The sequence below is a fragment of the Nerophis ophidion genome, linkage group LG15, assembly GCF_033978795.1.
Source record: "Nerophis ophidion isolate RoL-2023_Sa linkage group LG15, RoL_Noph_v1.0, whole genome shotgun sequence".
In the NCBI taxonomy this organism is placed as follows: Eukaryota; Metazoa; Chordata; class Actinopteri; order Syngnathiformes; family Syngnathidae; genus Nerophis; species Nerophis ophidion.
In genome coordinates, this window is record NC_084625.1 from 10736869 (window position 1) to 10808957 (window position 72089).

Sequence of the window (72089 nt, forward strand, 5' to 3'; positions counted from 1 at the left end):
CGCACACTTTTTTGGGGGGGGGGGCTCTGGAAATCACTAATAAGCCGGACTTCTTTGAACGTAGATTTCTTGCCGGGACATATGGTACAATACAATCGGCAAGATAGGCTGGAGCTAGACTGTGTAGTATTTTATACGTAAGTAGAAAAACATGTTAAGTGCACAGGGAGCCAGTATAGGTATATATATATATGTATATATGTATATGTGTATATATATATATATTTGTGTGTATATAAAGGTATATACAGTATAGGCGTAATATGATCAAACTTTCTTGTTCTTGTCAAAAGTCTAGGAGCCGCATTTTGTACCAACTTTGAGGAGATGCACATAAAAAGTAAAGAGGATGCATTTTAAAGCTGCACAATGCCGATAAAAATCTCCATCACGTAATTGCTGCACTTTGTATGTGAACACGCCTCCTTCTAATAAAGCATTCTCAAACGCATCAGGCAAATATTAGACGGCGTGCTCTTCAATTCAAAGTGTGCGCAACCCTGGCCAAGAAGACGCTCGTAGTGAAATCACCATGGTAACAGACGGCTTCCCAAATGGCTGGAGGACACCGGCTGTCAATCAAAATCCATACGTTGTTGTCTTTCTTGGGTGGGGGAAAAAAAAAATACAATTTGTTGCAACATCCTCGCGTCTTTTTGTGGGTGAGCGGCAGGAGTGGAAACCTGGTCTGCTCCGTCTTGGCTCCAGTCACAGAGAGGCCTGAGAAAAAAATAAATAAAAGAAAGAGCGGCCGTAACCTCGCCTCAGGCCTCGTCTTGATGAGGCTTTGGTTGGTGGGAAACTTCAAAGGGTTTCCAAGGGGAGGAAGGAGAAGTTCACGGCAGAACTTTCTCACAGCTTCTGTCTGCAACTCACTCATAACTCATCCTTCACTTGTGGACTATTAAGAGTTTGCCAGGGGAAAGTAGTGATCCACAGCACGGGGGCCATCTTTGTGGCATGAATTGTATTTAAGGTGTTTTCTATGTATTTATTGGAAAGTATACTGTCACGGCGGCATAGCTCGGTTGTGAGAGTGGCCGTGCCAGCAACTTGAGGGTTGCAGGTTCGATTCCCGCTTTTGCCATCCTAGTTACTACCGTTGTGTCCTTGGGCAAGACACTTTACCCACCTGCTCCCAGTGCCACCCACACTGGTTTAAATGTAACTTAGATATTGGGTGTCACTATGTAAAGCGCTTTGAGTCATTTGAGAAAAGCGCTATATAAATATAATTCACTTCACTTCACTACAGTCGTGGTCCAAAGTTTTCATGCACTTGTAAAGAACACAATGTCATGGCTGTCTTGAGTTTCCGATCATTTCTACAAGTCTTATTTTTTTGTGATAGAGTGATTGGAGCACATACTAAAAAACTTTCATGAAGTTTGGTTCTTTTAGGAATTCATTATGGTTCTACTGAAAATCCTGGGTCAAAAGTATACTTACAGCAATGTTAATATTTGCTTACATGTCCCTTGGCAAGTTTCACTGCAATAAGGCGCTTTAGGTAGCCATCCACAAGCTTCTGCTGGTATTTTTGACCACTTCCTCTTGACAAAATTGGTGCAGTACAGCTAAATGTGTTGGTTTTCTGACATGGACTTGTTTCTTCAGCATTGTCCACACGTTTAAGTCAGGACTTTGGGAAAATCTTACTTCTAGCCTGATTGAACCATTCCTTTACCACTTTTGACGTGTGTTTGGGGTCATTGTCCGATTACTGTTGTGACACGTGCTGAATGTGGCTTGGCATTGTCTTGCTGAAATAAGCAGGGGCGTCCATGAAAAAGACGGCAGCATATGCTGTTCCAAAACCTGTATGTACCTTTCAGCGTCAATGGTGCCTTCACAGATGTGTAAGTTACCCATGTCTTGGGCATTAATGCACCCCCATACCATCACAGATGCTGGCTTCTGATCTTTGCGTCCATAACAGTCTGGATGGTTCGCTTCCCCTTTGGTCCAGATAACACGTTGTCGAATATAAGTGTTCCTGAGCCCATGTGGTGATATCCTTTAGAGATCAATGTCGGTTTTTGATAGGTCACGGTCATTCAATGTTGGTTTCCGGCCATGCCGCTTGCATGGAGTGATTTCTCCAGATTCTCTGAACCTTTTGATGATATTATGGACCGTAGATGTTGAAATCCCTAAATTTCTTGCAATTGCACTTTGAGAATCGTTTTTCTTAAACTGTTTGACTATTTCCTCACGCAGTTGTGGACAAAGGGGTGTACCTCGCCCCATCCTTTCTTGTGAAAGACCGAGCATTTTTTTGGGAAGCTGTTTTTATACCCAATCATGGCACCCACCTGTTCCCAACTAGCCTGCACAACTGTGGGATGTTCCAAATAAGTGTTTGATGAGCATTCCTCAACTTTCTCAGTACTTATTGGCACCTTTCCCAACTTCTTTGTCATGTGTTGCTGGCATCAAATTCTAAAGTTAATGAATATTTTTACCAAAAAAAAGTGTTTATCAGTTTGAACATCAAATATGTTGTCTTTGTAGCATATTCAACTGAATATGGGTTGAAAAGGATTTGCAAATCATTGTTTTCCGTTTATATTTACATCTAACACAATTTCCCAACTCATATGGAAAAGGGGTTTGTGTGTATATATATATATATATATATATATATATATATATATATATATATATATATATATATATATATATATATATATACCTTATCGAGTCATACCTCAAATTAAAGCTTGTGATAATTCCTTTGAAAAAAATTCATTATTTTGTCAATATACTCTGTGATAATGTAATGACCCCCCAAAAATTTTTTATTAATAGCACACGGTGAATAAACAGTAAATACAACATAAACCCGATAAATAGCTAATAAACCAAAACTCATTAGATAATGTAAACACACTGAGAGGAAACCAACATCAATGTTTTAATTACAGCTTTTTCTCCCGCTGGACCAACATAAAGGCCGATTTTATTCTGTCTCGCTCGCTGCACAGCTTGGCCAGCAGGAATTAATTGGTTTTTATAAAATAAAAATAAAACGTGGAAGCAGCACAACAAGTGCTTCCTGTCTTTGTTTAATTGGCTCTGGAGGAGTTGGAGGGCTTGGAAAGGAAGATTGGGAGCACTGCTGTTTATTGGAGAGGCTTTGTTTGACATCTGAGGACTTTTAGAAGGCAACCTAATGACGGATGGATGGCGGCCTCTGGTGGACAAGCAAGGAAATGCCTCCTATATGTTGATTACAACTAAAAATATTTTATTTATAAACTAAGAAAATCTGAGTGAAAATGTGTGGAACTAAAATAACTAAAACAATTATGTATTAACATATAAATATAATGAAAGGTAGGGCTTCACGGTGTAAGAGGGGTTAGTGCGTCTGCCTCACAATACGAAGGTCCTGAGTAGTCCTGGGTTCGATCCCGGGCTCGGGATCTTTCTGTGTGGAGTTTGCATGTTCTCCCCATGACTGCGTGGGTTCCCTCGGGGTACCTCCCACCTCCAAAGACATGCACCTGGGGATAGGTTGATTGGCAACACTAAATGGGCCCTAGTGTGTGAATGTGAGTGTGAATGTTGTCTGTCTATCTGTGTTGGCCCTGTGATGAGGTGGCGACTTGTCCAGGGTGTACCCGCCTTCCACCCGAGTGTAGCTGGAATAGGCACCAGCGACCCCAAAAGGAAATAAGCTTATTTATATATGTATATGTATGTACATATATGTATATATATGTACATATATTTATATACATATATAAGTACATATTTTATATATATGTACATATATTTATATACATATATATGTACATATTTTATATATATAGTTTATATATATGTATGTACATTTATGTATATAGGTACATATATGTATGTATATATGTACATATATTTATACACTCATTATATATATATGTATATATATGTATGTACATTTATGTACATATATAAACATATATGTACATATATTTATATACATATATATGTACATATATCTATATATGTATGTACATTTATGTATATATGTACATATATGTATGTATATATGTACATATATTTATACACATATTATATATATATGTACATTTATGTATATATGTACATATATGTATGTATGTATGTACATATATTTATACACATTATATATATATGTACATTTATGTATATATGTACATGTATGTATATATATGTACATATATACATATGTGTATATATGTATATATGTACTTATATATATATATATATATATATATATATATATATATACTTATATATATATATATATATATATATATATAAAACAATACAATTCTTGCAACTGGGCTGCCATTTTTTACTGTAAAATCTACAATTATTTTGTATTTACATTGTACAAAAAAAATCAAATGCATAAAGAGAGGCTCTTTGCGGTCATATAGTAAAAAATATTAACATAAATGTTAGCGTGAATGTGAGCCTACATGTCTGCATGAAGGTTAGCACAAACGTTAGCATGAATGTTAACATGAATGTTAGTATAAATGTTTGCATCAATGTTAACATAGATGTCAGCATGAAGGTTAGTATAAATGTTAGTATAAATGTTTGTATGAATGTTAGCATACATCTCAGCATGAAGGATAGCATGAAGGTTAAAGGCCTACTGAAATGAGATTTTCTTATTTAAACGGGGATAGCAGGTCCATTCTATGTGTCATACTTGATCATTTCGCGATATTGCCATACTTTTGCTGAAAGGATTTAGTAGAGAACATCGACGATAAAGTTCGCAACTTTTGGCCGCTAATAAAAAAGCCTTGCCTGTACCGGAAGTAGCAGACGATGTGCGCGTGACGTCACGGGTTGTGGAGCTCCTCACATTGTTTACAATCATGGCCACCAGCAGCGAGAGCGATTCGGACCGAGAAAGCGACGATTTTCCCATTAATTTGAGCGAGGATGAAAGATTTGTGGATGAGATAAGTTGGAGTGAAGCACTAAGAAAAAAAAAAAAAGGCGACGGCAGTGGGAGCAATTCAGATGTTACTAGACACATTTACTAGGATAATTCTGGAAAATCCCTTATCTGCTTATTGTGTTTCTAGTGTTTTAGTGAGATTATAAAGTCATACCTGAAAGTCGGAGGGCTGCGGTGACCGCCAGTGTCTCTGATGGAAGCCATGGAGGAGCCAAAAAAGTCACAGCTGCTGCAGGAGGACGCAAACTCCGCTCAAGTCTCCGGTAAGAGCCGACTTAATGTCACAATTTTTCTCATCCAAAAACTTGCTGGTTGACATGCGGTAGAGAAACATGTTCACTTGACCGCTCTGTTCCATATAAAAGCTTCACAACGAACAAAGAAACACCGGCTGTGTTTTGGTTGCTAAAGGCAGCCAACAGCATTCTTCTTTGACGTCTCCATTATTAATTGAACAAATTGCAAAAGATTCAGCAACACAGATGTCCAAAATACTGTGTAATTATGCGATTAAAGCAGACGACTTTTAGCCGTAAGCGGTGCTAGGCTAAAATGTCCGCTCCAACCAATAACGTCACAAACACGCGTTATCATTCCGCGACGTTTTCAACAGGATACTTCGCGGGAAATTTAAAATTGCAATTTAGTAAACTAAAAAGGCCGTATTGGCATGTGTTGCAATGTTAATATTTCATCATTGATATATAAACTATCAGACTGTGTGGTCGGTAGTAGTGGCTTTCAGTAGGCCTTTAATGTTAACATAAATGTTAGCATTAATGTTAGCATGAAAGTTAACATCCAAGTTAGCATAAATGTTTGCATCAATCAATGTTGACTTCTATAGCCCTAAATCACGAGTGTCTCAAAGTTTGCATGAAAGTTGTCACAAAGCTACAAGACGAAGAGACTTCAAGCATCTGCTTTTTGTGTGGAATTTGAAGAATGTCCCCCCCACCCCCCAGCTGTGGTGGAGTCAGGCGATGTTTTGTTTGAGACTCGCGACTGATGACTAACGATGACGGGCGAGCGGGTCAGCTGATTTTACAGGAAGTAAAAAAAGTAGTTCTTGAAAAAAAAAAAAAAAAAGATGAATTCTTTCTTTATGCTGCTTTTTTTTCCTGTGTGCAGATGACCTTTCACCTAGTTATGATGAGAAAGATAACACTTATACTACTAATAATCATCATGATAATACTAATTCCATGTCTAGTAATAATATTAATCATAATAAATAATACAAATACTACTACTAATAATATACATAATAATAAAAAAAGACTACTACTAATAATACTAATATTAATACTAAGAAAATACTTCTATTAATAATAAACTCAAGGCCTTAGAAAGCCCCCAAAATTTTTCAAAACAAATATTTGATAATTTCTTCCTAAATGTATTCCTTCTTTCTACTTTTACAGAAAAAAAATATAAGCAATTGCATAATTTGGGGGAATTTAAATATGCAATAGAACAACAAACATTATCATACAAATGAAAGGTTTTCCTGTTAAAATAGAAAAAGTAAGTTATGCAGCACATTTTACTCGGTAAAAATATATTTTACGGTAAAGTTGGGACATTTAATGTGGTTTTTAATGCATTTTACCGTAAATGGAATAAAAATAACGGACCTATAAAATTCTGACATTTAAGCTGATGAGTTTTTACTGTGAAAATACTGCGGTACCATTTTGCCATTTACAGTAATACACCGTAAATGTTTTACAGTAAAAAAAAACTGACAGCTGAGTTGGGAGCATTGTTCAGTAAAATAAAAAATATATTTTCTAATTTATATTTTTTTTTAGCAAATGAGCTGCCGGTTTTTACTGCAATAGAAAAAAATGGTACTGTTTTGCCATTTACAGTAATACACCATAACATTTTACAGTAAAAAAAAAAAAAAAAACCTAACAGCTGAGTTTGGGAGTATTTTCAGTAAAAATACAAATTTTCTAATTTACAATAACCCAAAAAAAACTTTTTTTTAATTTTTTTTTTTTTAAGCAAATTAACTGCCAGTTTTTACTGCAATAAAAATAAACTGGTACTGTTTTGCCATTTACAGTAATACACCGTAAAAAATGTTTACAGTAAAAAAAAACTGACAGCTGAGTAGGGAGCATTCTTCAGTAAAAAAAAAAATACATTTTCTAATTTACAATAATCAAAAAAAAATATATATTTTTTTTCTAGCAAATGAGCTGCCAGTTTTAAACTGCAATAAAAATAAACTGGTACTGTTTTGCCATTTACAGTAATACACTGTAAATTTTTTACAGTAAAAAAAATAACAGCTGAGTTTAAAGCATTCTTCTGTAAAAAAAAAAATATATATATATCTATTTACAGTAACTCCCCAAAAAACTTTTTTGCTTTTTGCAAATGAGCTGCCAGTTTTTACTGCAATAAAAATAAACTGGTACCGTTTTGACATTTACAGTAATACACCGTAAAATCTATGTTGTTACCGTAAAAAAGCATTTCTTTTATTTACAGTAAGACAAAAAAGGAATAAAGAATTCTGCCAACTGAGCTGACAGTTTTTTCACAGTAAAAAAAAAAACCTGGGACCGTTTTGCCATTTACAGTAATACACTGTAAAATCTAAGGGTATTTTTACTGTAAAAAAAACTGGCAGCTCAGTGGGAAGCATTTTTTGTATTTACAGTAACAAAGAAAACAAAAAAATAGCAATTGAGCTGCCAGTTTTGGTATTTATAGTAATACACCATAAGATCTACAGTTTTACAGTAAAAAAAAAAAAATTCAGTCATCTCAGTTGGTGGAATTTTACCATTAAAAAAAAAGCTCTTTTCAATTTAGAGTAATAAGAAAACATTCAAAATTCTGCCAACTTAGCTGACAGATTTTACTGTAAAAAAAAAACACTGTAGTACTGTTTTTCCATTTACAGTAAAACTTTTTTTGCAGTAAAAAAACATTTAATGTTTTTTTTAAGACATTTTACTGTAAATGGAAAAAACAGTACTGATCAAATTCTGTGAGTTTTTTTTTACTGTAAAAAAACTGGCACCGTAAAATCTAGTATTTACAGTAAAAAAAAAAAAACTGTCAGCCCAGTTGGCAGAATTTTTCCGTTAAAAAAAAGCAGTTTTCTATTTGCAGTAACAAAAAGAAACAATTCAAAATTTTGGTGAATGAGCTGACAGGTATTTTTACTGTAAAAAAAAACAACTATGCTACTGCTTTGCCTTTTACAGTAATACACCGTAAGTTCTACACAGTTTTCACGGTAAAAAAAACGGCAGTTCAGTTGGCAGAATTTCGCTCTAAAAAAACATTTTCTATTTACAGTAACTAAAAAATTTTTGTTTCTAAAATAGGCAACTGAGCTGAAAGGTTTTACTGTGAAAAACAGTGGTACTGTTTTTCAATTTACAGTTATATGCGTTAAAAACATAGTGAATTTTGTGGTAAAATTTTCGCAACTGAGCTACCAAAAAGACAGATTTCTGCTTTTCACATTGTACGTCAAAATAAATCTACTAAAAAAAAACTAAGATCGGCCCTCTGGAGTCATACTGTAAAGAAAACAACTTTGGTACCGTATTGCCATTTACAGTATCCATCCATCCATTTTCTACCGCTTATTTCCTTTGGGGTCGGGGGGGGCGCTGGTGCCTATCTCAGCTACAATCGAGCGGAAGTGGGTGTACACCCTGGACAAGTCGCCATTTTATCGCAGAACATCTCATTTACAGTACTACGCCGTAAAATTGACAGTTTTTACGATAAACTGTCAGCTCAGTTGGCAGAATTTTACCGTAAAAAAAGTTTTTTACTTACCGTAACAAAAAAAACACACTATACATTTTACAGTAAAATTCTGGCAAATGTGGTACCGTTTTGCCATTTACAGTAATACGCTGAAAAATATACAGTTGTTTTTACGGTAAAAATCTGTCAGCGGAGTTGGCGGAATTTTACTGTAAAAAAAAAAAATTAATTTACAGTAACAGAAAACCCAATATAATTTTTAAAGTCAAATTCTGGCAACTGTGGTACCGTTTTGCCATTTACAGTAATACGCTGAAAAATATACAGTTGTTTTTACGGTAAAAATCTGTCAGCGGAGTTGGCAGAATTTTACTGTAAAAAAAAATTGTATTTACAGTAACAGAAAACCCAATATACTTTTTACAGTAAAATTCTGGCAACTGTGGTACCGTTTTACCATTTACAGTAATACACTGTAAAATCTACAGTTGTTTTTACGGTAAAAAAAAAAAACTGTCAGCTCAGTTGGCAGAATTTTACTGTAAAAAAATGTGTATTTACAGTAACAGAAAACCTAATATACACTTTACAGTAAAATTCTGGCAACTGTGGTACCGTTCTGCCATTTACAGTACTACGCCGTAAAATCTACAGATTTTACGATAAAAAACTGTCAGCTCAGTTGGCAGAATTTTACCGTAAAAAAGTTGTTTATTTTCAGTAACAAAAAAAACCCACTATACATTTTACAGTTAAATTCTGGCAACTGTGGTACTGTTTTGCCATTTACAGTAACACGCTGTAAAATCTACAGTTGCTCTTACGGGAAAAAAGTAACATCTGCGCTGTTAAAATTTTACCATTAAGCAGCTTTTTATTTACATTAAAAGAAAAAAGTACATTTGCGAGTAAAATTCTGCCAAATAACCTGGCAGTTTTTTTTACCGGGATTTTTTTTTTTCCATTCACAGTAATATGCTGTAAGATTGACAGTTTTTATGGTTAAAAAAACTGTCAGCTCAGTTGACAGATATTTACCGGGAAAAAAGTTTTATATTTACAGTAACAATAAAAATAAAGACTTGGGCAACTGTGCTGACCAGCGTTACTGTTTTTCCATTTACAGTAATACGCTGTAAAAACCACTGTAAACTTTACGGTAAAATTAGTGCGATTGAACTGCCAGTTTTTTTTTTACCATAAAATCTACAGATTAGTTTTTCTTTTTGCATTGTACTGTAAAAAAAAAAGTTTATTTACAGTACTGTTTTGTCATTTACAGTAAAACGCAGTGAAAACTACAGTTTTACAGTAAAAACTGTCAGCTCTGTTGGCAGGATTTTACCATGAAAAAAAGCAGTTTTCTATTTACAGTAACAAAGAAAAGTCAATCTCAGAGTAAATTGTTGCCAACTGAGCTGGCAATTTTTACTGTAAAAAACTGTGGTACCGTTTTTTCATTTACAGTAATGCACTGTAAAATGTAGTTTTTCCTTAAGGTAACATTAACTGTCAGCTCAGTTGGGAGATTTTTACGGTAAAAAACTGTTTTCTATTTACAGTGACAAACAAAAATAAAAAAAATTGGCCAACTGAGCTGACAGTTTTTACTGTAAAAACAGCGGTACTGTTTTCCCATTTACAGTAACACACTGTAAAATTTAGTTTTTTGTTACAGTAAAAACAGTTTTTTCTTTACTGTGACAAATAAAAAAATTGGGTATCTAGGCTGACAGTTTTACTGTAAAAAAAAACACCGGTACGGTTTCCCATTTACAGTAATACACTGTAAAAATCTTTTTTTTTTCTTAAGGTAAAAAAGTGTTCTATTTTCAATGATAAACAAAAATTTAAAAAATTGGCAACTGAGCTGACAGTTTTTACTGTAAAAACAACTGCAGTACTGTTTTTCCATTTACAGTAATATGCTAAAAAACATATTTTAAAGTAAAATGTTACTGTAAAATCAACAGTTGTTTTTACAGTAAAAATCTGTCAGTTCATTTGGCAGATTTTTACGGTAAAAAAAGATTGTTTTTATTTACAGTAACAAACATCAAAAATTGGGCAACTGAGTTGACAGTTTTTACTGTAAAAAAAAACAGCGGTACTGTTTTCCCATATACAGTAACACACTGTAAAATCTAGTTTTTTTTCTTACGGTAAAAAAAACCTTTTCTAATAAAAATTAAAAAATTGAGCAACTGAGGCTGAGTTTTTACTGTAAAACAAACAGCAGTTCTGTTTTCCCATTTACAGTGATATGCTAAAAAAAACAAGAATTTACAGTGACATTTTACCTTAAAATCTACAGTTGTTTTTACAGTAAAAACTGTCAACACACCGTAAATTTTTTTTTTATTATTACGGTAAAAAAACTTTTCTAATAAACAAAAATAAAAAAAAATTGGGCAACTAGGGTGAGTTTTTCCTGTAAAAAAAAACGCAGTACTGTTTTTCCATTTACAGTAATATGCTAAAAAAAACATGAATTTACAGTAAAATTTTACCGTAAAATCTACATTTGTTTTTACCGTAAAAAACTGTCAGTTCAGTTGGCAGATATTTACAGTAACAAACATAAAAAATTGGGCAACTGAGCTGACAGTTTTTACTGTAAAAAACAAAAACAGCCGTACTGTTTTCCCATATACAGTAACACACTGTAAAATCAAGTTTTTTTTCTTACGGAAAAAAACATGTTTTCTAATAAACAAAAATAAAAAAAAACTGCAGTACTGTTTTTCCATTTACAGTAATATGCTAAAAAAATATTTTAGAGTAAAATGTTACTGTAAAATCTACAGTTGTTTTTACAGTAAAAAACTGTCAGTTCAGTTGGCAGATTTTTACAGTAAAAAAAATGTTTTTATTTACAGTAACAAACATCAAAAATTGGGCAACTGAGCTGACAGTTTGTACTGTAAAAACAGCAGTACTGTTTTCCCATTTACAGTAATACACTAAACTAGTTGTTTTTTCTTATGGTAACAAAAAACATTAATTCCAGAGTTAATTGCTGCCAACTGAGCTGACAGTTTTTACTGTAAAAAACTGGGGTACCGTTTTTGTATTTACAGTAATGCACTGCAAAATGTATTTTTTTCTTAAGGTAACTGTCAGCTCAGTTGGGAGATTTTTATGGTGATTTTTTCTATTTACAGTGACGGAAAAAAAAATTGGGCAACTGAGCTGACAGTTTTTACTGTAAAAAAACAGCTGTACTGTTTTCCCATTTACAGTAACACACCGTAAAATCGATTTTTTTTTTACTACGGTAAAAAAACATTTTTAATAAACAAAAATAAAAAAAAATGGGCAACTAGGCTGACAGTACTGTTTTTCCATTTACAGTAATATGCTAAAAAAACATGAATTTTACAGTAATATCTACAGTTGTTTTTACAGTAAAAAAATGTCAGTTCAGTTGGCAGATTTTTATGGTAAAATTGTTTTTATTTACAGTAACAGACATCAAAAATTGGGCAACTGAGCTGACAGTTTGTACTGTAAAAACAGCAGTACTGTTTTCCCATTTACAGTAATACAGTAAACTAGTTTTTTTTCTTATAGTAACAAAAAACATCAATTCCAGAGTTAATTGCTGCCAACTGAGCTGACAGTTTTTACTGTAAAAAAACTGGGGTACCGTTTTTCTATTTACAGTAATGCACTGTAAAATGTAGTTTTTTCTTAAGGTAAAAATAACTGTCAGCTCAGTTGGGAGATTTTTATGGTGATTTTTTCTATTTACAGTGACGGGAAAAAAAAATGGGCAACTGAGCTGACAGTTTTTACTGTAAAAAACAGGTGTACTGGTTTCCCATTTACAGTAACACACCGTAAAATCGATTATTTTTTTTACCACGGTAAAAAAACTTATTTAATAAACAAAAATAAAAAAAATTGGGCAACTAGGCTGACAGTTTTTACTGTAAAAAAAACCTGCAGTACTGTTTTTCCATTTACAGTAATATGCTTAAAAAACATGAATTTTACAGTAAAATCTACAGTTTTTACAGTAAAAAACTGTCAGTTCAGTTGGCAGATTTTTACAGTAAAAAAAATGTTTTTATTTACAGTAACAAACATCAAAAATTGGGCAACTGAGCTGACAGTTTGTACTGTAAAAACAGCAGTACTGTTTTCCCATTTACAGTAATACACTAAACTAGTTGTTTTTTCTTATGGTAACAAAAAACATTAATTCCAGAGTTAATTGCTGCCAACTGAGCTGACAGTTTTTACTGTAAAAAAACTGGGGTACCGTTTTTGTATTTACAGTAATGCACTGCAAAATGTATTTTTTTCTTAAGGTAACTGTCAGCTCAGTTGGGAGATTTTTATGGTGATTTTTTCTATTTACAGTGACGGAAAAAAAATTGGGCAACTGAGCTGACAGTTTTTACTGTAAAAAAAACAGCTGTACTGTTTTCCCATTTACAGTAACACACCGTAAAATTGATTTTTTTTTTACTACGGTAAAAAAAAACTTTTTTAATAAACAAAAAATAAAAAAATTGGGCAACTAGGCTGACAGTACTGTTTTTCCATTTACAGTAATATGCTAAAAAAACATGAATTTTACAGTAATATCTACAGTTGTTTTTACAGTAAAAAAATGTCAGTTCAGTTGGCAGATTTTTATGGTAAAATTGTTTTTATTTACAGTAACAGACATCAAAAATTGGGCAACTGAGCTGACAGTTTGTACTGTAAAAACAGCAGTACTGTTTTCCCATTTACAGTAATACAGTAAACTAGTTTTTTTTCTTATAGTAACAAAAAACATCAATTCCAGAGTTAATTGCTGCCAACTGAGCTGACAGTTTTTACTGTAAAAAAACTGGGGTACCGTTTTTCTATTTACAGTAATGCACTGTAAAATGTAGTTTTTTCTTAAGGTAAAAATAACTGTCAGCTCAGTTGGGAGATTTTTTATGGTGATTTTTTCTATTTACAGTGACGGGAAAAAAAATTGGGCAACTGAGCTGACAGTTTTTACTGTAAAAAACAGGTGTACTGGTTTCCCATTTACAGTAACACACCGTAAAATCGATTATTTTTTTTACCACGGTAAAAAAACTTATTTAATAAACAAAAATAAAAAAAATTGGGCAACTAGGCTGACAGTTTTTACTGTAAAAAAAACCTGCAGTACTGTTTTTCCATTTACAGTAATATGCTTAAAAAACATGAATTTTACAGTAAAATCTACAGTTTTTACAGTAAAAAACTGTCAGTTCAGTTGGCAGATTTTTACAGTAAAAAAAATGTTTTTATTTACAGTAACAAACATCAAAAATTGGGCAACTGAGCTGACAGTTTGTACTGTAAAAACAGCAGTACTGTTTTCCCATTTACAGTAATACACTAAACTAGTTGTTTTTTCTTATGGTAACAAAAAACATTAATTCCAGAGTTAATTGCTGCCAACTGAGCTGACAGTTTTTACTGTAAAAAAACTGGGGTACCGTTTTTGTATTTACAGTAATGCACTGCAAAATGTATTTTTTTCTTAAGGTAACTGTCAGCTCAGTTGGGAGATTTTTATGGTGATTTTTTCTATTTACAGTGACGGAAAAAAAATTGGGCAACTGAGCTGACAGTTTTTACTGTAAAAAAAACAGCTGTACTGTTTTCCCATTTACAGTAACACACCGTAAAATTGATTTTTTTTTTACTACGGTAAAAAAAACTTTTTTAATAAACAAAAAATAAAAAAATTGGGCAACTAGGCTGACAGTACTGTTTTTCCATTTACAGTAATATGCTAAAAAAACATGAATTTTACAGTAATATCTACAGTTGTTTTTACAGTAAAAAAATGTCAGTTCAGTTGGCAGATTTTTATGGTAAAATTGTTTTTATTTACAGTAACAGACATCAAAAATTGGGCAACTGAGCTGACAGTTTGTACTGTAAAAACAGCAGTACTGTTTTCCCATTTACAGTAATACAGTAAACTAGTTTTTTTTCTTATAGTAACAAAAAACATCAATTCCAGAGTTAATTGCTGCCAACTGAGCTGACAGTTTTTACTGTAAAAAAACTGGGGTACCGTTTTTCTATTTACAGTAATGCACTGTAAAATGTAGTTTTTTCTTAAGGTAAAAATAACTGTCAGCTCAGTTGGGAGATTTTTATGGTGATTTTTTCTATTTACAGTGACGGGAAAAAAAATTGGGCAACTGAGCTGACAGTTTTTACTGTAAAAAACAGGTGTACTGGTTTCCCATTTACAGTAACACACCGTAAAATCGATTATTTTTTTTACCACGGTAAAAAAACTTATTTAATAAACAAAAATAAAAAAAATTGGGCAACTAGGCTGACAGTTTTTACTGTAAAAAAAACCTGCAGTACTGTTTTTCCATTTACAGTAATATGCTTAAAAAACATGAATTTTACAGTAAAATCTACAGTTTTTACAGTAAAAAACTGTCAGTTCAGTTGGCAGATTTTTACAGTAAAAAAAATGTTTTTATTTACAGTAACAAACATCAAAAATTGGGCAACTGAGCTGACAGTTTGTACTGTAAAAACAGCAGTACTGTTTTCCCATTTACAGTAATACACTAAACTAGTTTTTTTTCTTATGGTAACAAAAAACATTAATTCCAGAGTTAATTGCTGCCAACTGAGCTGACAGTTTTTACTGTAAAAAAACTGGGGTACCGTTTTTGTATTTACAGTAATGCACTGCAAAATGTATTTTTTTCTTAAGGTAACTGTCAGCTCAGTTGGGAGATTTTTATGGTGATTTTTTCTATTTACAGTGACGGAAAAAAAATTGGGCAACTGAGCTGACAGTTTTTACTGTAAAAAAAACAGCTGTACTGTTTTCCCATTTACAGTAACACACCGTAAAATTGATTTTTTTTTTACTACGGTAAAAAAAACTTTTTTAATAAACAAAAAATAAAAAAATTGGGCAACTAGGCTGACAGTACTGTTTTTCCATTTACAGTAATATGCTAAAAAAACATGAATTTTACAGTAATATCTACAGTTGTTTTTACAGTAAAAAAATGTCAGTTCAGTTGGCAGATTTTTATGGTAAAATTGTTTTTATTTACAGTAACAGACATCAAAAATTGGGCAACTGAGCTGACAGTTTGTACTGTAAAAACAGCAGTACTGTTTTCCCATTTACAGTAATACAGTAAACTAGTTTTTTTTCTTATAGTAACAAAAAACATCAATTCCAGAGTTAATTGCTGCCAACTGAGCTGACAGTTTTTACTGTAAAAAACTGGGGTACCGTTTTTCTATTTACAGTAATGCACTGTAAAATGTAGTTTTTTCTTAAGGTAACTGTCAGCTCAGTTGGGAGATTTTTATGGTGATTTTTTTTCTATTTACAGTGACGGGAAAAAAATTGGGCAACTGAGCTGACAGTTTTTACTATAAAAAAACAGCTGTACTGTTTTCCCATTTACAGTAACACACCGTAAAATCGATTTTTTTTACTACGGTAAAAAAACATTTTTAATAAACAAAAATAAAAAAAAATGGGCAACTAGGCTGACAGTACTGTTTTTCCATTTACAGTAATATGCTAAAAAAAAACATGAATTTTACAGTAATATCTACAGTTGTTTTTACAGTAAAAAAATGTCAGTTCAGTTGGCAGATTTTTATGGTAAAATTGTTTTTATTTACAGTAACAGACATCAAAAATTGGGCAACTGAGCTGACAGTTTGTACTGTAAAAACAGCAGTACTGTTTTCCCATTTACAGTAATACAGTAAACTAGTTTTTTTTCTTATAGTAACAAAAAACATCAATTCCAGAGTTAATTGCTGCCAACTGAGCTGACAGTTTTTACTGTAAAAAACTGGGGTACCGTTTTTCTATTTACAGTAATGCACTGTAAAATGTAGTTTTTTCTTAAGGTAACTGTCAGCTCAGTTGGGAGATTTTTATGGTGATTTTTTTTCTATTTACAGTGACGGGAAAAAAATTGGGCAACTGAGCTGACAGTTTTTACTATAAAAAAACAGCTGTACTGTTTTCCCATTTACAGTAACACACCGTAAAATCGATTTTTTTTACTACGGTAAAAAAACATTTTTAATAAACAAAAATAAAAAAAAATGGGCAACTAGGCTGACAGTACTGTTTTTCCATTTACAGTAATATGCTAAAAAAAAACATGAATTTTACAGTAATATCTACAGTTGTTTTTACAGTAAAAAAATGTCAGTTCAGTTGGCAGATTTTTATGGTAAAATTGTTTTTATTTACAGTAACAGACATCAAAAATTGGGCAACTGAGCTGACAGTTTGTACTGTAAAAACAGCAGTACTGTTTTCCCATTTACAATAATACACTAAACCAGTTTTTTTTTCTTATGGTAACAAAAAACATTAATTCCAGAGTTAATTGCTGCCAACTGAGTCGACAGTTTTTACTGTAAAAAAAAACTGGGGTACCGTTTTTCTATTTACAGTAATGCACTGTAAAATGTAGTTTTTTCTTAAGGTAAAAATAACTGTCAGCTCAGTTGGGAGATTTTTATGGTGATTTTTTCTATTTACAGTGACGGAAAAAAAAATTGGGCAACTGAGCTGACAGTTTTTACTGTAAAAAAACAGCTGTACTGTTTTCCCATTTACAGTAACACACCGTAAAATCGATTTTTTTTTACTACGGTAAAAAAATATTTTTAATAAACAAAAATAAAAAAAATGAGCAACTAGGCTGACAGTTTTTACTGTAAGAAAAACTGCAGTACTGTTTTTCCATTTACAGTGATATGCTAAAAAAACATGAATTTTACAGTAAAATCTACAGGGGTTTTTTTTACAGTAAAAAAACTGTCAGTTCAGTTGGCAAATTTTTACAGTAAAAAAATTGTTATTTACAGTAACAAACATCAAAAATTGGGCAACTGACCTGACAGTTTTTACTGTAAAAAACAGCAGTACTGTTTTCCCATTTACAATAATACACTAGACCAGTTTTTTTTTCTTATTTTCAGTTGGCAGATTTTTATGGTAAAATTGTTTTTATTTACAGTAACAGACATCAAAAATTGGGCAACTGAGCTGACAGTTTTTACTGTAAAAAACAGCAGTACTACTTTTCCCATTTACAGGAACACACCGTAAAATCGATTTTTTTTATTACGGTAAAAAAAAAATTCTAATAAACAAAAAAATTAATTGGGCCACTAGGTAGAGTTTTTCCTGTAAAAAAAACCAAACAGTACTGTTTTTCCATTTACAGTAATATGGTAAAAAACCCATGAATTTACAGTAAAATTTTACCGTACAATCAAGATATGTTTTTACATTGTACGTAAAAAAATGTACATGAGGGGTCCAACCCAAGTGCGATGTGGCCCTCAATGTAAAGGAGTGTGATAGGCTGATAAACAGTAAAGTGATTAAATAAAAACAGTCCATGGTAACTTGACTGTTACACATTTTTATTCACGTTGCTTCCCGGTTACAAAAACGGCGCCACGGCGAGCGTTGAAGAGCGTGGCCAAGAAATTGCGCTATTTGTCGGAAGGGAGCGGGCCCACGAGCGGAGGACCTAGGGCAGCCCTAGCGGCTTGTGCGTCCACCTCACCTTCCTCAGGGCCTCCTCCTCCTCCTGGCGCCGCTCGTAATGTGCAAAGTCGTCAAAGATGGAGGTGCTGTGCTTGTAGGCGGCGATGATCTTCAGCACCTGCTTGGCCTTCTCCAGCGGCACTTCCTGCGTGTCGCGCGAGTTGGTGACGGGCTTGTTGTCGTTGTTCTCCAGCCGCACGTGCCGCAGCTGGTTGTTGGGCACGTCCTTGACGAAGGCCCACCTCACCTCGAACTTGCCCTTCCACTTGTCCTGCGACCAGACGCCGGCGTGGGCCTCGTAGTCCACCGGCGAGCGCATCTCGGCCACGCCGCAGAAGTGCCCGCTGCCGTTGACGCTGAAGAGCAGGTAGAGCGGGCCCTTGCCGCCCAGCGAGCGGTAGGCGGCGTCCAGACGCTTGTTGCCGTGCTCCGTGCTGCACCAGATGGAGTACTTGATGGAGCGGTGGATGTCGTCCTCAGAGTAGCTCTTGATGATGAAGACGCGGCCGTTTTTCAAGCTCCAGTCGAACTCCCTGGGGTTGTAGTTGTTGAGGGCGCGCAGCTTCTCCAGCGCCGGGTGCGCCTCGCCGGAGCACGGCGCCGCGCTCGGGCCGAAGCAGTCGCCGCGGTTCCTTGGCGCCACCCAGCGGCTGGGAGGCGGTGGACCGGGGAGGTGCAGGGACTGGAGGTGGAAGGGCTGGGTCAAGGGGGTCTGCAGTAAGGCCGGGGGCGGAGCCAGGAGCGGCGGCGTGTGCATCAGCGTCTGAGCCAAGGGAGGCTTGTTCAGAGAGCCCTTGTCGTCCCAGGTGCCAATGTTCAGGTTGTGCTTTATAGGGGGCGGCGGAATGGCGCCGCATGCCATCCCCATGTTGGCTTTGGGCTTGGTTTTAATTGACGGCTTGGCCGGCTTCTTGGCGACGGCGGCCCAGGAGGAGGGCTTGATGGCTGAAGGCGGAAGATTATTGCTCATTCCCAGAGGCGAGCCCACCGTCTTGGTGACGGCCACGTCGGCGCCCAGTTTCAGGCCCGCCATCCCCTGCTCCATGCCGCTCGGCACAGGCCCCTTGCCGTGCTGGCCGTCGCCGCCGCCGCCGAAGCCCGCCTGCCCGTCGGCGATGGCCCGCCCCAGCGAGCTGGGCGCGTAGCCGTAGCTGTTGCTGTAGACCGAGCTCTGCGTGGACTGGCCCTGGGACACGCTGGTGCCCCAGGTGGAGAAGTCCGCGTTGCCGGGGAAGAAGTTGAAGCCGTGCTGGCCCAGGAAGGGCGGGGTGCTCCCCAGCGCGCCGGCCTGGTTGAAGACGCCGTCGGGGATGAAGTGCGGCTCGCCGTTGCTCATCTGTCCGTAGGTGGCGAGGTAGGGCATGGTGGCCGCGTCCCCGGCCGTGGACCAGGCAGCCTCCCCCAGGGAGTAAGGGAAGCCGATAGACGGGGTGTAGTAGCTGGGCATGTAGGGGTCGGACATGGGTGGGTAGTTGGTACTCTGTGGGGTCAAGACAAACATCACTTAGCACGTTTGTCATGTCTTTACTAATATCATGCACTGCCTTTTTCTTCTTTACGAGGCGCCATCCTAGAAGTAGGCTAACGTTGACAAGCTAACACTTTTGCTCATTTTATTCGTATCCATCCATCCATTTTCTACCACTTGTCCCTATCTCAGCTGCATTTAAAAGTAAAAAAAAAGTTAAAGTACCATTGATTGTCACACACACACACTAGATGTGGCAAAATGATTCTCTGCATTTGACCCATCACCCTTGATCACCCCCTGGGAGGTGAGGGGAGCAGTGGGCAGCAACAGTGGCCGCGCCCGGGAATCATTTATGGTGATTTAACCCCCAATTCCAACCCTTAATGCTGAGTGCCAAACAGGGAGGTAACGGGTCCCATTTTTGTATAGTCTTTGGTGTGACTCGGCCGGGGTTTGAACTCACGACCTACCGATCTCAGGGCGGACACTCTAACCACTAAGCCACTGTGTAGGTTTGCGCGGTAGGCGGGGTACACCTTGGTAAGTCTATTAAAAGCCTACTGAAAGCCACTACTACCGACCACACAGTCTGATAGTTTATATATCAATGGGGCGGTTTAGCTCGGTTGGTAGAGTGGCCGTGCCAGCAACTTGAGGGTTGCAGGTTCGATTCCCGCTTCCGCCATCCTAGTCAATGCCGTTGTGTCCTTGAGCAAGACACTTGACCCACCTGCTCCCAGTGCCACCCACACTGGTTTAAATGTAACTTGGATATTGGGTTTCACTATGTAAAGTGCTTTGAGTCACTAGAGAAAAGCGCTATATAAATATAATTCACTTCACTTCAATGATGAAATATTAACGTTGGTAGTATAGTATGGCGGTGGTATAGCTCGGTTGATAGAGCGGCCATGCCAGCAACTTGAGGGTTGCAGGTTCGAATCCCGCTTCCGCCATCCTAGTCACTGCCATTGTGTCCTTGGGCAAGACACTCTACCCACCTGCTCCCAGTGCCACCCACACTGGTTGAAATGTAAAAAAAAAATAGATATTGGGTTTCACTATGTAAAGCGCTTTGAGTCACTAGAGAAAAAGCGCTATGTAAATATAATTCACTACACATGCCAATACAGCCTTTTTAGTTTACTAAATTGCAATTTTAAATTTCCGCCCGGATGTTCTTGTTGAAAACGTCGCGGTATGATGACGCAAGTTTGTGACGTCACCGGTTGTAGCGGACATATTAGCCCAGCACCACTTACAGCTAAAAGTCGTCTCTTTTCATCGCATAATTACACGGTATTTTGGACTTCTGTGTTGCTGAATCTTTTGCAATTCGCTCAATTAATAATGGAGATTATAAAGAAGAATGCTGTTGGTGGAAAGCGGTGGATTGCAGCTGCCTTTTGCGCCGAAACACAGCCGGTGTTTCTTTGTTTGTTGTGAAGCTTTAACACAGAGCGGTCAAGCGAACATGTTTCTCTACGTCCACCACCAAGTTTTTGGATGGGAAAATTGTGATATTAAGTCAGCTCTTACCGGAGACTTCAGTGGATTATGGGACCTCCTCCTGCAGCTCAAAAAGACAGCTGTGATCTTCGTTCCTCGGCTTCTCTCAAAGACACTGGCGTCCACCGCAGCCCTCCGACTTTCAGGTATGACTTTAAAATCTCACTAAAACACTATTAAAACAATAAGCAGATAAGGGATCTTCCAGAATTATCCGAGTAAACGTGTCTAATTACATCTGAAACGCTCACACTGCCGGAGCCATCGCCTTTTTTTTTTTTTTGTGCCTCACTCTAACTTTCCTCATCCACGAATCCTTCTTCCTCGCTCAAATTAATGGGGTAATTGTCGCTTTCTCAGTACGAATAGCTCTTTCTGCTGGAGGCTATGATTGTAAACAATGTGAGGAGCCCTACAACCCGTGACATCACGCGCACATCGTCTGCTACTTCCGGTACAGGCAAGGCTTTTTTATTAGCGACCAAAAGTTGCCAACTTTATCGTCGATGTTCTCTACTAAATCCTTTCAGCAAAAATATGGCAATATGGCGAAATGATCAAGTATGACACATAGAATGGACCTGCTATCCCCGTTTAAATAAGAAAATCTCATTTCAGTAGGCCTTTAACTACCTGTTGTCCCCTACTGATATGGAGTATTACAAGCTTACCCTGCCGAGCTCTACGCAGCGGCACGTTATTTGCAGATTATAATTATTGATTTGCGAAAAATATATTTTTTGGAGCAGTTAAGTGAACTTGCATAATTTCCCACGGCACACCAGGCAATATCTCACGTTGCCTGGTGTGCACAGTGGTTGAAAATCACTGTTTTAAGCGATATCGCCCATCCCTGCCAGGACAGACCGTAGAAAACATGCGTCGTCATGAAGCGTATTACCTGATTTGTCTGGCTGCTTATGTAAGGCTCAAAGTCATCATCATTCACTCCATCCTTCTGATGCATTGATCCGTTTTGCACTGGGTGGAAAGAACACAGAATGTTAAATCATGGCAGGTGGAGTAATACAAACATAAATATTTCATATGTGCCCAATAAGCATGCAGGAGTGGAGGCTGGGGGGGGAAAGGTGCTGTGTGGCAGGGGAGAACCTGAGCTACATGTTAATTATTTCAAGCAAAGCTTACCTTTATTTCCCTGTCCTTTAGGTCTCTGCAAAATAGGAGAATGGATACTGACATTAGCACATATTGCATGGTCTTGTGGGTAAACATTGGCAAGAAGCTGCAGCTTGCATGCGCTTATTGACCGGATGTCAGCCGGTAAAGGTGCCGTATCGTCCAAAAAGCTGTGAAAACTATGACGCTGTGTTGACGAGTTGAGTTTATACACAAAAGTTATATTTTGGCTTTCATCTGACCACATGACATTCTCCCAATCCTCTGCTGTATCATCCATGTATCCTTTTTGGTATAAACTCAACTTGTCGTGTTTGGAGGAAGAAGAATACTGAGTTGCATCCCAAGAACACCACACCTACTGTGAAGCATGGGGGTGGAAACAGCATGCTTCGGGGCTGTTTTTCTGCTAAGGGGACAGGACGATTGATCCGTGTTAAGGAAAGAATGAACGGGGCCATGTATCGTGAGATTTTGAGCCAAAACCTCCTTCCATCAGTGAGAGCTTTGAATGGTTTACCAAATACTTATTTTCCACCATAATTTACAAATAAATTCTTTAAAATTCCTACAATGGGCATTCCTGGATTTTTTTTTCACCTTCTGTCTCTCACAGTTGAAGTGTACCTATGATGAAAATCACAGACCTCTGTCATCATTTTAAGTGGGAGAACTTGCACAATCGATGGCTGAATAAATACTTTTTTTCCCCACTGCCGGGTCAAACTCGCTTCGAAAAATAATTAGCGCATGCTTAGTATTACCGCCTGGTCAAACTCGTGACGTCACAAAACACTTCCCCTGTCATCCTTTTCAAAATGGAGGAGGCTGATTTCAATACCTGTAATTTGAAATCGCATAAAGGGAAGAAGTTTAAGAGCTATTTAGTAGGATTTACGGTCCAAACTTACATCACACTCAAATTTTTACTGCATGCCTTTGGTAAGTGCCAGAGTGAAAAAAGGTTTTATAGGGACGGCGTGGCGCAGTGGCCGTGCGCAACCCGAGGGTCCCTGGTTCAATTCCCACCTAGTACCAACCTCGTCACGTCCGTTGTGTCCTGAGCAAGACACTTCACCCTTGCTCATGATGGGTGCTGGTTGGCGCCTTGCATGGCAGCTCCCTCAATCAGTGTGTGAATGTGTGTGTGAATGGGTAAATGTGGAAGTAGTGTCAAAGCGCTTTGAGTACCTTGAAGGTAGAAAAGCGCTATACAAGTACAACCCATTTATTTAAAATAATAAGCGCATGCTTAATTTTACCGCATGCCGTTGGTAAGCGCCGGAGTGAGAAGAGGTTTTAAAATAATAAGCGCATCCTTACTTGTACCGCATGCCTTTGGTAAGCGCAGGAGTGAGAAGAGGTTTTAAATTAATTAGCGCCCCGCTGGCAGTTCAAGGAAATACGGTATATTTTGCATTCTATTTGTTACTTTGAGTTTACAACCCCCTGGTACTGTTTTGTACTGTTTCTGTACTTGTTTTGATAATTTTTATTTCTTGATTGTATGTGAATATTGCACATTACAAATGTTTATTTGTAATGTGCAACATTCACATACAATAATATATATTGTATACACACACACACACACACACATATATATATATACATATACATATAAAAGAAAATGAAAAAAAATAATAATAATAATTAAAAAAAAAAAAAAAGGTGCCGCATCGCCGACCGCGTCCGCCCGGCGTATAGTGCGTTGGGCTCGGCCTGCGTCCAGAATGCTAGCCGCTGTGGCTTATCAAAGCTGGTTTGATGTGACATCCCCACCAGGATCAAACTGCTGTCGACCAAACTTTCCCAACCAGCGAGCGGCCCGCCATTTACCCCCCGTCATGCTAAGCTAACGTGGCACTAACTAACCTGCTCCACGGTGGTGGCAGACATCCTCCAGGAAGCCGGAGGAGGAGGGGGGCTGCTCAGCACGCTGTCCGAGCGCGGCGTCCTCTCCCTCGGTCTCGCGCGCTGCTCTCAGCCGCTGCGCTCCGGCTAGATCCCTCCGCGCACGACGGTTCGCGGAAAACACACGACGACGCCTTTTTTTTTTTTTTTTCCTAGGCAAAAAAAAATAAAAAATGGCCTCTTTTCTACGAATGTCGCCTGCGGAGGGGATGTGGGCGAGCCAGTCAGAGGGAAAGTGACGCGGGTTTTACGGGAATATGCCGTGCCATGTTCCACAATGGCGGACAGGCTTCGAATCCCGCTTCCGCTCGGTTCCTCCGCCCGGTGACCTTCCGCCAGTGACGCTGGGAGTCCTGTTCCACTCTGACACCTCACATGACGGCCACACACACACCAGGCCCCCGCTGGAGGACCGCAGCCATTTTACATAATATTATTTATTTTATCTTCGGCCTCTTTTTTTTTGACACACTTCTAATGTGGTTAAATAACAAACAAGTGGACATTTAAAACTATTTGTATTTGTTTGTTAGCATTTTTGCAAATTTTGCAATTAGTTTCCTCAGTTCCCAAACGTTTATTGAGTTTTGTTAAAAGAAAAGGTGATGTAACACAGTGGTGAACATGCCCTTTCCCAATTACGTTGGCACATGTTGCAGCCATGAAATTCTAAGTAAATTATTATTTGCAAAAAAAAATACAATTTATGAGTTTGAACACCAAATATATTGTCTTTGTAGTGCATTCAATTGAATATGGATTGAAAAGGATTTGCAAATCATTGTATTTTGTTTTTATTTACCTTTAACACAATTTCCCAACTCATATTGAAACAGGGTTTGTACTATTATAGCTTTCCATACTTTGCTACTAATATTTGACCCATACATTTGACGGGTCAAATGCAGGGAATAATTTCGCCACACCTCGTGTGTGTGTGACAATCATTGCTACTTTATTTTATTTTTTTTAACAAGCTATAATCCCAATAATCATTGAACAATATCGCAGTCTAAAACAGTATCAAATAATTATAGCTGCCTTTTAATTACTAAATCCCGGGGGCAGAAGCGCAGTAGAAAGTGGCCAGTAACAAATGTGTCCGCATCATTTTACTTACTGCGTTTACTGCTTCATGAATCGTTGTGGCCACTAGGTGTCGCCAAAAAACAAACACTCCACTTCAAAAGCATAAATCTATCATTAGGTTAGTGTTTTTAATACTTCCTACTATTGTTCTCTTGAGCAATTTCACTTGATCAATCAACACCATGACTTGTGCTGATGATGTCCGTCCATCCATCCATCCATTTTCTACCGCTTATTCCCTTTTGGGATGGCGGGGGGTGCTAGCGCCTATCTCAGCTACAATCGGGCGGAAGGCGGGGTACACCCTGGACAAGTCACCACCTCATCGCAGGGCCAACACAGATAGACAGACAACATTCACACACTAGGGCCAATTTAGTGTTGCCAATCAACCTATCCCCAGGTGCATGTCTTTGGAGGTGGGAGGAAGCTGGAGTACCGTATCGGATTCAAATCTTCATTGAACAATACCCAAGGCTCCAATATCGGTATCATATCAGGAAAATATGTCAGAAACTGAGAGAAACCCCATAAAGGAGACACAGTTCAGATATCAGGACTTAGTGTCAAACTCCTTTTCATTGAGGGCCACATCGCAGTTATGGTTGCCCTCAGAGGGTCGCGTTTAGCAGTGAATAATAAGTATACAGAATGAATATGAATGTGTGTATATATATATAAAACGTGTCTGTCTTTTTTTTTTTGAAAGGGGATTTTACTGTAAAAAAATGTACTGTAAAGTTTAAAAAAATCATTCAAGTAAAAATTCATGGAATTTTTTTTTAAATGAAAAATCCACAGTTGTGTTTTATACTGTATTACTATGTATTGAAAGTGGATTTGACTGTAAAAAAAATGTACTGTAAAATTTTTAAAATCCATCCATCCATCCATCATCTTCCGCTTATCCGAGGTCGGGTCGCGGGGGCAACAGCCTAAGCAGGGAAACCCAGACTTCCCTCTCCCCAGCCACTTCGTCTAGCTCTTCCCGGGGGATCCCGAGGCGTTCCCAGGCCAGCCGGGAGACATAGTCTTCCCAACGTGTCCTGGGTCTTCCCCGTGGCCTCCTACCGGTTGGACGTGCCCTAAACACCTCCCTAGGGAGGCGTTCGGGTGGCATCCTGACCAGATGCCCGAACCACCTCATCTGGCTCCTCTCGATGTGAAGGAGCAGCGGCTTTACTTTGAGTCCCTCCTGGATGGCAGAGCTTCTCACCCTATCTCTAAGGGAGAGCCCCGCCACACGGCGGAGGAAACTCATTTCGGCCGCTTGTACCCGTGATCTTATCCTTTCGGTCATGACCCAAAGCTCATGACCATAGGTGAGGATGGGGACGTAGATCGACCGGTAAATTGAGAGCTTTGCCTTCCGGCTCAGCTCCTTCTTCACCACAACGGATCGGTACAACGTCCGCATTACTGAAGACGCCGCACCGATCCGCCTGTCGATCTCACGATCCACTCTTCCCTCACTCGTGAACAAGACTCCTAGGTATTTGAACTCCTCCACTTGGGGCAGGGTCTCCTCCCCAACCCGGAGATGGCACTCCACACTTTTCCGGGCGAGAACCATGGACTCGGACTTGGAGGTGCTGATTCTCATTCCGGTCGCTTCACACTCGGCTGCGAACCGATCCAGCGAGAGTTGAAGATCCCGGTCAGATGAAGCCATCAGGACCACATCATCTGCAAAAAGCAGAGACCTAATCCTGCGGTTACCAAACCGGAACCCCTCAACGCCTTGACTGCGCCTAGAAATTCTGTCCATAAAAGTTATGAACAGAATCGGTGACAAAGGACAGCCTTGGCGGAGTCCAACCCTCACTGGAAATGTGTTCGACTTCCTGCCGGCAATGTGGACCAAGCTCTGGCACTGATCGTACAGGGAACGGACCGCCACAATAAGACAGTCCGATACCCCATACTCTCTGAGCACTCCCCACAGGACTTCCCGAGGGACACGGTCGAATGCCTTCTCCAAGTCCACAAAGCACATGTAGACTGGTTGGGCAAACTCCCATGCACCCTCAAGAACCCTGCCGAGAGTATAGAGCTGGTCCACAGTTCCACGACCAGGACGAAAACCACACTGTTCCTCCTGAATCCGAGGTTCGACTATCAGACGTAGCCTCCTCTCCAGTACACCTGAATAAACCTTACCGGGAAGGCTGAGGAGTGTGATCCCACGATAGTTGGAACACACCCTCCGGTCCCCCTTCTTAAAGAGAGGAACCACCACCCCGGTCTGCCAATCCAGAGGTACTGCCCCCGATGTCCATGCGATGCTGCAAAGTCTTGTCAACCAAGACAGCCCCACAGCATCCAGAGCCTTAAGGAACTCCGGGCGGGTCTCGTCCACCCCTGGGGCCTTGCCACCGAGGAGCTTTTTAACTACCTCAGCGACCTCAGCCCCAGAAATAGGAGAGTCCACCACAGATTCCCCAGGCACTGCTTCCTCATAGGAAGACGTGTTGGTGGAATGGAGGAGGTCTTCGAAGTATTCCTTCCACCTATCCACAACATCCGCAGTTGAGGTCAGCAGAACACCATCCGCACCATACACGTGTTGATAGTGCACTGCTTCCCCTTCCTGAGGCGGCGGACGGTGGTCCAGAATCGCTTCGAAGCCGTCCGGAAGTCGTTTTCCATGGCTTCCCCGAACTCCTCCCATGTCCGAGTTTTTGCCTCCGCGACCGCTGGAACTGCACACCGCTTGGCCTGTCGGTACCTGTCCACTGCCTCCGGAGTCCTATGAGCCAAAAGGACCCGATAGGACTCCTTCTTCAGCTTGACGGCATCCCTCACCGCTGGTGTCCACCAAGGGGTTTTAGGATTGCCGCCCCAACAGGCACCAACTACCTTGCGGCCACAGCTCCGATCTGCCGCCTCGACAATAGAGGTGCGGAACATGGTCCAATCGGACTCAATGTCCAGCACCTCCCTCGTGACATGTTCAAAGTTCTTCCGGAGGTGGGAATTGAAACTTTGTCTGACAGGAGACTCTGCCAGACGTTCCCAGCAGACCCTCACAATGCGTTTGGGCCTCCCAGGTCTGTCCGGCATCCTCCCCCACCATCGCAGCCAACTCACCACCAGGTGGTGATCGGTAGAAAGCTCCGCCCCTCTCTTCACCCGAGTGTCCAAAACATGAGGCCGCAAATCCGATGACACAACTACAAAGTCGATCATGGAACTGCGGCCTAGGGTGTCCTGGTGCCAAGTGCACATATGGACACCCTTATGTTTGAACATGGTGTTTGTCGTGGACAAACTGTGACGAGCACAAAAGTCCAATAACAAAACACCACTCGGGTTCAGATCCGGGCGGCCATTCTTCCCAATCACGCCTCTCCAGGTTTCACTGTCGTTGCCAACGTGAGCGTTGAAGTCTCCCAGTAGGACAAGGGAATCACCCGGGGGAGCACTTTCCAGTACTCCCTCGAGTGTTCCCAAAAAGGGTGGGTACTCTGAACTGCTGTTTGGTGCATAAGCACAAACAACAGTCAGGACCCGCCCCCCCACCCGAAAGCGGAGGGAGGCTACCCTTTCGTCCACCGGGTTGAACTCCAACGTACAGGCTTTGAGCCGGGGGGAAACAAGAATTGCCACCCCAGCCCGTCGCCTCTCACTGCCGGCAACGCCAGAGTGGAAGAGGGTCCAATCCCTCTCGAGAGAAGTGGTTCCAGAGCCCTTGCTGTGCGTCGAAGTGAGTCCGACTATATCCAGCCGGAATTTCTCGACTTCGCGCACTAGCTCAGGCTCTTTCCCCCCCAGTGACGTGACGTTCCACGTCCCAAGAGCTAGCTTCTGTAGCCGAGGATCGGACCGCCAAGTGCCCTGCCTTCGGCTGCCGCCCAGCTCACAATGCACCCGACCTCTATGGCCCCTGCTATGGGTGGTGAGCCCATTGGAGGGGTGACCCACGTTGCCTCTTCGGGCTGTGCCCGGCCGGGCCCCATGGGAACAGGCCCGGCCACCAGGCGCTCGCCATCGTGCCCCACCTCCGGGCCTGGCTCCAGAGGGGAGCCCCGGTGACCCGCGTCCGGGCGAGGATAATCTGGGTCCATGATTTTTCTTCTTCATAAAGGTCTTTGAGCTGCTCTTTGTCTGATCCCTCACCTAGAACCTGTTTGCCTTGGGAGACCCTACCAGGGGGCTTTATGCCCCCGGACAACATAGCTCCTAGGATCATTGGGACACTCAAACTCCTCTACCACGATAAGGTTGCAGCTCAGAGAGGAGTTTTTTTAAAATTCATTAAAGTAAAAATTAATGCAAGTTTTTATAAAGAAACATTTTGAAAGTGGATTTTACTGTAAAAAAAATGTTATTGTAAAACTTTTAAAATCCATTAAAGTAAAAATTCATGCAAGTTTTTTATAATGAAAAATTTACGGTTTTTGTGTTCTATTGTGTATTATTACTCTATATTGAAAAGTGGATTTTACTGTAAAAGAAAAATTACTGTAACATTTTTTAAATTCATTGAAGTAAAAATTCATGCAAGTTTTTTATTATGAAAAATCTTGAAAGTGGATTTTACTGTAAAAAAAATGTTACTGTAAAATTTTGAAAATCCATTAAGGTAAAAATGTATGCAAGTTTTTATAATGAAAAATCTACGGTTGTTTGTTCTATTGTGTATTATTACTCTATATTTAAAAGTGGATTTTACTGTAACAAAAAAATCACTGTTACATTTTTAAAATTCATTTAAGTAAAAATTCAAGCAAGTTTTTTATACTGTAAAATCTACGGTGGTTGTGTTTTTTGTGTATTATTACTCTATATTGAAAGTGGATGTTACTGTAAAAAAATGTACAATTTTTTTAAAATTCATATAAGTAAAAATTCATGCAAGTTTCTTATAATGTAAAATCTTGAAAGTGGATTTTACTGTGAAAAAAAATGTTACCGTAAAATTTTAAAAATCCATTAAAGAAAAAATTCATGCAAGTTTTTTATAATGAAAAATCTGCGGTTGTTGTGTTCTATTGTGTATTATTACTCTATATTGAAAAATAGATTTTACTGTAAAAAAAAAAAATACTCTAACATTTTCAAAATTAATTAAATTAAAAATTCATGCATGTATTTTATACTGTAAAATCTACGGTTGTTGTGTTTTTTTGTGTATTATTACTCTATATTGAAAGTGGATTTTACTGTAAAAAATGTACTATAATTTTTTTTAATTCATTAAAGTAAAAATTCATGCAAATTTTTTATAATGAAAAATCTTGAAAGTGGATTTTACTGTAAGATAATGTTACTGTAAAATGTTAAAGATTCAGTAAAGTAAAAAGTCATGCAAGTTTTTTTATAATTAAAAATCTACGGCTGTTGTGTTTTATAATGTATTATTACTATATATTGAAAGTGGATTTTACTGTGAAAAAAATGTACTGTAAAGTTTAAAAAATTTATTAAAGTAAAAATTCATGCAATATTTTATAATGAAACATCTACGGTTGTTGTGTTCTATAGTGTATTATCACTCTATATTGAAAGTGGATTTTACTATGTAAAAATTGTTACTGTAAAATTTTCAAATTCATTAAAGTAAAAATTCATGCAAGTTTTTTATAATGAAAAATCTTGAAAGTGGATTTTACTGTAAAAAATGTTACTGTAAAATTTTAAAAAATCCATTAAGATAAAAATTCATATTTTTATAATGAAAAATCTATGGTTGTTGTTTTATTACTCTATGTTGAAAGTGGATTTTACTGTGAAAAAAATGTATATTTTTTAAAATTTTACATAACAGTTTTTTAGGTTACTTATTCATTACTTGCGTGCTAGACTTGCTAACTAGCATGGGAATACATCGGCGGCTACATCCAGCGGCCTGTGAAGCAGCGGAGTCTAGTAGCAGCGGGGGCCGTCTACAGAGCAGACGCCAGCGGTGTAATCGGAAACGCGGATGCCGAGCGGGGCTAAAAACAAAACAGAAGGCTAATCCCCACAGAACACCACTTTCCTCCATCCCGAAGACGGATTTAGATGGAAAATGCGAGACTACTGGTCTGGGTAAGGAGTCAGTTAAATTAGAACAAGTTTTTTCTGCTTTGAGTGTTTCAGAGTTGGACATGTGTTTTACTGAGGTGGCTAACTATGATGCGTGCAGTTTATCAAAGCAACAAACAAACAATCGGAAAATCCCCGTTACTGAGGAGGCTAACTATGATGCGTGCAGTTTATCAAAGCAACAAACAAACAATCGGAAAATCCCCGTTACTGAGGTGGCTAACTATGATGCGTGCAGTTTATCAAAGCAACAAACAAACAATCGGAAAATCCCCGTTACTGAGGAGGCTAACCATGATGCGTGCAGTTTATCAAAGCAACAATCAAACAATCGGAAAATTCCTGTCGTATCAATTCCTAGATATGGTCGTAACTATACTAAATGCACCGGGCATAATAAACACAACATTATTAATATTGCTACTACGGATAATTTGATCAAAAACTCCCTAAAACAGCCCACTACCTATAATATAGGTTTTTTAAACACAAGATCATTGTCTCCTAAAACGTTGTTAGTTAATGATATTATCAGAGACAACAATCTTAACGTCATCGGTCTCAGCGAAACCTGGCTTAAACCAAACGACTTTTTTGCGCTAAATGAGGCATGTCCTCCTAACTTTACACATGCGCATATTGCCCGTCCGCTCAAAAGGGGTGGGGGGGTTGCACTAATATACAACGAAAACTTTAACCTTAGTCCTAACATAAATAATAAATATAAATCGTTTGAGGTGCTTACTATGAGGTCTGTCACACCGCTGCCTCTACACCTGGCTGTTATCTACCGCCCCCCAGGGCCCTATTCGGACTTTATTAATGAATTCTCAGAGTTCGTTGCTGATCTAGTGACACACGCCGATAATATAATCATAATGGGGGACTTTAATATCCATATGAATACCCCATCGGACCCACCGTGCGTAGCGCTCCAGACTGTAATTGATAGCTGTGGTCTCACACAAATAATAAATGAACCCACGCATCGCAACGGTAATACGATAGACCTAGTGCTTGTCAGAGGTATCACCGTTTCCAAAGTTATGATACTCCAGTATGCTAAAGTAATGTCCGATCATTACCTTATAAAATTCGAAGTTCAGACGCATGTTCGTCAAACTGATAATAATAATAACTGCTATAGCAGCCGCAACATTAATACAGCTACAACGACAACTCTTGCTGACCTACTGCCCTCGGTAATGGCACCATTCCCAAAGTATGTGGGCTCTATTGATAACCTCACTAACAACTTTAACGACGCCCTGCGCGAAACCATTGATAACATAGCACCGCTAAAGTTAAAAAAGGCTCCAAAAAAGCGCACCCCGTGGTTTACAGAAGAAACTAGAGCTCAGAAATTATTATGTAGAAAGCTGGAACGCAAATGGCGCACGACTAAACTTGAGGTGCACCATCAAGCATGGAGTGATGGTTTAATAACTTATAAACACATGCTTACCTTAGCTAAAGCTAAATATTACTCAAATCTGATCCACCGTAATAAAAACGATCCTAAATTTTTGTTTAGTACGGTAGCATCGCTAACCCAACAAGGGACTCCTTCCAGTAGCTCAACCCACTCAGCTGATGACTTTATGCAATTCTTTAGTAAGAAAATTGAAGTCATTAGAAAGGAGATTAAAGACAATGCGTCCCAGCTACAACGGGGTTCTATTAACACTGACACGATTGTGTATACGGCGGATACTGCCCTCCAAAATAGTTTCTCTCGTTTTGAGGAAATAACATTAGAGGAATTGTTACAACGTGTAAATGGAATAAAACAGACAACATGTTTACTTGACCCTCTTCCTGGGAAACTGATCAAGGAGCTCTTTGTATTATTAGGTCCATCAGTGCTAAATATTATAAACTTATCACTCTCCTCGGGCACTGTTCCCCTAGCATTCAAAAAAGCGGTTATTCATCCTCTTCTTAAAAGACCTAACCTCGATCCTGACCTCATGGTAAATTACCGACCGGTGTCTCACCTTCCCTTTATTTCAAAAATCCTTGAAAAAATTGTTGCGGAGCAGTTAAATGAACACTTAGCGTCTAACAAGCTATGTGAAACCTTTCAATCCGGTTTCAGGGCAAATCACTCGACGGAGACAGCCCTCGCAAAAATGACTAATGATCTATTGCTAACGATGGATTCTGATGCGTCATCTATGTTGCTGCTCCTCGATCTTAGCGCTGCTTTCGATACCGTCGATCATAATATTTTATTAGAACGTATCAAAACACGAATTGGTATGTCAGACTTAGCCCTGTCTTGGTTTAACTCTTATCTTACTGATAGGATGCAGTGTGTCTCCCATAACAATGTGACCTCGGACTACGTTAAGGTAACGTGTGGAGTTCCCCAGGGTTCGGTCCTTGGCCCTGCACTCTTCAGCATCTACATGCTGCCGCTAGGTGACATCATACGCAAATACGGTATTAGCTTTCACTGTTATGCTGATGACACCCAACTCTACATGCCCCTAAAGCTGACCAACACGCCGGATTGTAGTCAGCTGGAGGCGTGTCTTAATGAAATTAAACAATGGATGTCCGCTAACTTTTTGCAACTCAACGCCAAAAAAACGGAAATGCTGATTATCGGTCCTGCTAGACACCGAACTCTATTTAATAATACAACTCTAACATTTGACAACCAAACAATTAAACAAGGCGACACGGTAAAGAATCTGGGTATTATCTTCGACCCAACTCTCTCCTTTGAGGCACACATTAAAAGCGTTACTAAAACGGCCTTCTTTCATCTCCGTAATATCGCTAAAATTCGCTCCATTCTGTCCACTAAAGACGCTGAGATCATTATCCATGCGTTTGTTACGTCTCGCCTCGACTACTGTAACGTATTATTTTCGGGTCTCCCCATGTCTAGCATTAAAAGATTACAGATGGTACAAAATGCGGCTGCTAGACTTTTGACAAGAACAAGAAAGTTTGATCACATTACGCCTGTACTGGCTCACCTGCACTGGCTTCCTGTGCACTTAAGATGTGACTTTAAGGTTTTACTACTTACGTATAAAATACTACACGGTCTAGCTCCATCTTATCTTGCCGATTGTATTGTACCATATGTCCCGGCAAGAAATCTGCGTTCAAAGGACTCCGGCTTATTAGTGATTCCCAAAGCCCAAAAAAAGTCTGCGGGCTATAGAGCATTTTCCGTTCGGGCTCCAGTACTCTGGAATGCCCTCCCGGTAACAGTTCGCGATGCCACCTCAGTAGAAGCATTTAAGTCTCACCTTAAAACTCATTTGTATACTCTAGCCTTTAAATAGACTCCCTTTTTAGACCAGTTGATCTGCCGTTTCTTTTCTTTTTCTTCTATGTCCCACTCTCCCGTGTGGAGGGGGTCCGGTCCGATCCGGTGGCCATGTACTGCTCGCCTGTGTATCGGCTGGGGACATCTCTGCGCTGCTAGTCCGCCTACGCTTGGGATGGTTTCCTGCTGGCTCCGCTGTGAACGGGACTCTCGCTGCTGTGTCTTGGATCCTCTTTGGACTGGACTCTCGCGACTGTGTTGGATCCATTGTGGATTGAACTTTCACAGTATCATGTTGGATCCGCTCGACATCCATTGCTTTCCTCCTCTCTAAGGTTCTCATGGTCATCATTGTCGCCGGCGTCCCACTGGGTGTGAGTTTTCCTTGCCCTTATGTGGGCCTACCGAGGATGTCGTGGTGGTTTGTGCAGCCCTTTGAGACACTAGTGATTTAGGGCTATATAAGCAAACATTGATTGATTGATTGATTCGTTGTTGTGTTAAAGAATAAGCTCGGCTTCTTCCTACTCCTTTTTGGTCATGCTGTAATAACAAACTGTAAATATGTGATGTGTCATATTATAATTGGGATTAAATTTACACCATAAAGGTAATTATTCCAAATACTGTGTTCAGTGAAGCAGGGCCAGGTGTCTTCCACGAGACTTTCACTTCTCGCGATATTTCCTCGGTGGCTCCCGCTCCATTATGGCGGCCTTGGCTGTGAGGTCTTGTCGGAGAGGACTCGCACAGATTTGGAGTCATGGACACCTTGCTTCTTTGTCCTCCCCACATCCCAAAGGTTTGCTCGCCTCTTAATAACACATTGAGCTTTTTAAAACACCATTTGTGTCCACCGGGGTAAGACATTTTAGACGTCCACGAGGGGGTGTGGCTTTGATGGACTGCGTCGATGTAAGAATATTGGACAAGAAATGACGGATTTTTTGTTTTTGTCACCGCTTTTACGTTGTCTAGTTACTAATTCCGAACAATAACAACCATATTGGTGTAATTAACACTAATTCATTGCGGGGTTTAGGCCTGTAGTGTTCGTAAAGTAATAGGTTACTGTCCCTTTAAAAAAAAGTTAGGCCGTCAAGTGTGTCAATTGTCGTGAAATTGTGCTGCACATACATAACGCCGTATTTTCATTAATTTTTTTTATTATTATTTTGATTTTAATCTTATGAACCATAAATTATAAATTGAAACATTTACAAACAATTGAAAAATAATAATAATCCAAATAAGTAGAAAAACAGTAAGGACCTCGTCAATTTTTAAAATTTTTTATTTGTTTATAAATTTAAACATTTACAAACAGACGAGAAACAATAATCAAAATAAGAACAAAAACAGTACAACATAAAACAGCGCCAGGGGGTTGTAAATTCAAATTAACTAAAATAAAATACAAATACACACACATATATATATATATATATATATATATATATATATATATATATATATCCATCTTCTTCCGCTTATCCGAGGTCGGGTCGCGGGGGCAGCAGCCTAAGCAGGGAAGCCCAGACTTCCCTCTCCCCAGCCAATTTGTCTAGCTCTTCCCGGGGGATCCCGAGGCGTTCCCAGGCCAGCCGGGAGACATAGTCTTCCCAACGTGTCCTGGGTCTTCCCCGTGGCCTCCTACCGGTTCGGGAGGCGTTCGGGTGGCATCCTGACCAGATGCCCGAACCACCTCATCTGGCTCCTCTCGATGTGGAGGAGCAGCGGCTTTACTTTGAGTTCCTCCCGGATGACAGAGCTTCTCACCCTATCTCTAAGGGAGAGACCCGCCACCCGGCGGAGGAAACTCATTTCGGCCGCTTGTACCCGTGATCTTATCCTTTCGGTCATGACCCAAAGCTCATGACCATAGGTGAGGATGGGAACGTAGATCGACCGGTAAATTGAGAGCTTTGCCTTCCGGCTCAGCTCCTTCTTCACCACAACAGATCGGTACAACGTCCGCATTACTGAAGACGCCGCACCGATCCGCCTGTCGATCTCACGATCCACTCTTCCCCCACTCGTGAACAAGACTCCTAGGTACTTGAACTCCTCCACTTGGGGCAGGGTTTCCTCCCCAATATATATATATATATATATATATATATATATATATATATATATATATATAAACAAAGTGCAAAGCCATAGGCTCACTCAATTTCAGTAAATAACTTAAATTTGGAACAAGGCCATATTAACCAGGCTAGTACAAGCTTAGACATCTTATAAGCAGACGCAGCATTGGCTGCTGTGACGCGAGAAATTCGTCCGCCATCTTGAAGTGGTGATGAGGAGCCGGCGAGCAGCCTGAACTGACAGTTGACAGGTAGAAAACAAAAGATGCCGGGTTGCTGTTCAGTAGCGATGGGTTGATGAGGCTTCATGTATTGTTTCGACACATTGCAAAACTGTATTGATACTGTGTCACTAAATACTGACATCTGCTGGACATTAAAAATCCCTACAGGCAACCTATGGACCGACTCAACTGACCCTGATTTTATTAGATAGTACTTTATTTATTCCGTCAGGAGAGTTCCTTCAGGAAAATTAAAATGACATATGACATAGTATATACAATAATATAAACCAAGTAATTTTATTTCATTTAAGATTATTTCATATCTTCATTTAAATAAAAATATATTTTTATCTTTTATAGATATAGTCAATAAATAATGTGAACTTGATTGAAACTTTTATTAGTAGATTGCACAGTACAGTACATATTCCGTACAATTGACCACTAAACGGTAACACCCGAATAAGTTTTTCAACGTGTTCAAATTGGGGTCCACGTTAATCAATTCACGGTAAAAAGGTAATGAGTTCGAGCTGGATTTGAACAAGTGCCCTAAGGAACGCAGCATGAACAACTACAGTCCTCCACTCTACCAACTGAGCTATCGAACAGGTTGTCTCTTACCGCTTTTTAATGTGACCAATAGGATGTTTGTTTGGGTGGGAAAATGCTAGAAACTTTGAAAGAACAGGATGAAACGACAAGGAAATGAACACAAATACCTTTTTTTCTTATATACGATCAAAATATTCCGACACGGTGGAAATGATCTCCGAAGACGATAAATGACCAACGACAGAAGTGCGGCGATATAATAAATAATTGGCAGCAGCATCTCGTTGATAGATGCGCTTCCTTATAAACACAGGTTGGCGCGCAGTCGTCAGTGCGACATAGTTCGCGTATCGGTCACGTGACCAAAACAGCTCATGATCGGCGTATTTTGGATACGGCAACAACAGAAGTCACACTGATTTTCAGGTGTGTAATTTGTTGTGAGTTTATACACTGTGTTGGTTTTGTTGTTTGAACAAGGTGATGTTCATGCACGGTTAATTTTGTGCACCAGTAAAAAAAAACATGGTTACACTTTAGCTTGGGGAACATATTCACCATTAATTAGTTGCTTATTAACATGCAAATTAGTAACATATTGGCTCTTAACTAGTCATTATCAAGTATTTATTAATGCCTTATTCGGCATGGCCTTACTAAAACCCCAACCCTGACTCTAACCCTAACCAAATAACTTTAAATTAAGTCTTTATTACTTAGAATATGTTCTCCTAGTGTCCAAATAACTCTAAATTAAGTCTTTGTTACTTAGAATATGTTCCCCATACTAAAGTGTTACCAAAAACATATAACTTTGTCTTGAATTTGAAAAAAAAATATATATATATATTTTTCACTAAAGAAGGGTTCGGTGAATGCGCTTATGAAACTAGTGGGGTTCGGTACCTCCAACAAGGTTAAGAACCTCTGGTCTAGCTTTTCCAACCCAATTTTGTCCAGCCCACCTTCATGAAATTTGTGGGACTTTTATCCAAAGCGACATACATAAAAAAATACATATAAAACAATCACTGTAAACATGATCATTTAAGGGAAGAATGTAATACAAAATATCAAAAGAGAAGAAACTTTCTGCTGCTGCAGCAACAGAGATACAGTCCATAGGTCTCTAAGATGTATAGATATCAAATGTATTCATACATTGTTTAATCATATTGTTTCTTGAATTTAAAAATAGCTGACCGTTTTTTTTCCTACTTAAGTGAAGTGAAGTGAATTATATTTATATAGCGCTTTATTCCCAGTTTTGATCTTGGACGTCTGGTCACTCATAGCATATAAGAATATTCTATTGCTGTTAAGCAAACTATGAATAATTAAACACGCCAAAACATGTATCCTTTATCATAGCTCCATGTATGACAAAAAAATGTGTGAAAATCAGTGGTATTCAGTGAGGTAAGATGAATTAAATGCGCTGACCGTTCATTGCTCCTGCCAAATGAATTGCACTGAGTGGAGTGGATCACCACTCCAAGATGGCGGCCCCGTGTCTCGTCAGCGCCAGTAGGCAGTAGCGGTTGATGTTGCGTACCCTTATAAGATGTCTACGAGTACAAGCTATCCAGTCCAGTACGACCTAAAATGGTACCTCGCATGCAGTCTCGTTGTTCCAGACGTTTTGATGAGAAGCTAACCCTGTGTGTCCACTAGGAGACCGGAGACACAAGTCCACAGTCCAGTATGCTTCCAGGCCAGACCTTCCCAAGCTGGCCTACAGAAGGGTGAAGGGCAAGAGTCCAGGTGTGATCTTCCTGCCAGGTTATGGGTCCAACATGAATGGGCAGAAGGCCGAGTCCCTGGAGGAGTTCTGTATGTCTCTTGGACACTCATGCCTCAGGTAAGACAAATAATAAACTCACACTTGGGAGACGTACTGTTTGTTTTGGACAAATGTCATAATATGTACACAATTTAACTAGTCCAAGAAGGAGTACGAAGAAGCACTTTTCTCAATATATCTCCACTCGAATTTTCCCATACCTGACACTTTGGTTTGTTTACATTCGGTCCTACTGAAATGAGATTTTCTTATTCAAACAGGGATAGCAGGTCCATTCTATGTGTCATACTTGATCATTTCGCGATGTTGCCATATTTTTGCTGAAAGGATTTAGTAGAGAACATCGACGATGAAGTTCGCAACTTTAGGTTGCTAATAAAAAAGCCTTGCCTTTACCGGAAGTAGCGGACGATGTGCGCGTGACGTTACGGGTTGTAGAGCTCCTCACATCCTCACATTGTTTACAATCATAGCCAGCAGCAGCTAGAGCTATTTGGATCGAGAAAGCGACAATTTCCCATTAATTTGAGCGAGGATGAAAGATTCGTGGATGAGGAAATTTAGAGTGAAGGCCTACAAAAAAAAAGTAAAAAAAGGCAATGGCAGTGAGAGCGATTTAGATGTTTTTAGACACATTTACTAGGATAATTCTGGGAAATCCCTTATCTGCCTATTGTGTTGCTAGTGTTTTAGTGAGTTAAATAGTACCTTAAAGTCGGAGGGGTGTGGCCACGGGTGTTTTGGCGCCAGAGTCTCTGAGAGAAGTCACGGCAGCTGAGGAGGACGCTGGCTCCGCTGATCTCCGGTAAGAGGCGACTTATTTCCACAATTTTCTCACCGAAAACTGCCGGTTGACATATAGTCGGGATCCATGTTCGCTTGACCGCTCTGATCCATAGTAAAGCTTCACCTCCGGGAATTTTAAACAAGGAAACACCGTGTGTTTGTGTGGCTAAAGGCTAAAAGCTTCCCACCTCCATCTTTCCACTTTGACTTCTCCATTATTAATTGAAAAAATTGCAAAAGATTCAGCAATACAGATGTCCAAAATACTGTGTAATTATGCGATGAAAAGAGACGACTTTAAGCCGCAAGTGGTCCTGGCTAATATGTCCCCTCCAACCAATAACGTCACAAACACGCATCATCATTCCGCGACGTTTTCAACAGGAAACTCCGCGGGAAATTGAACATTTTGATTTAGTAAATTAAAAATGCCGTATTGGCATGTGTTGCAATGTTAATATTTCATCATTGATATATAAACTATCAGACTGCGTGGTGGGTAGTAGTGGCTTTCAGTAGGCCTTTAAAGAGGCTGTTTGCAACCTTTAACCTATAGATCGACAAATAGGTTATTTTTAGGTTTGTTTCCGATTATTAGTAGTCAAGGAGGCCGATAATTGATATTTGGAGCCGATAATAATTTGCTATAGAGAAAACCCTGTTTTGTATTATTAAAAACACATTAAATATTTAAAGTGGAATATTTAATTTGAATTAATTGGAACCAAGGGCTTCACGGTGGAAGAGGGGTTAGTGCGTCTGCCTCACAATACGAAGGTCCTGCAGACCTGGGTTCAAATCCAGGCTCGGGATCTTTCTGTGTGGAGTTTGCATGTTCTCCCCGTGAATGCGTGGGTTCCCTCCGGGTACTCCGGCTTCCTCCCACTTCCAAAGACATGCACCTGGGGATAAGTTGATTGGCAAAACTAAAAATTGGCCCTAGTGTGTGAATGTGAGTGTGAATATTGTCTGTCTATCTGTGTTGGCCCTGCGATGAGGTGGCGACTTGTCCAGGGTGTACCCCGCCTTCCGCCCGACTCTAGCTGAGATAGGCGCCAGCGCCCCCCGCGACCCCAAAAGGGAATAAGCTGTAGAAAATGGATGGATGGATAATTTGCTAATCAATAAAATAAGTAAGGCATATGATTTCCGTGTACATTCACGTAACCGTGGACAGAGTCATATAATTGGCCTATAAAACAGAATCCACTGTTAAACGCAGAATAATATCAGGGAAATCGACATAAATGTGAGTGAAATGTTGTCATTGTGAGGAGAAGAAACCTCCCCAAAACTCAACTGCCATGTTCAGAACTAAAACAATGAGGAGACGGTAGGCTTGGCGATATGGGCGAAAAAGTAAAACTCCGTGTATTTTTACTTAAACGCGATATTCGATGTGTATCTCGATACATTTTCCAGTGAAGATATACACATAAATATATTCATTTTTGAGCGTAATTCACTGAAATTGAAGTGAATGACAACTCTACTGTAAACAGTCAGTGGCACTTTTATTTAACCCAGTTAGTCAAGATGGGTATAAACTACATAAGTGTGTAATGGTACGTGTATTTGTATTGAACCGTTTCGGTACGGGGGGTTCAGTTCGGAACGGAGATGCACCGAACGAGTTTCCATACATTCATATTAAGTAGCGCACCGCACGGACGGACGTAAGTAGCGTACCGCACGTTGTGTAAACAATGCACACCGAGGCTCAACACACAGCATGCCAGCAACGACCGGGCTACGACAACATGCAAAAGCCAGAGCTGGGAGACCCTCCTGCCTCGTTAAGTTCTCCCGTTTGGGAACACTTCGGCTTCGCAGTGCGATACAACAATGGAGGACGAGAGGCAGACAAAGTGAAAGCGGTTTGTCGACATTGTTCAGCAGCAGTAGGGTATGCTTCTGGCAACACATCAAATATGCTAACCCATTTGAAGCGGCACCGCCCCCAAGTGAACATCGCTTCAACGAAGAGAAAAACAAGTGTGGTGCAAACACAGCTCCCCACCGCATTCAAGCAGCCTCTCCTTGGCCAGTCAGACAGGGCTAAAGCAATAACAAATGCCGTTGGTGTTTTTATATTATGTACCATATTGCATTAAAAACTAGAGTTTGATCCACTTCTATGGTGGAAGAACAATGAACCCAATTCTGCCCATGTATTGGGCAGAATTATTATAGTGTTCCCAATGTTAAAAAAATGTTAAAATTGTTTGCAAATTTGGTCAATAAATAACCAGAAAATTTATATTTTGTTGTTTTCTTATTGTACCGAAATGTACCGAACCGTGACCTCTACACCGAGGTACCGTTACACCCTTAGTATGAACGGCACATAAAATAAACTGTTTAAGTAGCACATAATTACGTAAAATAGAAAAATAAATAATTTATTCATAAAATACATTTTCTTTCTACATAAAATAAATAACATAGCTGTGCAAATAATACAAAATATGTCAACTTCAGATACAAAATACATTTGCAGGCAGGCAAAGACTATGGCTGATTGAAAACACTGCAAGATAGTTCCCCTGATCAGTGTGATTCAGCACAAAGATGCCCCACAAAAGTTCCTGCAAATCCAAAGTTCCCTTCGTTCGTCTTTCTCTCCGTTGTCAAGTTTGTTGTCATAGAACAGGGGTCACCAACGCGGTGCCCGTAAGGACCAGATGAGTCGCCTGCTGGCCTGCTCTAAAAATAGCTCAGTTAGCAGCACTCCTCTATTTTTTAAATTGTATTTATTAACTAGCAAACTGGTCTCGCTTTGCTCGACATGTTTAATTCTAAGAGGGACAAAACTCAAATAGAATTTGAAAATCTAAGAAAATATTTTAAAGACTTGGTCTTTACTTGTTTAAATAAATTCATTTATTTTTCTACTTTGCTTCTTATAACTTTCAGAAAGACAATTTTAGAGAAAAAATACAACCTTAAAAATGATTCTAGGATTTTTAAACACATATACCTTTTTACCTTTTGAATTCCTTCCTCTTTTTTCCTGACAATTTAAATCAATGTTCAAGTAAATTTATTTTTTTTATTGTAAAGAATAATAAATACATTTGAATTTAATTCTTAATTTTACCTTTTTTTTGTCCGACAAAGAATATTTGTGAAATATTTCTTCAAACTTAAAAAAAAATATTCGTCTTTGTTAGAAATATAGCTAGGTCCAATTTGTTATATATTCTAACAAAGTGCAGATCGGACTTTAACCTATTTAAAACATGTCATTAAGAAAAATCTCAAATTAATCTTAATCAGGAAAAATTACTAATGATGTTCCATAAGTTATTTTTTTTATTTTTTCAAAAAGATTCAAATTAGCTAGTTTTTCTCTTCTTTTTTTCGGTTGAATTTTGAATTTCAAAGAGTCGTAATATATTTATAAAAATATTTATCTGTTTCTATATATATTTATTGTGAGAAATCATTAAGATGATCAGTGTTTCCACAAAGATAAACATCATTAATTATTAATAATAACATAGAGTTAAAGGTAAATTGAGCAAATTGGCTTTTTCTGGCAATTTATTTAGGTGTGTATCAAACTGGTAGCCCTTTGCATTAATCAGTACCCAAGAAGTAGCTCTTGGTTTCAAAAAGGTTGGGGACCCCTGTCATAGAAATACACAATAAATAAACAAGTTGCTGAGCATATTCTGATGGTGATCGTGTGTTTTGAAAACACCTTTTAGGAACACCCCCAACTGTGTTCAACCAATCAGCGTTCCACCGCTGAAAAGTTCCCGAAGAACTAAAAAAAAGTTAAAATTAAAGTACCAATGATTGTCACACACACACTAGGTGTGGTGAAATTTGTCCTCTGCATTTGACCCATCCCCTTAAACACCCCCTGGGAGGTGAGGGAAGCAACCCTTGATTCTGAGTGCCAAGCAGGGAGGTAATAGGTCTCATTTTTATAGTCTTTGGTATGACTTTTTACCGGAGTAAGTGGGAAAGTTCCTGAAAAAGTTCCTGCAGTGGTAGAGGGCCGAATGAGCAGATTTTGTAGTGCGCAGCTTTACGAAGCATGATAAACATATTCCACGTAGTCACTCGTGCCCCCCCCCTGACATTGCACGTGCTCCACCAAAATATTCAACAGTGACATTTGCTCCTGAACACTTCCACAGGTTCGACTACACAGGACACGGCGCCTCGGAGGGAGTCCTAAAAGAAGGAACTATCGGTACCTGGAAAAAAGACGTCCTTTATGTGTTGGATGAATTAGCAGAAGGCCCACAGGTAAAAAAATGAATGCTTCCTAAACACGTCAAAGGTCATCAAAGTGGGATGATATCACATACGATGAAGATACTGGGATATGTTTAGAGCGCTGTCACCGTCATGATTAAAAATATGATAATATATAACCATCAGCGCCATGTTTGAAATCAATCTGTTTGGCAGATCTACTTTTATGGTATTTGTGAACGCACCAGTCCTCAGGGGTCCAAAGTGCAGGCTGTCGCAACTTTTTAATGGCCCGCGGCACATTCTAAAAATACTATTATATAGAAAATTATTATGAATATTGACCTATTCCTGGCTCCAATTACTTCAAATCAAATATTCCACTTTGAAATATTTTTTTGAGGAAAATATTGAATATGTTGTGTTTTTGCTATATAAAAGTGCAAAAAAGCGTAAAAAAAAACATTGAAAAATATGAATAACTTATAATGGACAGATAGATTTATAGTTATATATATATATATATACACAATTTATTTATATGGAATTTAAATAAATTGTGTATATATAATATATATAAGTGTACAAATGTATATGTTTGATTTAAATGTTAAACTGTGTATATGAGACGTGTGCTACATATATGTTGCTTATATATTGTTTAAAAAAAAAGTAATATAAGTGAAGCATGTTTTAGATTTTATATATTTTGAACCTTGTTCTTGTTGTGATGGGGTAGGTTTATATAAGCGTTGCTTCAACCTACACCCTTTCGGCTCAATCATTGCTCAAATGAGTGTTTTTTTTTTCTTTTCTTGTTGTTGTTCTTTGTTTTATGTGAAGATTGCCGAAATAAAATACATTGATTGATTGATTGGTCTAAAGATTTGAGCATTAAAAATAAAAATAAAAAATGTCCTTTTTTGACTTTTTTTGGGATCCCAGAGACATTAAGGCCGATTATTTTAACTTGTCATTGCTCTAAAAATAATAATGAATCAAAATCAATGTCTTTATGAATCATTGACTTATTCAAGGCTCAAATTACTTCACATCAAATATTGCACTTTAAAATATTTTTTGAGGGAAAATATTGCATATATTGTTTGTTTGCCGGATAAAAAAAAAAGCATACAACAACCAAAATTAGACATTAAACATATAAACTTAATGGATGGATAGATCTGAAGTTGGTCTAGAGATCTATTTGTTGAAAAAACATATATATATGTGTGTGTATTTCTTTCGAGGCATATATATATACATATATGTGTGTGTGTGTGTGTGTGTGTGTGTGTATATATATGTATATATATATATATATATGTGTATATATATATATATGTATATATATATGTATATATATATGTATGTGTGTGTGTATATATATATATATATATATGTGTGTGTGTGTGTGTGTATATATATATATATATTTATAGTGTGTGTATATATATATATATTTATAGTGTGTGTATGTATATGTGTACATATATATGTATACATATATGTATATATACATATATATGTGTGTGTGTATATATATATGTGTATATATATATATATATATATACATGTATAAATGAGATAATAATATATATATATATATATATGTATGTATATATATATATATATATATATATATATATATATATATAACTGTTTCATGAGGGGTTCCCTCAATCATCAGGAGATTGAGGGAACCCCTCATGAAACAGTTCTATAGAGATGAAGTAGTCTTGAGATTTTTCCCACACCTACATATTGCGCTCTACCACGGTATCGAGCACTATTCTCTGGATAATCCAATCAAGACATACATATATATATATATATATATATATATATTTATAATATAGATAGATACATATACCGTATTTCCTTGAACTGCCGCAGGGCATATAGTATGCGCCTTTTAAGGGAGTTAAAAAAAATCTCATATCAAAATGGCCCCCGCATTCTTTGATTTTCCAGCGCGTGGCCCTCAGTGGAAAAGGTTTGGACACCCCTGCAATTATTATTGCCAACAATGATTTTGTCTTGATGCTTGCTGTAGAATTATCTTAATTTTGCAGCTATCTCTTCAGTTATTTCATATTTGTTAATTTCACAAGTTGGCCACAAGATGTCACTATGACACCACAATGCCCAGAGCCATGAATAGAGAGATTTATGGACAAAGCTGTTTCAGAGTTGGCCCCAAACATCGCGTCCTGTAGTTACGTGAGGGGCTTTTGACCCATCATTAAACAGATTTTCTGACCAAACTCTCTCTGATTGGTCAAAATGCCTCTCAGGGCGTCATGTTTGGGACCAGCTGTGAGGTGGAGGTGTCCGTACTCTCTATTAACAGCTTTACCCCCGCTAGCTGTGATGTCACTGACACATGTCTACTAAACCTTTTTGTTTGCTTCTAGATACTTGTGGGCTCCAGCATCGGAGGCTGGCTCATGCTGCTGGCGGCCATTGCAAGGCCGGAGAAGACTGCCGCCCTGGTGGGCATTTCCACCGCCGCTGACCACATTGTTACGTCATTCAAATCTCTCCCCCTCGAGGTAAGAGCCCTTTTCCGTACCGCTTGTACTGAAATAGCAGCCTTTGCTGTAGGAGATGCCCCGCCTTGATCAGTGAAAATATCTGAAAATTCATTTTTTTCCCGCTTGAATGTCGTAAGGGGGGCCCCTTACCCAAACAATTATCAATCAATCAATGTTTATTTATACATCCCTAAATCGCATGTGTCTCAAAGGGCTGCACAAGCCACAACGACATCCTCGGTTCGGAGCCCAAATAAGGGCAGGGAAAAACTCACAACCCAGTGGGATGTCAATATGAATGACTATGAGAAACCTTGGAGAGGACCGCAGATGTGGGTGACCTTTAAAACCCTTTAAAAACAACCACGGTTGAAGAACAAGGGGCTGTACACCGCAAGGAAATTAAGGCAAAGGACCGACTAAAAAAATAACATGTAAAACATAAGTAAAAAACACATTGAAATAGCAATCACAAATTACCCTAAGAACAATTTATTGGATAAAAAGCAGTTAAAAAGTTAAAAAAACAGTTAGCAGGACAAAATCAACAAAAACTGAAAGCAGACTGAGAGCAGTAGACGGCCAGCCACACACGGCGGCGCCATCTTGGAAAATTAGTTGAATATAGGTTGAAAAGCCATGTGGTCTACATACAACACACAAAGACAAAGATATGTTTCAAAGGGCCAAGTTATTTCAGGCCAGAACAAATTGACAAAACTATTTTAAATAGCTGCCACATAACAAACAGCATAATAACAACATATCACAACATAGCTGTAAACCTGGCTTCACCCAAGGAAGGCACACATGACATACACAAAGCCTAACCAGGAATTGTGAAATAAGATCATGTCTTCAGGAGATCAACACTGTACTGAAGTCCACAACACTCTACGCATTTCCCCAGTTTTAGTTTAAAGATAAGGAAAGATTGGCCTGGCCCACTAGGATCCCGCTTTATGTTTGTTAACTTTATAGTCTATACATTTAGAGTGATGTGATAATCAAAAACTTTTGAATTCTAGAATGAAAGAGTATGTTAGAGAATTGACAGAGTGTACCTTCTCTTCTCCCGCTTGTGACACAGGCAGATTCAGAAGGACGACACTGCAGCTCTCCAATAAAACTGTTTCTGTTCTGTTTCTAGCCGATACTACATAAAAAATAACGTAAAATAACGCAGTAAGGCATCTTGTAGTAACAGTGACTGAGTATGAAAAAATAACGCGTTAGACTACTGGTTACCACTTTGTAACGCATTAATCCCAACACTGCTGTTAAGTAATAATAATTTTATTTTATTTTTTTAAATAATACCGTATTTTTCGGAGTATAAGTCGCTCCGTAGTATAAGTCGCACCTGCCGAAAATGCATAATAAAGAAGTTAAAAAACATATATAAGTCGCACTGACACCAACACCAAGAATAGACATTTGAAAGGCAATTTAAAATAAATAAAGAATCGTGAACAACAGGCTGAATAAGTGTACGTTATATGAGGCATAAATAACCAACTGAGAAGGTGCCTGGTATGTTAACGTACCGTATTTTCCGCGCTATAAGCCGCCCCGTGTTATAAGCCGCACCTTCAATGAATGGCATATTTAAAAACTTTGTAAACCTATAAGCCGCACCGGGTCATAAGCCGCGCCCCCGCTGCGCTATAGGGAATGTCAAAAAAACAGTCAGATAGGTCAGTCAAACTTTAATAATACAAACCAGTGTGCGAATGTGCAATCACAACAATAGTAACACTCAAAATATTGCAGAGCAATAGCAACATCAATAACTCAACTTTGCTCGAACGTTAATGTCACAGCACACAAAATAAACATTTAAAGCTCACCTTCAGAAGTTATTCCTCATCCATAAATCCCTCGAATTCTTCTTCTTCGGTGTCTGAATTAAAAAATTGGGCGAATACGGCATCCAAAATGGCGGGCTCCGTCTCGTCGAAGTCATCAGAGTCAGTGTCGCTGTTGTTGTCCGGCAGTTCCATCAATCCTGCCTTCCTGGCCGGATCTTTCTTCAGCTACCTTGTTTTTACAATATGCGTGGAAAGTAGCCAGCTTTTCTTGAAAGTCTTTTGGCAGTTGCTGTGAAATAGTAGTCCGTGTGCGGATGGAGAGATCGCGTCTTTTCATGAACCGGAAACACCAAGAAGCACCACCTTTTTAAATCATCTAAGTGAAGTTCGCTTGCTGGCGCTGTTGCTTTCATTGGAATAGTGATGGTACTGACACTTCTGCTTGCTGCTCTCTGCTCAACTACCCACTGTTCCAGTTTGTCCTCCAACTGTTGCCATCTTGCTTTGTTCCCTCAAACTCTGTGTTGTCTTCTTTACTTGGCGCAGGTCATCCTGTTGCTTCCTCCACCTAAGCACCATTGATTCATTTATGTTCAATTCTCTCGCTGCAGCTCTATTTCCGTGTTCTTCTGCGTGACTTATTGCCTTGAGTTTGAATTCTGCGTTGTACGCGTGTCTTTTAGTAGGAGCCATTTTGTGGTCGTCTTTACAGAAACACACAAATGAAATGAATCGGATTAGCCGCGCGCTTGTTCTTCTACGGGGGCGGGTGCTTACCTTAGTGGTTCCGTACCATAGAAGAAGAAGCGCTTACTCTTTCCAGGTGGGCGGGCACTTACCTTGGCGGTTGCTTACCGTAGAAGAAGCGCTTCCTCTTCTACGGGGAAAAAAGATGGCGGCTGTTTACCGTAGTTGCGAAACCTAAACTCTATGAAAATAAATATTTATATTAATACATATAAAAGGCGTACCGGGTTATGAGCCGCACTGTCACCTTTTGAGAACATTTTTGGTTTTTAGGTGCGGCTTATAGCGCGGAAAATTCGGTAATATATTATGGTAAGAGTCATTCAAATAACTGTAACATATAGAACATGCTATACGTTTACCAAACAATCTGTCACTCCTAATCGATCTAGTCGTCTCGTCCAATTTTCCACCATACAAAGAGTGTGCCGGCCCAGTCACACGTTTTTTCAGAATCAGAAGTTTTTTTATTGCCATTTTTTGAGAACGGTTTCACAAACTAGGAATTTTAGGTGGTGCAATCGTGCAAAATAAAAGACATATAACACAGAATATAGAATACAATAGGGGGAGAGGTTGGGGGGGTGGGGGTGTATGTTCTGGCACGGAAGAGTTAGGGCTACATGGGATTCTGGGTATTAGTTATGTAGTGTTTATGTTGTGTTACGGTGGGGATGTTCTCCCAAAATGTGTTTGTCATTCTTGATTGGGTGTGGGTTCACAGTGTGGCACATATTAGTAATAGTGTTAAAGTTGTTTATAAGGCCACCCTCAGTGTGACCTGTGTGGCTGTTGATCAACTAGGTCTTGCAGTCGCTCACTGCCTCTTCAAAAGCCAAATACAACAAGTAGCTGGGCTGGCACGCTGTTTGTACAGGTTGTAGAGAACACTAAACGCAGTGCCTCTTAATATTGTAGTTTGAGTGGAATTTGGGAGAATAATTACCCCTGGAGGGGCACTGAAAAATGTGAGTATCCCGAAAAAACCGAGGGTATACAAGTATGACGCTGTAAAGCGCCATTCATATAAAACTCGCGGGCCGCACCAACATTACATTTTCATATTAAGGTGCGGGCCGCAAAATAACGTCTCGCGGGCCGCGTGTTTGAGACCCCTGGCTTACAGTCATGTAGTGACCAAATATGTGTGATTAACACACTCCACATAAGTCAATAACATCAACAAAACTCATCTTTGTGCATTCATGCACAACGTTATAAGTTTGTGTGGACAAAATGAGACAGAAAAAGAAGCGGCATAAATCATGTCTGGGAAAGTTATGCATGTAAACCAGGGGTAGGGAACCTATGGCTCTAGAGCCAGATGTGGCTCTTTTGATGACTGCATCTGGCTCTCTGATAAATCTGAGCTGACGTTGCTTAACACGATAAGTAATGAATAATTCCATTTGTAATCACAGTGTTAAAAATGTTCAAAATATCAATTATTCTCATTCATTTTTAATCCGTCCATCCGTTTTCTACCGCACCGGTTCAAGAAGTTGCGTCAATGGTAAGAAGTTATTTATTTATTATTGGTTAGTGTGGGGCTTGCCTTCCTGGGGGTTCTTCAGACCCCCAAGCACCGACATGAGAGCCTGTTTCAGGGTTACATTATTGTTTTATTTTTCAATAAATCTCTCAGTTGCTTTCCAGCAATATTATTTCCAGCCTCAACCCAGTCTCTCCTCCTGGCTGCTGCTTATAACAGAGCGACAGGTGATTAGATAACAAGGCCCAGGTGGGCCATCTACGCACCTGTCGCTGCAAGCCCGCAGGCCACGCCCCCTCCACAGTTAACTTCAGAATAACAATGTTATTACAAAGAATAAGAGACCTATTATACTCTAGAAATGTTGGTTTAACTTAAAAATGCACGCGTTTAGTTGTGTTCAGTGTTAAAAAAAATATTATATGGCTCTTACGGAAATATATTTCAAAATATTTGGCTTTTTGGCTCTCTCAGCTAAAAAGGTTCTCAACTCCTAATGTAAACAAACTAGGGTGAGTTCAATGACCGCCAAAATTAGTAGGACAAACCGGCGCTCACCAAATACTCAAATCAGTGAAGCATGTTTAATACAAACAGTCTGCTTTATAGCCATTAGGGATGTTTGTGTCACGTTTGTCCTTCTGAAGAAACCAAATTATTTAAAAAAATATATGTTTTTTTCCCCTCATCATTTCCATTTTTCATATATTTTTGAAAAAGCTCCAGAGAGCCACTAGGGCGGTGCTAAAGAGTCGCATGTGGCTTCGGAGCCGCGGGTTGCTGACCCCTGGTCTAGTCTTACGTGAATGAGCTAAATAATATTATTTGATGAAATTGGCCCTAGTGTGTGAATGTGAGTGTGAATGTTGTCTGTTTATCTGTGTTGGCCCTGTGATGAGGTGGCGACTTGTCCAGGGTGTACCCCGCCTTCCGCCCGATTGTAGCTGAGATAGGCGCCAGCGCCCCCCGCGGCCCCACAAGGGAATAAGCGGTAGAAAATGGATGGATGGATGATATTTTACGGTAATGTGTTAATAATTTCACACATAAGTCGCTCCTGAGTGTAAATTCCCCCCCCCCGGCCAAACTATGAAAAAAACTGTGACTTATAGTCCGAAAAATATGGTAATTGGCTTTTTCCAATCGGTGCGGCGTCTTCAGTAATGCGGACGTTGTACCGATCCGTTGTGGTGAAGAAGGAGCTGAGCCGGAAGGCGAAGCTCTCAATTTACCGGTCAATCTACGTACAATATATAATACAATATATTTATCGACCGGTAAATTGAGAGCTTCGCCTTCCGGCTCAGCTCTCAATTTACCGGTCGATCTACGTTCCCATCCTCAACTATGGTCATGAGCTTTGGGTCATGACCGAAAGGATAAGATCACGGGTACAAGCGGCCGAAATGAGTTTCCTCCGCCGTGTGGCGGGGCTCTCCCTTAGAGATAGGGTGAGAAGCTCTGTCATCCGGGAGGAACTCAAAGTAAAGCTGCTGCTCCTCCACATGGAGAGGAGCCAGATGAGGTGGTTCGGGCATCTGGTCAGGATGCCACCCGAACGCCTCCCTAGGGAGGTGTTTAGGGCACGTCCAACCGGTAGGAGGCCACGGGGAAGACCCAGGACACGTTGGGAAGACTATGTCTCCCGGCTGGCCTGGGAACGCCTCGGGATCCCCCGGGAAGAGCTAGACGAAGTGGCTGGGGAGAGGGAAGTCTGGGTTTCCCTGCTTAGGCTGTTGCCCCCGCAACCCGACCTCGGATAAGCGGAAGAAGATGGATGGGCTTTTTCCAACATTTTTATAACTGAGACCCTGACGGGTCCCCAGTACCAAACTTGAGGGGAGCCCTCACGGTAAAAAAAATAAAAAAAAATACATAAATATATTGTATTGGTTTTGAAAATGAAAAATATCAAAGTGTGTTCTTGTGAGTTAAAAAGGTGACGCAGACCTGAATGATGTTTTCCTGTGCAGACGCGGAAGGAGTTTGAGGAGTCAGGCGAGTGGACGCTGCCCACCAAACACTCTGAGGACGGCCTCTACAAGTTCAGCATGGACTTCCTTCGCGAGGCGGAGAACCACTGCGTGCTCCACAGCCCCCTCCCCATCACCTGCCCCGTGCGCCTCATCCACGGGCTGAAGGACGAGGACGTGCCCTGGCACATCTCCATGCAGGTGGCGGAGCGCATCCTCAGCCCCGACGTGGACGTCATCCTGCGGCGCCACGGCCAGCACCGCATGTCGGAGAAGGACGACATCAAGCTGATGGTTTACACGCTGGACGACCTCATAGACAAGCTGACCACCATGGTGTGACCAGGTACTGGGGGAGAGGACTGTTTAAAACTAGCAAACACCGGCATGTTGCTTTGCCAAAAACACCTTTTATTGGTCGTGCGTCCTTTTATTTCCACTGTCACGAAAAGGGAGATCCTTCCGGTTCCCAATGTTGTGTTGTCACTCACTGCTGCTTCCTCTCTCCTCCTTTTTAATACCATAGCCTTCCCGTGCCTTTTTTAAGACCTAATTTCACCCGTGTGGGCCCAATAAAACCTCTGCACTCTCTTAAGTGCAGCTGTGTCTTTTCTAGATTGCATGCTTGTTTTCAGCCGCAGCAGGTAAGTAAAGGAGCATGGTGGAGGACACCAGCTTGACATTCTTTATCGCCCGAGTTGTGGATTTTTCACGCCGAATTGAGCACGGCCGACTACTGCTCAATGGGGCGAAAACAAGCGCCGAAACTGCGGCCCCGACCTTTAACTTGTGCTTGACATATGCAGCCTGTCCTCACTCATTCAGTAGGACATCTATTTCATGCTCTCATACGCGTGAGTCCAAACTTGGCCACACACTTGAAAATACACAATACATATATACAGTATACCGTATTTTTCGGACTATAAGTCGCAGCTTTTTTCGTAGTTTGACTAATACTCAGGAGCGACATATGTGTGAAATTATTAACACATTCCCATAAAATATCACATAATATTATTTAGCTCATTCACGTAAGAGACTAGACGTATAAGATTTCATGGGATTTATCAATTAGGAGTGACAGATTGTTTGGTAAACTTATAGCATGTTCTATATGTTATAGTTATTTGAATGACTCTTACCATAATATGTTACGTTAACATACCAGGCACCTTCTCAGTTGGTTATTTATGCCTCATATAATGTACACTTATTCAGCCTGTTGTTCACTATTCTTTATTTATTTTAAATTGCCTTTCAAATGTCTATTCTTAGTGTTGGGTTTTATCAAATAAATTTCCCCAAAAAATGCGACTTATACTCCAGTCCGACTCATATATGTTTTTTTCCTTCTTTATTATGCATTTTCGGCAGGTGCGACTTATACTCCGGGGCGACTTATACTCCAGAAAAAGAAGAAAAAAAGAAAAGAAAAAAAAAAAAAAATATATATATATATATATATATATATATATATATATATATGTAAAAAATGTTTCGACCTTTAGGTGTCCTTTCAAGGACGCTGAAACTTGGGGGAAAAAAAGTCATTTATTTTTCCAATGTTTTTATTCAACGCTTAAATATCCAGATTACCTTCAGGTCTATCTGTCAATAAAAGTTTTTTGTTGTTTCTTTTTTATGTTTTATGCCCTTTTTGTCATAAACTCAAAAAATGCAACGTTTTCCCCAAAATTATTTATAAAGTGGAACATTTTAAATTCATAACATTTAATTTATTTTTTCTGCAATGACCGCTGAAAAACAAAAAAGATGCAATATTATCCCCCAAAAATTTTCAAATTTGATGTGAATTGGAGCCTTAAATAGTTCACCAATTCACACAATTGATTTTAATTATAATATTTTTGTCATCAATGACCGGTTTGAAAAAAATCCCACTCAAATTCTTTGAGATCCAAAAGAGACCCACTCATAAAAATGTTAGAAATCAGTCGTGTGTTATTTTTATTATTATTTTTTTTTAATCAAAACTTAAATAAATCAGCTTCAGGTGTACATTATGTGTTAATACACATTTTAAAAAAATGTTTTATGCCCTTTTTGTCAGAGAAAACCCTGTTTTGTATTATTAAAAACACATTAAATATTTAAAGTTTAATATTTAATTTGAATTAATTGGAACCAACGTTCCCTCTAAGGTACGCACCTGTGCAATTGCACACTGCTCACGCATCCTCTGCGCACCACAAATCCGGGCCGCGCACAAAATAAAATAAAAAGATAAGCGCATAACAGTGTGCACGTCTGCCTTCGCTCACATGTGCGCCACTGAATGCTCAAGGAGTTTTGGCGTTTGCTCACACACGTGAAAAATTGTAGGGAAAATTGATTGGAACCTTGAATAGATTTTTAATTTTCCTAAAGGGAACTGTCCTGAAGGAATCAAAGTACTATCAATAATTCTTTTTTCAAGCAACGACAGGTTAAAAGATATTCCACTAAAATTCTTGGGAATAAGTGTTAAAAAATAAATTTTTAAAAATGTTTTAATTACAACGCTTAAATCTCTAGATCAGCTTCAGATCTATTTGTCAATTAAATGTTTTGGGGTTTTTTTTGTTCAAATGTGTATGTTTTTGTTTGTTTTATGCCCTTTTTGTCATACTTTTTGTTTTATACGGCAACAAGTGGAATATTCGATGTGAAGTAATTGGAGCCTTGACTAGGTCAATAATTCATAACATTGATTATGATTCATTATTATTTCTTAAATATTTTATATTTTATTATTTGAGCAACAACAGCTTAAGAAAAAAATCTAAATCTTTTAAAATGTATTTTACCTTTAACATTAAGTCTCTTGAGTCTAGATCTACTTGAGATCTATCCTTTTTTTTTTGGGTCCTGTCCAGCTACTCGGGCAAATCATATCGTTGATGTAGATGCCCAGATTTACTTTAGAAAAGAGAAGTGTCGGATACTTCTCTTGTTGCATTATTTGTATTCGACTTTATTAAATGTATATATATTATTATTTGGCGCAGCCGGGCTGGAGCAGGAGGGGATGGAAAGAGAAAAGCAAGGAAGACAGAGGGGGAAATCACAGGGAAAAGAGGGGGATAAATAAGACAGAGAGACAACAAAAAACACAATATTAACCACAACAACAAAATCAGCAAAATTATATTTACAAATATGATAGTAAAAGTGATTGCAGAGAAGCAATTAGTGAAATAAATATTAACACAAAAACGACAAAGAACATTATTACACTACAAATGGAGCAATACAAATAGCAATAGTACTATTGATCATGAATAATAACAATAATTATTTCTATTATCAACAATACAATTCTATCAAAAGCATCAATACATATATCTAATGATAAGTTGATATACAAAAGAAAGCAGATGAATGTAGGGGAAGAAAAACTGTATTAACCTTGTAGATTGTTATAGTAAAAATAGGTTGAGCTGTGTCAGTGTGCCATCTGTTACCCAGTCTCCCCTAGGGGAACAACGTTAATAAATGTTTGATGAAACCTGATTATACAGTATTCATGACTGTATGTGTATATGTATGTATGAGACATATCATTTAATTATGTTTTATTGTTTTTGCATGTTTTTTTGTGTTTGATTTATGCCCTTTTTGTCAAATGAAAGGTAGTATGTTTTATGGCAAAAACATAAAAGATGCAATATGTTCCCCCAAAAATATTTTAAAGTAGAATTTTTTTTATGTGAATTGGAATAGGTCAATAATTCATAAAAATGTATTTTAAATCATTATTATTACAGTATAAAACAAATATCCTACTAAAATGATTGGGGATCCAAACGGGCCCTACTGATAAAAGTATTTCAAATAAGTCAGCCTCTTTTTTTTTTTTTTTTACTTTCAACACTTTAGTCTCTAAATCAACTTGAGATCTATCTGTCGATCATTTATATATTTATGAAATTATTTGTTTTATGCCCTTCTTTCATAGTAAACATTATTCGGGCAAACACACAAAATATGCAATATTTTCCTCTAAAAATATTTCAAAGTGAAATATTTGATGTTGAGTAATTGGAGCCTTTATCTGTTCAATAATTCATAACATTGACTTTAATATTAAAAAAAAAAGTTTTCATGGCAACTTTGTGCTATTAATCAAAATTGCTAGTCTTTTGTTACATTTCACCTGTTTGCTGTTTTATTCCAGTTGGTTTTTTTTCCGTTTTTTTTTCTTATTAGTATTTTTAGAAGGTCCCGCGGGCCTTTAAAAAAATATCTGTTGCTGCATCATTTGGTTGACTTCTAAAGCACGCATTGTCATTTAAAAAATACAACCCCAAATATTTTAGAGGGAACAAAGAATCCACATCTTGGTTACAGTTATGCACAATTTGACGGTTGATCTAATAAGGATGAACTATTTTCGGCGTGTCTGCGGCAATAAGAAGATTAACGACGTTAGCGACAGCGCGCTATTCCCGGATATTACAGTGCAAATATAAAAGAACCAGAACACTTCAAGGCAATATTGTGCAGAACACTCATCATATTTACATCTGCACAATGAAATGTAGAAGGTCTCATACTTGTATTTCATTGTATTTAAAAAATAAATAAAATATATTAAATGTTTAAAAACCTTTTATACATTTTCAGACACGTACAGTTGACAAAAGTTGTTAAAAATACATCAAATGCTGTTTTTTCTTTCTAACAAGCAAAATAAATAAATAAAATGATAATAAATTAAGTAAGATACCACAGTGAGATGTCAACATAAAACATTCCTGAATGGCCTTAAAGGGGAACATTATCACCAGACCTATGTAAGCGTCAATATATACCTTGACGGTGCAGAAAAAAGACCATCTATTTTTTTAACCGATTTCCGAACTCTAAATGGGTGAATTTTGGCAAATTAAACGCCTTTCTGTTTATCGCGCTGGAAGCGATGACGTCAGAATGTGATGTCGCCGAGGTAACACACCCGCCCTTTTCATTTTCAACACATTACAAACACCGGGTCTCCGCTCTGTTATTTTCCATTTTTTTGACAATTTTTTGGAACCTTGGAGACATCCTGCCTCGTCGGTGTGTTGTCGGAGGGTGTAACAACACTAACAGGGAGGGATTCAAGTTGCACCACCGGCCCGAAGATGCCAAAGTGTCTGCCGCCAGACCCCCATTGAATGTGCTGGAGTGTCTCCACATTTTACCGGCGATGCTAAGGCAGACATGGTCAACAAAATCACAAAGGTGAGTTTTGTTGATGTTGACTGCCAGCTAATCGATGCTAACATGCTACGCTAATCGATGCTAACATGCTATTTACCGGCAGTGCTAAAGCAGACATGGTACAGAGATGTATGGATAACCTGCAGATGCATTTGCAACTATATTACGTTTCCTTCCACCCACATGTAATGCGAATAAAACACTTACCAATCGACGGATTTAAGTTGCTCCAGTGTCAAAAGATGCGAAAGTCCTGATCGTTTGGTCCGCACATTTTACCGGCGATGCTAACGCAGCTATTCGGCCATGCTATGTCTATGAATAGCGTCAATAGCTATTCGCTCAATAGCTTCAGCTTCTTCTTCAATATTTTCATACTCCAACCATCTGTTTAAATACATGCGTAATCTGTTGAATCGCTTAAATCGCTAAAATCCGAGTTTGAATCCGAGCTAATGTCGCTATATCTTGCTGTGGTATTCCCATTGTTTGTTTACATTGGCAGCACTGTGTGACGTCACAGGGAAATGGCCAGTGTCTTCGCAGATAGCGAAAATAAGGCACTTTAAAGCTTTATTTAGGGATATTCCGAGACCGGTAAAATTTTGAAAAAAAATACAACAAGCCACTGGGAACTGATTTTTATTGTTTTTAACCCTTTTGAAATTGTGATAATGTTCCCCTTTAAAGAGATATACACATTTCTTTTAAAAGCAGAAAAAAGGCTCATCAACCACCCATATCAGAAACTGCAGAACAACCATTCAATGTCAGCCTAATCTTTTCTAGTTTGAGAAAGTAAAGAACGTCTTGAATCCAGCAGGTGTGGCCAGGAGGCGCTGTTGCCTTCCAAATGAACACAATGAGTCTTCCAGCCAAAATAGTAGTTAATGCTAAAAGATTATTTTGGGATTTTCTAAGGGTAGATGACTGAGATGCCGCCCTTAAACAGATTTGGTTCAATCCTTTCGCCTGTGACCACAGAAAATGTGTTAAGAATTATATATTTTTTTTAATGCAGGGGCCGTTTTGATTTTTTTCTTTTTTTGTACCAAAAAAAAACCTGCTTAAAACAGACTCAAGCCGTTGTGCGGGTTCAATGGACCGCCAAACATCTTTGAGCAGGTGTAGACTTCTTTATTTTTCAATCAAGAAAGTCTTTTACGGGTTGCTTTTCAGCTTCCGTCGCGCCCTCGCTGCTCGCCCCTCCGTGTCGCTTTTCAGCCGTCCACGTCTCTTGCCTCTGCCTCTCGCTGTCGTTTTCTTTCTTGTTTCTCCACCACTTCTCCTCACCTTCGCAGCTGCCGCCCCTTTTAACACTGCAAAAGGATTCATCAATTGTGTCCGGGTGCGCGATCCACGCACCTGATCTCGCTTGTGGCGTCGCTCCCGGCACGCCCCGCCTCGCCGCTCGCTCGCATTCTCCGCCTCCTTGCTGCCATCTAAACATGTTACATTATATATAAACAAAAAAATAAAATTTTGTGATATAGGTGACAAATTTTGCTGTAATTAGTTATTACAGGGGTGTACAAAGTGCGACCAAGGGACCATTTCACGAGTTTTGATGGATTGTCGGAAAAAAACAATGTTGAAAATGTAAGAATAAGGGGTAAAATACATAATGTAATAAGGAGAAAGCTCAAATCTTATTACTAATGATTGATAATAATCACAGGTGGGTAGTAACGCGCTACATTTACTACGTTACATCTACTTGAGTAACTTTTGGGATAAATTGTACTTCTAAGAGTAGTTTTTATGCAACATACTTTTACTCTTACTTGAGTATATTTATAGAGAAGAAACACTACTTTTACTCCGCTCCATTTATCTGCAATCAGCTCGCTACTCGCTACTTTTTTTTAATCGATCTGTTAATGCACGCTTTGTTTGTTTTGATTTTGTCAGACACGCATTCAAAGTAGGATCCAGGCATGCCTGCGTTTCACCAATCAAATGCAGTCATTGGTGACGTTGGACCAATCAAACAGAGCCAGGTGGTCACGTGACCGTCACACGTAGAACCCGACATGTTGAAAAACGTATTTGGGTGTTACCATTTAGTGGTCAACTGTACGGAATATGTACTGTACTGTGCAATCTACTAATATAAGTTTAAATCAATCAACTAATTAAAAGTGTAAAGGAAAAAAGACACTTTTTATTTCAACCGTACTTCCCGTCAAAAGCCTAAAGACTGATCGCACAGTTCCTGTCTTCACAATAAAAGTGCCGCTCCATCGCGCCTGCGCTAACAAAATAAGAGTCTCCGAAAGCCAGCGCAAACAAGCGAGCAAGCTACGGAGTTTGCCGCCAATGTATTTCTTGTAAAGTGTATAAAAACGAATATGGAAGCTGGACAAATAAGATGCCAAAAACCAACGACTTTCATGTGGTATTAGACAGGAAAGAGGAACTTTTTTTCTCCTCCATTTGAAAACCGGGACGTTATCAGCACTATACTGTCTGATTCCAATCAATGCAAGTCATCAGAATCAGGTAATACACCAACTTATATTCTTGTCTTTATTAAAGATAGGAATGTTTATGTTAAACATGCATGTATATTCATTAAAACACCTTTAACATGTGAACAAAAACGGCAAAATAAATAAATATAAATTATATACTGTATATATAAAGGTATGTATATATATATATATATATATGATATGTGTGTATGTATATGTATATATGAGGTAGATTACCTCGACTTGGTCATTTATTAAGTAATTGATAAACGTTGAAAAACTTATTGGGGTGTTAGCATTTAGTGGTCAATTGTACGGAATATGTACTGAACTGCAATCTACTAATACAAGTTTCAATCAATCAATCAATCAATGCCTACTGAGCCCACGGTGCTGATAAGTTATTGTGGCTCAATTTGCCTTAATTTTTTTTATTTTAATGTATTATTATTTAATATATATTATTGTTTTAGTTGCTTAAGAGATATTCCTGGCTCTGAATTTGCTCATTGCTATTTTTATGTTTTTGTGCATTATTTGTTGCCGTAATCATTAAACGAACAGGTTACTCGTCAGTTACTCAGTACTTGTAGTTTTTTCACAACATACTTTTTACTTTTACTCAAGTAAATATTTGGGTGACTACTCCTTACTTTTACTTGAGTAATAAATCTCTAAAGTAACAGTACTCTTACTTGAGTACAATTTCTGGCTACTCTACCCACCTGTGATAATAACACAACCTGTCACTTATAAGTAAGATGGGTACCGAATTCGGTACATTTATCGGCACGGATCGAATTCCGTCTACTGCCAGGTGTCGATTCACGTAAAGTCAAACGGGGCCTTATTTTAACATCCGGTTGCAAAACTCCCTCTCAGTCATGTTGACATTATGCTTGGTACAAAATGCTCAAACCTTAAGTAAGGCTTCACTCTTCCAAAATGTGTTAGCTTGATGCTAATTCACATTGGATTTGCCATCGACTGGCTGCTATTAGCACTAGGAAATTACGACGGCGTGGCAATCTGATGGTTACTGGTTCAATCCCTAGCTTCTACCATCCTAGTCACGTCCGTTGTGTCCTTGAGCAAGACACTTCACCCTTGCTCCTGATGGGTCCTGGTTAGCGCCTTGCATGGCAGCTCCCGCCATCAGTCTGTGAATGTGTGTGTGAATGTGGAAATAGTGTCAAAGCCCTTTGAGTTCCTTAAAAGGGTAGAAAAGCGCTGTACAAGTACAACCCGTTTATCATTTACGACTAAGATTACTGTTACAATCAAACAGCTGCTGTGTAAAATGCGCAGTATATACAGTACAAACACTTTGAAGGGCGCAACGTGCCACATTCGGCTTCTACTGCATTGCCATCTAATGTCTAATGTTATAAGAAAATATCTAAGAGCTGGACAGCTCAGTTATCATAATCAGCTCATTTTAAAATATTACATTAACATTTTTGTATTTTCAATTAACATTTATGAACACAAATACCGAAAATTGGTACCATTTGAGTACCGGTATTGAGAATTGGTACCGTATCAGTTCAGATGTTTACAGCACCCGTTCCTACCTATAATCCAAAGCTACCCCGTCTTAAGTTTTCATTAATAATGTCTTTTTCTAGCATTTTATTTTATTTTTATTTTCAAAACGAAAAAGTGTCAAAATGGCCCTTTGATTTTTCATGTAGTAACGAGCACATTTATAATAACATTTAATATTTGTGTATTTTGCTCATTTTAAGCATATGAGGCACATTAACTTCAAAAAACGCATCACATTTGCTTTTTTTCTTCATCGCTGATTATTACTTACTCGGAGAAGGCATTCGACCGTGTCCCTCGGGAAGTCCTGTGGGGAGTGCTCAGAGAGTATGGTGTATCGGACTGTCTTATTGTGGCGGTCCGTACCTGTATGATCAGTGCCAGAGCTTGGTCCGCATTGCCGGCAGTAAGTCGAACACATTTCCAGTGAGGGTTGGACTCCGCCAAGGCTGTCCTTTGTCACCGATTCTGTTCATAACTTTTATGGACAGAATTTCTAGGCACAGTCAAGGCGTTGAGGGGTTCCGGTTTGGTAACCGCAGGATTAGGTCTCTGCTTTTTGCAGATGATGTGGTCCTGATGGCTTCATCTGACCGGGATCTTCAGCTCTCACTGGATCGGTTTGCAGCCGAGTGTGAAGCGACCGGAATGAGAATCAGCACCTCCAAGTCCGAGTCCATGGTTCTCGCCTGGAAAAGGGTGGAGTGCCATCTCCGGGTTGGGGAGGAGACCCTGCCCCAAGTGGAGGAGTTCAAGTACCTAGGAGTCTTGTTCACGAGTGGGGGAAGAGTGGATCGTGAGATCGACAGGCGGATCGGTGCGGCGTCTTCAGTAATGCGGACGTTGTACCGATCCGTTGTGGTGAAGAAGGAGCTGAGCCGGAAGGCAAAGCTCTCAATTTACCGGTCGATCTACGTTCCCATCCTCACCTATGGTCATGAGCTTTGGGTAATGACCAAAAGGATAAGATCACGGGTACAAGCGGCCGAAATGAGTTTCCTCCGCCGTGTAGCGGGGCTCTCCCTTAGAGATAGGGTGAGAAGCTCTGCCATCCGGGAGGAACTCAAAGTAAAGCCGCTGCTCCTTCACATCGAGAGGAGCCAGATGAGGTGGTTCGGGCATCTGGTCAGGATGCCACCCGAACGCCTCCCGAGGGAGGTGTTTAGGGCACGTCCAACCGGTAGGAGGCCACGGGGAAGACCCAGGACACGTTGGGAAGACTGTCTCCCGGCTGGCCTGGGAACGCCTCGGGATCCCTCGGGAAGAGCTAGACGAAGTGGCTTGGGAAAGGGAAGTCTGGGTTTCCCTGCTTAGGTTGTTGCCCCCGCGACCCGACCTCGGATAAGCGGGAGAAGATGGATGGATGGATGGATGGATGGATGATTATTACTCACTGCAGACATCATGAGAGCCAACACACATACTGAACATCACTTACTGTACAATGTCTGCAGTCATTAGGATGCCCATTGCTAGGAAGTTCATATATTCCCATTTTGATTAATTTCAGACCTATTTAAGGTCTTACTTCACATCAAATATTCCACTTTGAAAATGTGAAAACTGGGTTTTTCTCTGACAAAAAGGGCATAAAACATTTTTTTTAATTGTATAAATGACACATAATGTAGATCTGATCCGAATTTGATAAAAGAGAAAATAATAAAATAAAATTGGTACCGTATCAGTTAAAATTTTAGCAGCACCCGTCCTTACCTATAACTCAAAGCTGACACTAAGTTTTGATTAATATTTTTTTTATAGAATATTTTTTCTTTTACAAAACAAAAAACTATCAAAATAGCCATTGCATGCTTTAATTTTTTTTTTAAAGATATATATGTGATGTAGTAACATTTTTAACATTTAATATTTATGTATTTGCTCATTTTAAGCATTCGCCACGCATTTCAAAAACGCATCACAACTTCTGCTTTATTTTTGTCTTCATCACTGATTATTACTCATTGCAGACTTCATGAGAGCCCACACGTAATAAAACATCACTTACTGTACAATGTCTGCTACCATTAGGATGCAGACTGTTAGTATGTTCATATATTCCCAATTAGATGAAGAATGACTCAAAATCCTTGTGGAGAGCATCTTTTTCGTGTCGTTGTTGCCATTCCCGGGTCTAAATTGGCTGTCAAAGTGTACCAACTTGTCGGAATACGCCCTCAGCCTTCTACTGTCCAGGGGAGAGGCATGATTTATGACGAGGAAGGAAACAAGAAAGGTAGGGCTTATAAAACCAATACTTAGTTAATATACAAGTCCTGAAATGTAAATAGATTATTGTTGGCACTTTTTGGATGTTTTTTTATTGGGTTTTATGGGCCAAATAGGGACCTCTGGCTTTTATTCAGAGAATCTGGAGAAATCACTGCACGTAAGCGGCATGGCCGGAAACCAACATCGGAATGACCGTGACCTTCGATTCCTCAGACGGCACTGTATCATAAACCGACATCAATCTCTAAAGGATATCACCACATGGGCTCAGGAAAACTTCAGAAAACCACTGTCACTAAATACAGTTTTATCGCTACATCTGTAAGTGCAAGTTAAAGCTCCACTATGCAAAGCGAAAGCCATTTATCAACAACATCCAGAAACGCCTCCGGCTTTTCTGGGCCCGAGACGATCCAAGATGGACTGATGCAAAGTGGAAAAGGGGCGCCATGGGGTAGTGGGTAGGGCGGCCGGCCAGAAACCTGAGGGTCGCAGGTTCGCTTCCCACCTATTGACATCCAAAAAAACGCTGCCGTTGTGTCCTTGGGCTGGACACTTCACCCTTTGCCCCTGGTGCCGCTCACACTGGTGAATGAATAATGAATGAATGATAGCTGTGGCTACTGATGTAGCTTACCACCACTCAGGTGTGAATGAATGTTGAGTCCCACTTCTCTGTGAGCGCTTTGAGTGTTTAGAAAAGCGCGATATAAATCTAGGTAGATTAATAATTATTTTTTTTAAGCAATGACAGGTTAAAAAATATCCCACTAAAATTATCTGGAATCCACTCAAGTGTTAAAAAATAAGTTCTATATTTTTAATTTTAATTGCAACTCTTAAATCTCTAGATCAGCTTCAGATTTGTTTGGTTATTTTTTCAAATTTGTATGTTTTGGTTTGTTTTATGCCCTTTTTGTCAGAGACAACCTATTTTTTATAATACAAACACACATTTTCAAAGTGGAATATTTAATGTGAATTAATTAGATGCTTGAATAGATGAATAATTATTTTTTTTAAGCAATGACAGGTTAAAAAATATCCCACTAAAATGATCTGGAATCCACCCAAAAGTTTTTAAAAATTAGTTCTATATTTTTAATTTCAATTACAAAACTTAAATCTCTAGATGATCTTCAGATTTGTTTGGTTATTTTTTCAAAATTGTATTATTTTTGTTTTTTTTTTATGTCCTTTTTGTCATAGAAAACACTTTTTATTATAAAAACATAAATTTTCAAAGTGGAATATTTAATGTGAATTAATTGGAAGCTTGAATAGATCAATCATTTTTTTTTTTTTAAGGAATGACAGTTTAAAAAATATCCCACTAGAATTATCTGGAATCCACCCAAAAATTTAAAAAAAAAATAAGATCTATATTTTTTATTTCAATTACAAAACTTAAATCTCTAGATGATCTTCAGATTTGTTTTTTGATTTTTTTTCAAATTTGTATTTTTTTTGTTTTTTTTTTATGCCCTTTTTGTCAGATAAAACATAGTTTTCTATTATAAAAACACACATTTTCAAAGTGGAATATTTAATGTGAATTAATTGGAAGCTTGAATAGATCAATCATTATTTTTTTTTTTAAGGAATGACAGGTTAAAAAATATCCCACTTAAATTATCTGGAATCCACTCAAAAGTTTTAAAAAATAAGTTTTAATTTTAATTGCAACTCTTAAATCTCTACATTAGCTTCAGATTTCTTTGGTTATTTTTTCAAATTTGTATGTTTTGGTTTGTTTTATGTCCTTTTTGTCAGAGAAAACCTATTTTTTATTATATAAACATAAATTTTCAAAGTGGAATATTTAATGTGAATTAATTGGATGCTTGAATAGATCAATAATTTTTTTTTTTAAGCAATGACAGGTTAAAAAATATCCCACTAAAATGATCTGGAATCCACCCAAAAGTTTTAAAAAAATAGTTTTATATTTTTAATTTTAATTACAAAACTTAAATCTCTAGATGATCTTCAGATTTGTTTGGTTATTTTTTCAAAATTGTATTATTTTTGTTTGTTTTATGTCCTTTTTGTCATAGAAAACACTTTTTATTATAAAAACATACATTTTCAAAGTGGAATATTTAATGTGAATTAATTAGAAGCTTTAATAGCTCAATAATTCTTTTTTTAAGCAATGACAGGTTAAAAAATATCCCACTAAAATTATATGGAGTCCACCCAAAAATTAAAAAAAAAAATATGATCTATATATTAAATTTCAATTACAAAACTTAAATCTCTAGATGATCTTCAGATTTGTTTGTTTTTTTGTTTTTTTCAAATTTGTATTTTTTTTGTTTGTTTTATGTCCTTTTTGTCATAGAAAACACTTTTTATTATAAAAACATACATTTTCAAAGTGGAATATTTAATGTGAATTAATTGGAAGCTGGAATAGAGCAATCATTATTTTTTTTAAGGAATGACAGGTTAAAAAATATCCCACTAAAATTATCTGGAATCCACTCAAAAGTTTTAAAAAATAAGTTCTATATTTTTTATTTTAATTACAAAACTTAAATCTCTAGATGATCTTCAGATTTGTTGGGTTATTTTTTTAAATGTGTATTTTTTTTTTTTTTAATGCCCTTTTTGTCAGATAAAACATAGTTTTGTATTATAAAAACACACATTTTCAAAGTGGAATATTTAATGTGAATTAATTGGAAGCTTGAATAGATCAATATTTTTTTTTTTTTAAGGAATGACAGGTTAAAAAATATCCCACTTAAATTATCTGGAATCCACTCAAAAGTTTTAAAAAATAAGTTTTAATTTTAATTGCAACTCTTAAATCTCTAGATTAGCTTCAGATTTCTTTGGTTATTTTTTCAAATGTGTATGTTTTGGTTTGTTTTATGTCCTTTTTGTCATAGAAAACCTACTTTTTATTATATAAACACAAATTTTCAAAGTGGAATATTTAATGTGAATTAATTGAAAGCTGGAATAGATCAATATTTTTTTTTTTTTTAAAGGAATGACAGGTTAAAAAATATCCCACTAAAATTATCTGGAATCCACCCATCCATCCATTTCCTACCGCTTATTCCCTTTTGGGGTCACAAAAGTTTTAAAAAACAAGTTCTATATTTTTAATTTTAATTACGAAACCTAAATCTCTAGGTGATCTTTCAGATTTGTTTGGTTATTTTTTCAAAACTGTATTATTTTTGTTTGTTTTATGTCCTTTTTGTCATGGAAAACACTTTTTATTATAAAAACATCAATTGTCAAAGTGGAATATTTAATGTGAATTAATTGGAAGCTTTAAAAGCTCAACAATTATTTTTTTAAGCAATGACAGGTTAAAAAATATCCCACTTAAATGATCTGGAATCCACCCAAAAGTTTTAAAAAATGAGTTTTATATTTTTATTTTTAATTACAAAACTTAAATCTCTAGATGATCTTTCAGATTTGTTTGGTTATTTTTTCAAAATTGTATTATTTTTGTTTGTTTTATGTCCTTTTTGTCATAGAAAACACTTTTTATTATAAAAACATACATTTTCAAAGTGGAATATTTAATGTGAATTAATTGGAAGCTGGAATAGATCAATCTTTTTTTTTTTTTAAGGAATGACAGGTTAAAAAATATCCCACTAAAATTATTGGGAATCCACTCAAGTGTTAAAAAATAAGTTTTAATTTTAATTGCAACTCTTAAATCTCTAGATTAGCTTCAGATTTGTTTGGTTATTTTTTCAAATTTGTATATTTTGGTTTGTTTTATGTCCTTTTTGTCAGAGAAAACCAATTTTTTATTATATAAACATACATTTTCAAAGTAGAATATTTAATGTGAATTAATTAGAAGCTTTAATAGCTCAATAATTATTTTTTTAAGCAATGACAGGTTAAAAAATATCCCACTAAAATTATCTGGAGTCCACCCAAAAATTAAAAAAAAAAATAAGATCTATATTTTAAATTTCAATTACAAAACTTAAATCTCTAGATGATCTTCAGATTTGTTTTTTTTTTGTTGTTTTTTTCAAATTTGTATTTTTTTTGTTTTTTTTATGCCCTTTTTGTCAGATAAAACACAGTTTTGTATTATAAAAACACACATTTTCAAAGTGGAATATTTAATGTGAATTAATTGGAAGCTTGAATAGATCAATCATTATTTATTTTTTTAAGCACTGACAGGTTAAAAAATATCCCACTTAAATTATCTGGAATCCACTCAAAAGTTTTAAAAAATAAGTTTTAATTTTAATTGCAACTCTTAAATCTCTTGATTAGCTTCAGATTTCTTTGGTTATTTTTTCAAATTTGTATATTTTGGTTTGTTTTATGTCCTTTTTGTCAGAGAAAACCTATTTTTTATTATATAAACATACATTTTCAAAGTAGAATATTTAATGTGAATTAATTGGAAGCTTGAATAGATCAATAATTATTTTTTTAAGCAATGACAGGTTAAAAAATATCCCACTAAAATTATCTGGAATCCACCCATCCATCCATTACTACCGCTTATTCCCTTTTGGGGTCAACAAAAGTTTTAAAAAACAAGTTCTATATTTTTAATTTTAATTACGAAACCTAAATCTCTAGGTGATCTTTCAGATTTGTTTGGTTATTTTTTCAAAACTGTATTATTTTTGTTTGTTTTATGTCCTTTTTGTCATGGAAAACACTTTTTATTATAAAAACATCAATTGTCAAAGTGGAATATTTAATGTGAATTAATTGGAAGCTTTAAAAGCTCAACAATTATTTTTTTAAGCAATGACAGGTTAAAAAATATCCCACTTAAATGATCTGGAATCCACCCAAAAGTTTTAAAAAATGAGTTTTATATTTTTATTTTTAATTACAAAACTTAAATCTCTAGATGATCTTTCAGATTTGTTTGGTTATTTTTTCAAAATTGTATTATTTTTGTTTGTTTTATGTCCTTTTTGTCATAGAAAACACTTTTTATTATAAAAACATACATTTTCAAAGTGGAATATTTAATGTGAATTAATTGGAAGCTGGAATAGATCAATCTTTTTTTTTTTTTAAGGAATGACAGGTTAAAAAATATCCCACTAAAATTATTGGGAATCCACTCAAGTGTTAAAAAATAAGTTTTAATTTTAATTGCAACTCTTAAATCTCTAGATTAGCTTCAGATTTGTTTGGTTATTTTTTCAAATTTGTATATTTTGGTTTGTTTTATGTCCTTTTTGTCAGAGAAAACCAATTTTTTATTATATAAACATACATTTTCAAAGTAGAATATTTAATGTGAATTAATTAGAAGCTTTAATAGCTCAATAATTATTTTTTTAAGCAATGACAGGTTAAAAAATATCCCACTAAAATTATCTGGAGTCCACCCAAAAATTAAAAAAAAAAATAAGATCTATATTTTAAATTTCAATTACAAAACTTAAATCTCTAGATGATCTTCAGATTTGTTTTTTTTTTGTTGTTTTTTTCAAATTTGTATTTTTTTTGTTTTTTTTATGCCCTTTTTGTCAGATAAAACACAGTTTTGTATTATAAAAACACACATTTTCAAAGTGGAATATTTAATGTGAATTAATTGGAAGCTTGAATAGATCAATCATTATTTATTTTTTTAAGCACTGACAGGTTAAAAAATATCCCACTTAAATTATCTGGAATCCACTCAAAAGTTTTAAAAAATAAGTTTTAATTTTAATTGCAACTCTTAAATCTCTTGATTAGCTTCAGATTTCTTTGGTTATTTTTTCAAATTTGTATATTTTGGTTTGTTTTATGTCCTTTTTGTCAGAGAAAACCTATTTTTTATTATATAAACATACATTTTCAAAGTAGAATATTTAATGTGAATTAATTGGAAGCTTGAATAGATCAATAATTATTTTTTTAAGCAATGACAGGTTAAAAAATATCCCACTAAAATTATCTGGAATCCACCCATCCATCCATTACTACCGCTTATTCCCTTTTGGGGTCAACAAAAGTTTTAAAAAACAAGTTCTATATTTTTAATTTTAATTACAAAACCTAAATCTCTAGATGATCTTCAGATTTGTTTAGTTATTTTTTCAAAACTATATTATTTTTGTTTGTTTTAATTCCTTTTTGTCATAGAAAACACTTTTTATTATAAAAACATCAATTGTCAAAGTGGAATATTTAATGTGAATTAATTGGAAGCTTTAAAAGCCCAACAATTATTTCTTTAAGCAATGACAGGTTAAAAAATATCCCACTTAAATGATCTGGAATCCACCCAAAAGTTTTAAAAAATGAGTTTTATATTTTTATTTTTAATTACAAAACTTAAATCTCTAGATGATCTTCAGATTTGTTTGGTTATTTTTTCAAAACTGTATTATTCTTGTTTGTTTTATGTCCTTTTTGTCATAGAAAACACTTTATTATAAAAATATACATCTTCAAAGTGGAATATTTAATGTGAATTAATTAGAAGCTTTAATAGCTCAATAATTATTTTTTTTAAGCAATGACAGGTTAAAAAATATCCCACTTAAATTATCGGGAATCCACTCAAGTGTTAAAAAATAAGTTTTAATTTCAATTGCAACTCTTAAATCTCTAGATTAGCTTCAGATTTGTTTGGTTATTTTTTCAAATTTGTATATTTTGGTTTGTTTTATGTCCTTTTTGTCATAGAAAACACTTTTTTTATTATAAAAACATACATTTTCAAAGTGGAATATTTAATGTTAATTAATTGGAAGCTTGAATAGATCAATCATTATTTTTTTTTAAGCAATGACAGGTTAAAAAATATCCCACTAAAATTATATGGAGTCCACCCAAAAATTAAAAAAAAAATAAGATCTATATTTTAAATTTCAATTACAAAACTTAAATCTCTAGATGATCTTCAGATTTGTTTTTTTGTTTTTTTTCAAATTTGTATTTTTTTTGTTTTTTTTATGCCCTTTTTGTCAGATAAAACATAGTTTTGTATTATAAAAACACACATTTTCAAAGTGGAATATTTAATGTGAATTAATTGGAAGCTTGAATAGATCAATCATTATTTATTTTTTTAAGGAATGACAGGTTAAAAAATATCCCACTTAAATTATCTGGAATCCACTCAAAAGTTTTAAAAAATAAGTTTTAATTTTAATTGCAACTCTTAAATCTCTAGATTAGCTTCAGATTTCTTTGGTTATTTTTTCAAATTTGTATATTTTGGTTTGTTTTATGTCCTTTTTGTCAGAGAAAACCTATTTTTTATTATATAAACATACATTTTCAAAGTAGAATATTTAATGTGAATTAATTGGATGCTTGAATAGATCAATAATTATTTTTTTAAGCAATGACAGGTTAAAAAATATCCCACTAAAATTATCTGGAATCCACCCATCCATCCATTACTACCGCTTATTCCCTTTTGGGGTCAACAAAAGTTTTAAAAAACAAGTTCTATATTTTTAATTTTAATTACAAAACCTAAATCTCTAGATGATCTTCAGATTTGTTTAGTTATTTTTTCAAAACTATATTATTTTTGTTTGTTTTATGTCCTTTTTGTCATAGAAAACACTTTTTATTATAAAAACATACATTTTCAAAGTGGAATATTTAATGTGAATTAATTAGAAGCTTTAATAGCTCAATAATTATTTTTTTTTAAGCAATGACAGGTTAAAAAATATCCTACTAAAATGATCTGGAATCCACTCAAAAGT

The 72089-nt window shown here is 37.6% G+C and overlaps 2 protein-coding genes across 2 annotated transcripts; one reads left to right on the top strand and one right to left on the bottom strand.

Annotated features, from left to right (window-relative positions):
- Positions 1-18112: 18112 nt before the first annotated feature.
- ythdf3 (YTH N6-methyladenosine RNA binding protein F3) lies at positions 18113-24684 on the bottom strand. Its single transcript, XM_061921495.1, has 4 exons — positions 24256-24684; positions 22390-22414; positions 22142-22221; positions 18113-19740 (listed from the first exon to the last, which is right to left on the bottom strand). Exons 1-4 carry the CDS (start codon positions 24277-24279, stop codon positions 18244-18246), a joined length of 1626 nt encoding a protein of 541 aa, XP_061777479.1. The 5' UTR covers positions 24280-24684; the 3' UTR covers positions 18113-18243.
- Positions 24685-35347: 10663 nt separating this feature from the next.
- Positions 35348-53530, top strand: abhd10b (abhydrolase domain containing 10, depalmitoylase b). The gene is made up of 5 exons (XM_061921496.1): positions 35348-35504; positions 39252-39438; positions 44319-44430; positions 46797-46934; positions 52940-53530. The coding sequence occupies exons 1-5, from the start codon at positions 35411-35413 to the stop codon at positions 53279-53281; spliced, it is 873 nt and encodes a 290-aa protein (XP_061777480.1). The 5' UTR covers positions 35348-35410; the 3' UTR covers positions 53282-53530.
- Positions 53531-72089: the final 18559 nt, after the last annotated feature.

What these genes read in the sequence shown, in the direction of transcription:
- ythdf3 (XM_061921495.1), bottom strand. Translation starts at nt 24,279, where the DNA reads ATGTCTGCCACCACCGTGGAGCAG. An exon ending in CTGCCACCACCGTGGAGCAG is followed by an intron (nt 22,415 to 24,255) that starts GTTAGTTAGTGC and finishes CCTATTTTGCAG; the next exon opens with AGACCTAAAGGACAGGGAAA. An exon ending in TAAGCAGCCAGACAAATCAG is followed by an intron (nt 19,741 to 22,141) that starts GTAATACGCTTC and finishes TTGACCCCACAG; the next exon opens with AGTACCAACTACCCACCCAT.
- abhd10b (XM_061921496.1), top strand. Translation starts at nt 35,411, where the DNA reads ATGGCGGCCTTGGCTGTGAGGTCTTGTCGGAGAGGACTCGCACAGATT. An exon ending in CTTGGACACTCATGCCTCAG is followed by an intron (nt 39,439 to 44,318) that starts GTAAGACAAATA and finishes ACACTTCCACAG; the next exon opens with GTTCGACTACACAGGACACG. An exon ending in TCAAATCTCTCCCCCTCGAG is followed by an intron (nt 46,935 to 52,939) that starts GTAAGAGCCCTT and finishes TTTCCTGTGCAG; the next exon opens with ACGCGGAAGGAGTTTGAGGA.